Source organism: Eleutherodactylus coqui, chromosome 1 (genome assembly GCF_035609145.1).
Source record: "Eleutherodactylus coqui strain aEleCoq1 chromosome 1, aEleCoq1.hap1, whole genome shotgun sequence".
Taxonomy (NCBI): Eukaryota; Metazoa; Chordata; class Amphibia; order Anura; family Eleutherodactylidae; genus Eleutherodactylus; species Eleutherodactylus coqui.
The window spans coordinates 207,709,455-207,781,543 of record NC_089837.1 but is presented as its reverse complement, the minus strand read 5'-3'; the positions used below and the strand labels follow the sequence as shown (position 1 = coordinate 207,781,543).

Sequence of the window (72,089 nt, the reverse complement as noted above, 5' to 3'; positions counted from 1 at the left end):
AGCTGCTCCTGGAACTGCATGAAGGCAAGCGTTCCTGGGGCTTCTTGTAAATTACGTATTACAGGTAGCGGTCGGAATAACGCCGGGCTCACGCAGCCACAGGTGGAATCCACTTGCGGAGGCCAGCAGCGGATCCCAGCTGTGAGCCCGGCTGTGACCCTGCGTACGGACCCGTAATGTACTGCGCATAACTGCCTATTCACACATGCTTGTATTTCCCGCACCGTCGCTTAGCGATGACGTGGGTACCCGCAGCCCGTATACAATATAGTTGCGTATGGGCAGTGGGTATATCCACGACCATGGAGCACAATGGGCTCTATGTGGCGGATAGCCGTGGTAAAATAGAACCTGCTGCGTTCTCTTTTCTGCGAGTGGATTACACAATTCCAACCCACTAATGTGAGCGGAATTGTGTAATCCAATGCGATTGATCTGCGTATTACTGCGGATCAGACGCATGCGTAATCCGTAATTCCTATCCGGTCATGTGAGACCGACCTAAGGTAGATCGCTACCTTTTTATCACGTGACCGGGAACCGCTCAATGAGGCCACCCGTCACTGCTCCAGGCTCTCGGCGACCATTGGTCGCTGGGAGCAAGGGGATTTTAAGTTTCCTGGGCTCCCCGACTCCTGCACATGTGTCCGGTGTTTTGCCGGCGGACGCATGTGCAGAATCCGGGAAAGTTCACGGATGAGGATCGCGTCGGGGTGCAAATACGGAGGCCTACGGTAAAAAGTTTCATCTCCTCTCACCGATCGCATCGGTGAGGGGAGATGAAACGAACTTTTTTTTTAAAACTTTTACGTGATTGCCATTATCCATTGGATAACGGCGAACACGTGACCAGGAACCGCTCACTGCGGCCCCCCGTGAAATCTCCAGGCTCTCGGCTAAGTTTTGTAGCCAAGAGCAGGGAGATTTTAAGTTATCCTGGCAATCCGCGGCTTTTGCGCATGCGTCTGCCGCTTTGGTGACGGCCGCGTGTGCAGAAGCTGTGGTAAGGTCCGCGGATAAATCCGGGGGCCTTAGGTACGTAATTTCATCCTCCCTCACGGATATGATCCGTAGACCCCGGGAACATCTCCTGGTTCCCGGCTACCTTCAGGAGCCGGGAACCAGGAGATTTTAAACTCCCCGGGGTTCCCATTCATCTGCGCACGTGCGTGACGTCATTCGTCTGGCGCGCATGCGCAGAAGAGCTGCGCCGGGTCCGTCCCGGAGGACCCTTTCTCCGCGGCAGACATCGGGGAACCTGAGTGAGTATTTTCAGCTGCCCTGATGGATCCGATCCATCAGGGCAGCTGAATATCTGACTTTTAAGGCACTTTTATTTACTTTTTTGCGATCGGCGCTATCTATTGGATAGCGCCGATCGCAATGCCGGGGGGGAGGGAGGGGGGGACTGCCCGCAGCTCGGGATGACAGCTCCATGCTGTCGGCTACCTGCGGGCACCGACAGCATGGAGCTGTCACGTCCAGAGCCCACGGGGCTTTTTTCTCTGCAGGAGACGTGTTTTTACGTCCTCAGAGAATAAAGCCCACTTGGGCAGGATGTAAAAACACTGTGGGCTGGTCGTTAAGGGGTTTAAAGAGGTATAGGGGTGAGGGAAAAGAACATTATTCTTCAGTATATAAGGCACTTGTCAGGCCCCACGTGGAATACTGCGTATAGTTCTGGACACCGGTGCTCAGGAAAGATGTTACAGTGCTTGAGGGGGTTCAAAGAAGGGCAACTAAATAAATGGAATGAGAGGACTGGAATATCCAGAGAGCCTATCAAAATTGGGATTATTCACCCTGGAATAAAAACGATTAAGAGGCGACCAAATAACTATTTATAAATACTTTAGGGGACGATACAAGGATTTCTCCCATGATCTGTTTATACCCAGGACTGTGACGGTAACAAGAAAGCATCCTCTATGGTTAGAGGAACAATGGTTTCATCACCAACACAGAAGGGGGTTCTTTTCTGCAAGAGTAGTGAGACTGTGGAACTCTCTACCTTAGGGCTCGTGTACCCGTTCAAGCCGCCCATAGACTATTCATGGGTGACTGCATCTTAATTAAAGCATGCGGGTTTGTTTTCCGGACCTTCTGGTCCGGAAAACAAATTGCAGCATGCTGTGTTTTACCACAGGTCTCACAGGGATGGCTTCCATTGAAGTCAATGGAAGCTGTCCGATCTGTGGCACACCCGGAACTGTCACTCCGAGTGTGCGTCCGGAATGTCCTCATGCCCCGAGCATGGTGGGATCCCACAGCAGGGCTCCCACCCACGGGAACCCTACCCGCCCTGGACATGAGGCCTTAGGATGTGCTGATGGCTGAGGGGGCTAGATGTCTTTCGATATTACAGGATATAGACACTAAATAACCAGCAGGGTTGTTGATTCGGGTCTTGGAGTTAGGTACGAATTCAAATGTTAATCCAGGGATTATTCTGACTGCCGTTATGGAGTTGGGAGGGAATTTTTCCCCCTAAATGGGCTAAATTGGCTTCTGCCTCATTGTTTTTCTTTTTGCCTTCCTCTGGGTCATCAATGGGGGGTTGAAACAGGCTGAACTAGATGGACATTGTCTTCATTCAGCCTAACATACTATGTTAATATATGGCAGCTTGAGCTGCAATTTAAAGGGGTTGTCTAGTTTGGAGAAACTATTTTCATATGCCCTGTTAGTGAATTCTAAGTTAACATATGGGGTTCTCATTTACTGGTCTGAGTGGCAAAGCAAGTACAAAGAGTCTTTCACTTTGGGAGATGTGTTCTGCTCTGCATTCCATTTATTTGTATGGACACTTTGCAATGCCTCATATCCCCTGTGGAGGCTGTGCAAGTAATTGAAGACTTACTGTCAGGTTTCCACACAGATGATAGTTAGGTGTCTCAGACTAGGGACACTTTGTGATCAGATTATTGATGAGATTTTTCTAACTACATTGTAGAACATATATATTTGAGAATTTTGTACTTTTAGCACTTTTTTATTTAAGTAACAACAGTACTTTGCTGAAGGAAAACTCAATATTTTCTAAGTCACTGTACTTAAAAAAAGTAACCTTTTACCAATTGGGAAGATACTATGTTTAACAACTAACACCCAAAAGACCGTTAATAGCCCTTGCGTGATGAATTGATCCAAAGGTTTACTTTTATTAGTGTATCACCTTCTAGCTCATAGCAATAAAATTGGCAAATTGTGTCCCCAAAGAGACAGTCTGCATTACTGTGATGAATCTCTTATTTACAAGACTCTTTGCTCAATCTTATAAAAGAACAATCCCTATGTACGCCTGGTCTTAGAATATTAGCCTTTACAGAATGTAAATGCATTGTCATGCAGTTTTTGCCACCCCATGACATAGATGTACATTATTGGAGAAAAGCAGTTCATGTGAAATGCCATACATATACAGTATCCACAGTGGTAACCAGCAATAATTTACAGCAGCGACTCAGCTACAATGGCATGGATTGGAGAAGACACCTCTCCCTGCTGAACCCCTTGCATTCAATGAACAATGTTTATCATGATATATAAACAGCTAACAGAAGGAGAGAGCTCCCTTTCTGATGTCATTGACCTTCCTTCACCCAATTGCAAATAGCTGTTGGGTTGCCATGTCAGTTGGAAGCCTGACAATGGCCTCCAAGTCTGCCATGGCTTGCAATGGAAAAGATAAGAGATACGAAATAAAGTGAAACAGGCATATAATCTTCAAATATTTCAACGCTTTATCCAAATTGTTTCAATAAATAGAGCCAAGCTGATCACCCAGTGTGAACAAAGTCGACAACTTGTTTCAAGCTCAATCTGAGTTATGCAATACATTATATGCACCCCAAAATGGTACTTATAAAGCTAAAGGTCGCCATGCAGCAAACAAACCTTCATATGGCCATATCAATTGCTAAAAAATAAAGTTATGGCCTTTGAAAAGTGGAGTTGAAAATCTCCAAAAGTTGTCGCGTCTTTAAAGAGTTTAACGACCACTCCAGTAAGAATGCATTTTTCCATCACTGCACCCCTCACCTGACTGTCTGTCACACTTTGGATGTCTCTTTTGTAGATTGCACTCACTTCCCTGCGCTGCAGCCACCTGCCTGATACTTAGATACTTACATTTTTACTTTCTTTCTCTTCTGTGCTGTGTTAGCAACCCCATGTTGGATCTGCGCAGCATTACATGGCCAGCTAGAGCCACTACCATCTCCACCTGCTTGGAGGCCAGTGATTATCACTACCCTCTATATTTTCTTAAATAAGCTAAAGACCATATGTATACAGCCAGGGAGTATTATCTCCCTCATTATACCTGTGTGACAGGCTGTGTAATCATCAGCAGTAACAGTGATAGCAGTTTCTTTCTCCTCCTAATGTGAAGAGCCTGTATGGAACAGTCCATGTAATTTCATCAAACAGAAATTTCTGATGACTAAGATTGGTCTCTACATAAGTCACGTGGAGACTAGTAATTCCCAGCTGGTCATATGACCCAATTGACAAGAAGGATTCCAGAAGTTTTTAAATATAAAGGAATAGCTGAACAAGTGTAACAGTAGCTGACTTATATATACTGGGGTGGTAGCTACATAATGAATAAAAAAACAGAGTGGCCCTTTAATTGATTTTTTTTTCTTCTCGTTTATCAAATTCATATGCAGTAAAGAAGTAAGCTGGAAATTATGCAGATAATACTTAATTGCAATTTTTAATTTGGTCGATTTAAGCATCCGATATGAGGATTGTTATAGTAGTGAGGGGCAACTATTTTGTTCACTTACTGATAGATGAAGAGTGCAATAACTGCAAACCAGAATAATCTTTTGGCACTGTACACATCACACTACGAGGAACACTAGTTATGCTTTTGGAAAAAAACAAAAGAGGGGGAGAACTTTCTCTACTGGGCACTAGATGGAGACAGTCCCTGCCTAATAGTGGATGGCCCTCGCTGATAAGGATGCATCCAACTCTTGTTCCTAGGCCACTCACTAACCCTGCAAAAATGACAAATGAATACCATAGAGCACATAAACAAACTCCACAAAATAAACCTAAGTACTTATCTTATGAGTTATGGGAACAGCCACAGTACTCTGCCCCAGCAATGTTCACCTACATCAGCAGATGGAAACTGCAAAAATTGAAGAGCACATAACCAAGGTAAGGTGGAAATAAAAACCCTCTATAATTGCCCTCAGATGTACCTCAACAGCAAAACACACCCATCACAACTCCCACCAGTGTTAAAGGAGACAAATGGAAAGAAATCAAAAACACATAGCAAAGTCAAATTCAACCTGACACAACAAGAATGTTAGTAAAAGATTTAAGGCTATGTATGTATCTCTGAACTACACACTGCTTAGTGTAGTTCAGGGATAATATCAAGAGTGCCAAGAGACCTTATTTCTGGGGACTGATGGCAGTCCGACAGCTACCAATCCATACCACATACTAGCAATATGCCATCTGGGCTTACATGGCCGTAAGTGTAAAACACCACGGAGCTCCTGCAGCGTTTTACAGCTGTGAACCCAGCCGTAACCCTGCGTACAGCCTGTATGGTGGCGAAATTGTACTGCGCACGACCACGTACTCACGCAAGTGGTCATTGACAGTACACCTGTTTTTTTTGTTTATATTTCCTGCATCGTCGCTTAGTGATGACATGTATACCTGTAACCCATATGCAATGTAGTTGCGTATGGACTGTGGGAAAATACACAACAATAGAGAACAATGGGCTCTATCTCGCGTATATGCATGGCAAAATAGAACATGCTGCATTCTAGTTTGCGCCCGCAGATTACGCAATTCCAAGACATTCTAATGTGAGTGGAACTGCGTACGGCAATGTAATTGATTGCCTGTGAGCTACCGTGTATTACACAGGCATACAGAGCCCTCATAATACGCAGTCCCAATACGGTCGTGTGAGCCCGGCTATACTCTTCTCAGGAACTTTAGCAGATACTTTAAGTTCCATTCATTGGGGCTATGTAGCAGTTCTCTGTTGAATGCCTTTTTACATGTGGTGCTGCTCATAGAAAGAGTTTTTTCTGGGACATTTTTTAAATGCAACTCACATTTTTCAGAGATACATAAAACCAATACAGAAGGTGAAGAGGAGGAAGTCTGAGAGAAAGTGCAAGAAAGAGACCCAATATTCAACATTTGCTACACAGACAAGGCAGTGTCAGAATGCTTTATCATGGAGATGACCCTAGTACTGAAGGGGTCCCTGCAGAAAGAGTTGAAAGCTATGTACATATCCATTAACACTTCAATAGAAGAAATGGGAGGTAGAATTAACCATTTGGTAAAGAAAATGGGTGAAGTGACCAGCTTGCACAATGACCTGATAGATGATCACTACACGCTAGTGGATGAGCTTGAAGTAGTAAAAAGCAAAATGGCCGATTTGGAGGACCGGAACCACTGAAACAATATTAAAATAAGAGGAATAGTGCATCCAGCAGCACTTCATGATTTTATGCAAGGCAAAAGCAAAACTCTCCTCCCTGAAACCTCACAAGGAAAACACATTGTAGATAGAATTCATAGATAAAAGGCAATTGCGGAAAACCTCCCTAGAGACTTGATGGTGCGTATCCACTACTATCACATAAAAGATATGCTGATGCTGATGTATAAGGCAAGTAAGTTAAAAACCCTCCCACACCCATACGGAAATAGCAACCATGATAGCAAAAAGAAAATTTGAACAACTAAAGATAATTACTTTACAGGATCCAACTAGAGGGATAGACATTTTGGCCTTAATGTTAACCAACAGACCTGACAGAATAACAGGTTAAAATAAATGTTATGGGGCACCTGGGAAATAGTTACCATAATGAAACAAATTTCAACTTTTTTTCAGGGAGTTACATAAATACTGAACTCTAGGAAGGCAGAATTTGATCGGCTTAGAGATGCCCTTAATCTTATTGACTGGCACAATGTCCTCAAAAATAAAAGTACAGACAATAAATGGGAAATGTTTAAAACATCTTAAATATGCACTGTGAGCGGTTAATACCTTATAGGAATTAGGAATACGAGTAAACCAATGTGGCTCTATAAAGATGTAAAGACATCACAGAAGGGGAAATATAAAAACAAACAATCACTGAAAACGGCCATATACTTACTGACTCAGGAGGGTAAACATGTGCACCACCTCAGCATGCAGGTAGCAAACTGCCAAATGCGGGAGCTAATTACACCTGTGAGGGACACCGATTAGGCCTCATGTCCACGGGGAAAATCAGATCCGCTGCAGATTCTACATGTAGAATCTGCAGCGGGTCCCTCCTGCCCCGCGGACATGAGCGCTGAAAATACGAATAAATAAGAATTTACCTATCCGTAGCGGGCGGCGAAGCTCTGCTCTTCCTCACGGCCGGATCTTCTTTTTCGGCCGGCGGATGAATTCCTGACGCCGGCGGCACGTCGCCGGCACGTCGTCGACGTGCCGCGCGCATGCGCCGGGCACATCCGCCGAGCCGAAGCAAGGGAGATGCGGCCGTGAGGAAGAGAAGAGCTTCCCGGCCCGCTGCGGGTGAGTAAATGCTTTTAATTCCTATTTTAGGTCTCCCGCGGATCCGGACGGCTTCCATAGGCTTCAATAGAAGCCCGCGGGAGCCGTCCCCGCGGGAGACCCGCACGAAATGGAGCATGGTCCAGATTTTTTCATGCTCCATTTTTTTTAAAATCCCTTTTATTGACGATCCGCGGTTATTTATGTACCCGAGGGTGGTCAATGCATCCCTATGGGGTGCGGATCCTAAATCATATTTTCCCCGTGGACATGAGCCCTTAGACAGACACTCACACTGCCTCTTAATATAGAGGGGGGTAGCTGCTTGGTGTATACTCCTGCACAGAGTACATACAAAGTGCCAGACCATTCTGATATATGTAGTCCACCATGCAGACCAGCAACCTATTAATGACGCCATAAATGCAAGGTATTGGTTGGATTTTGGCCTAAATACATGAGCTTACACGTCGCGTCAAGGCTCCTTGCATGTTGTGAGTCCCTACACTAATATAAATATGTCACAGAAGGGAAAAGATGGAAGCGTGTACAGCTAATAATGTGAGCCTCACAGGAACCCTGGAGGCCAGGAAAAAATCAATACAGACGCTGCTGTGACAGGGGAGCGCTGATGCAGCAAAGGTCAGCTACTCCCCTTCCCTGAAGCCTCCCAGTGCTGCACTCCCTCCTCAGCCCCCACCTATGTATATGCCAGCACCAGCAGTCACAGGAGCCGGCCACACGATGATGTTCCTTCACGCTGGGGAGACTGACAGCGCGGCCAGTAAGGAGAGCGGTGGTGGCAGAGAACAGCTGCTGGGAGCAGCCCCAGTAAACGGGAGACTGACAGCGGGAGCGGAGGTGGGAGTGGACAACCGCCGGGAGCGGGACCAGTAAAGGGCAGATGGGGAGAGTGACAGTGGGAGTGGAGGTGGGACAGGACAGCTGCTGGGAGTGGGGCCAGTAAAGGAGAGATGGGACTGCTCACCTGCCTCCTCTACCTGCTGCACCTATCACCACAGCCACTGATTCCCAGCCAAAGTATCTTCCCCAACGCCCAGCAGGAGAACATTCTTACTGACTGGCAGGACCTGTGAGGCCTAGGAAGGGGAGGCAGCCGCCATCCACTCAGGAACAGGGGGCTGTCACACCCCCTGTCAATCTTGTCTCCACCCCTACTTCCTAGTGGTGACAAGATATAATAATACCGAAAGATTAAACAGTAGAATATCAATATTTGCAAATGGTACAAAACTATGTAAAGTAATTAACATAAGAGAAGACAGAATGTGCTTGTTAACCCCTTAATGACACGGCCTATTTTGGCGTTGAGGACCAAGCGATTTCTTGGTATTTTTCCATCTCCATTTTTCAAAAGCCATAACTTTTTTATTTTTCCGTGGACGTGGCCATATAAGGGCTTGTTTTTTGCGTGGCGATCTGTAGTTTTTATCGGTGCCACATTTGGGTACATAGACAATATCGTAAAATTTTTTTTATTTTTTTTTATGATAACAGGGAGAGAAAACGCATCAATTCTGCCATAGATTTCTTTTTCTTCTTTTTACAGCGTTAATCATGCAGCATAAATGACACACTAAATTTTTTCTGCGGGTCGGTACGGTAACAACGATACCAAAATTGTTATTTTTTTTTTTAGGTTTTTACACTTTTTTGCAATAAAACCCCCTTTTTTTTGGAAATCTTTTTTTTTTCTCTATAGCTGCATTCAAAGTCCTGTAACTTTTTTATTTTTCTATGTACGGAGCTCTTTAAGGGCTTATTTTTTGTGAGACGAGCTGTAGTTTTTATTGGTACTATTTTGGGGAATGTATGGCTTTTTTGATCACTTTTATTGCATTTTTTGTGAGGCAAAATGCTAAAAATTAGCATTTTGCCTCTGTTTTTTAGCGTTTTTTTTTTACGCTTTTTGTCGTACAAAACAAAAAGCATGTTCAACTTTTTGTACATGTCGTTACGGGCGCGTCAATACCCAATATATGGGGTTTTCATTTTTTTCCCTTTTTTATGCTAATATTAGAAAAAGCATAAAAAAGGGTTTTTTTTATATATTTTTTTTACATTTTTCTTTTTTTTACATTTTGCTTTTCTTTTTTTTTACACTATTCGAGTCCCTCTGAGGGACTTGCAGCACTATGCCTATGATCGCTGTCATAAGGCATGGCAGAGCTAGTGCTCTGACATGCCTTATCGTTTGTACAGCGATTATAGGCACAGGCAATACAGGACGCCAGTGTCTGGCGTCCTGTTGCCATGGTGACAGGCCGGGCTCTCGCGATGACATCGCGATAGCCGGCCGGAGACACAGAGGGAGCGCGATCCCTCTGTGAACTCTTTCCCTGCTGCGATCTACTTAGATCGCGGCAGGGAAGGGGTTAACAGCGGGGGGTGCATCTCCGATGCCCCCCCGCTGTTGCAGCGGGACGCTGGCTGTGACTGACAGCCGGCTCCCGCTGCGGGATATCGCGGGATCATATGTGATCCCGCGCTATCCCCAGGACGTACCGGTACGTCCTGTTGCGGGAAGTACCAGGCTCCCAAGACGTACCGGTACGTCCTGGAGCGGGAAGGGGTTAATGGATCTGGATAAGTAGGTGGCTTGGGCAGAAAAGTGGCAAATGAGGTTTAACACTGATAAATGTAAGGTTATACACATGGGCAGGGAAATGCATGTCACCATTACACACTAAATCCAAAATGGCTCCAAAAATTCCCTCAGCACTCAAAGGGATCAGGGAAAAAAATTACCACTGTGGCTATATAACAATAATCCACAGTTATTTGAAAGAGAAAAAGTTCTAATACAACGCACTTCAGCGCTTCCATGCGTCTTTTTAAAGCATTATAAACAAACTGTACAACACATATTTGTATATAGCCCAGTTAACAATCAATCTTACTCTTTGGATGGACTCTTTCTGTGGATTAATTATAAATATGTGTGTTTGTTTATAATGCTTGAAAAAGACGAATGGAAGCGCTGAAGTGCGTTGCATTAGAACTTTTTCTCTTTCAAATAACTGGATTATTGTTATATAGCCACAGTGGTAACTTTTTTCCCTGATCTCTTTGAGTGCAGAGGGAATTTTTGGGAGCCTTTTTGTATTTTACTTATATGCCCGCTGAGCACTCTCCGGATGCTCTGGACATGGACGGGATTAAAGCATCACCACCTCCAATACCAAGTGAACCTGGACTCTCGGGTGCTGGTAGGTTGTCCTTGTTATAGGAACCCTGCCAGGCATCCGGTAATTTCTCTAGTATATATGCAATTACACTTCACAAGGCGCTGTTCAATTGTCTATAAATGACACACTAAATGGGGAAACCACTGGGTTACACTGATATGGAAAAGGAATAGGGGATTTTAGTTGATTAAACTTAACTGGAGCAACCAGTGTCAGGCAGCTGCTGTCAAGGCAAATAGGATCATGGGGTGCATCAAAAAAAGGTATAGGGGTACATGACGAGAACATTGTTCTTCCTCTTTACAAGTCACTGGTCAGACCACACATGGAATATTGTCAGAATATTGAAACAGCGCTCTGTTATATTTCACAAAAGCACAGTGAAATAAAGACTCACCTGGTGCCTAGTAGGACACACCTTATCAAAGGGGACCCATAGGCACCTAGCATCCAAGTAGGCATATAACTATAATCCAAGTCCACGATCCAGTAATTAACCGGAAAGCCAGTTGACCTCTGATAAGACTTCTCCAACCAGGGAGTCTTCACATAGCAAAGGATCACTCAAATGTAAAAAAGGATTCAGCGCTCACAGGATCCGGGATAAAAAATCTAATAATCCAAAGAAGGATTGGTATATAAAATACCCTTGTTAATGCATAAGCCTTTCCCAAGCAATGTTACTATGGAAAGCACAGCTCCACTGCCCACGAGCGGAGAATCATAGTGATTGTCTGCTCGCGGGATGCCGCAATTTGCCGCGATTCTCTGTGGTGACCCTATCTGTCAGATATGCTCACCGCCGAGAACTGACAGCCCCCCCCCCTCCTCTCCCGCGGGGGAATATCGCTGGCAATATTCCGCAATGGCCGTGGACACGGGGCCTAACGACTGTTGTCGGCGGCTGTGTGTACATGGAACAACTGTTGACGAAAATTGCCCTGTGTAAAGGTTCCCTAACCCAGAATACATATTTGCCAATTTGTATGGCTGATACACAGTTTAGCTATATAGCAAGTTTTTATTTCGCTATTTCATCTGTTACACTATCCCAATTATCAAAGCAAAAAAATAGTCATATCAGTTCCTGGCCAGTAGAGGGCAGTCTAAGCCTGTATTTGTAGCTACAAAATTGACACAATAGAACAATTCCTTTCAAAATAAATACAGGAAAATCAAGAACATTGACAGTACAAAGAAAAATATGGAGTCAAATAATAATTACATTTGCTGAAGCACAATGGAGTCAATACACTCCCCCAAGTTTAGTTTTTAGAAGTAAGATGGAAAACAATATGAAATCCGTGATGCAAATATGTTGTTCATGAATTTGAACTCTGAAAATCCTGATGTTTAACCTTTCTCTTGACATTCACCAACTCTAGTGCCTTGTCATAATAGGCGAAAACCAATCTACAGCGCTGCGCCAATGACAAAACTCGGAATTGCCGTGTAGTTTATTTTACTGTTTGTGCTGCAGCATAAAATTGGAAACGCTTTTTCCAAAGATAACGTATAATCTATATTTGACAAAGGGACAAATATGACAAGAAACAATCTGGGATGAATCAGACTTGGACACGATGCTGAAGGGCAAATTTGTGCGTTCGTCACAAATCAGTTCTAATGATTATTTCTTTCAATAGCTGTAGATTTGGACCTTGCTTAGCAATTCTCTTGCTCTTGGGCTGCTGAACATAACACTTATCAGTGCATGCTGGGATCTTTATACCTAATGTATGCTTATTTGGCTTCTTCCAACTTGACCTTCATATTACACATGTAACATTAAAATTAATGTTGAGTTTAAAGGGATTGCCTAGTTACAATTTAACACTTTACAATTTTTGCGGCAAATGGCGTTTCTAACGCACGCCATCATTGCATTGGGTGATGTGTGTCTCAAAAACGTGCTGAACACATGAAAATAAAAAGCGTTCGTTTCAGAGCACGTTAGGAAAGCTTCATTAAAACGCTCTTCGTAGAAGACTTATTGAAATGAATGGAGGCTCACTACAGCGTTTTAGCGGGTGTTACAAATGCCATAAAAAGACGCCTGTGTGAGAATGGTGTAAAACAGCAAATACTTGAAAAAAACATAGGTTTCTGCAAGACTCACAAATCAGAGTTTTTAATTATTTTTTTTTAATAATGCAGTTATATGTTAAATGCAGAATTTCACACTGTAGGTTCATACAATTCTGCGGCAACAATGTAATGACATACCTAGAATTTAAAGGTTAATAGCAGCTATTTCCAGAGGTAGAAATGAAATTATATAATGGCATATCTGGCAGTGCAGTATGATCTCAATATACAGAACGAGCTCTGACCTCCGAAATATTGATCCCAGCTTCCTATTACTGACTATAAAATTAAAACATAGAAATAAGGATCCATAGTTCCAAAGCCGGTAAAGTGCAAGAGACCAGAGAATCGACAATAAGGGCATCAGTGTTCTGGGGATCAGCTACCATGGACATTGCCAGGTGGGTAGAAAACTCTTGTATAACCCCAATTCCAAAAAAGTTGGGATGCTTTGTAAAATCTAAATAAATATAGAGTAAAAAAAGAATGCATTGATTTTGGAATCTCATATAATCTCATGTGTTTTATTCACAGTAGAACATAGAACACATAACAAAAAAACAAAAGAAAAGCTCATATAGAAATTCATGGCAACAACACATCTCAAAAACGTTGGGACAGGGTCATGTGTACCATTGTGTAGCCTCTCGCCTTCTTTTTACAACAGTCTATAAATGTGGAGAGGAGACCAATTGCTGGGGTTTTTGGAGTGGTATGTTGTCCCAATCTCGTCTGATGTAGGATTCTAGCTGGTCAACAGTCCTGGTCATCTTTGACTGATTTATCATTTCATGATGAGCCAAATGTTTTCTATTGGTGAAAGGTCTGACAGTTCTGTGGAGCAATGCTCTTGTGATGCATGCAGTATGTGGTGTAGCATTGTCTTGCTGAAATATACAAGGCCTTCTCTCAAAGATACATTGTCTGGATGGGAGTATATTTTGTTCTAAAACCTCTATATACTGCTCTGCATTGGTAGTGCCTTTCAAGATGTGTAAGCTGACATAGGCACTAATGCAACCCCATACCATTAGGGATGCAGGCTTTTGAACTGTGGGCTGATAACAAGCTGGATGCTCCCTTTCCTCTTGAGTCCGCAGGACATGTCGTCCGTGATTTCCAAAAATAATTTCAGATTTTGATTCTTCTGACCACGGAACAGTTTTTACTTTTCAAATGAGCTTTGGCCCAGAGAAGATGCCAGCGTTTCTGGATTGTGTTGCCATATGGCTTCTTCTTTGCACGACACAGCTTTAACTTCCATTTCTGGATTGCATTGCGAACTGTGTTCACAGACAATGGTTTCTAGAAGTACTCCTGAGCCCATGCAGTGATTTGTATTACAGATTCACGTCTGTTTTTAATGAAGTGCCATCTGAGGGCCCTTAGATCTTGAGCATGCAATATTGACCGTTGGCGTTGTCCCTTGTGCACATGAATTTATCCAGATTCTCTGACTTTTTTGATGATATTATGTGCTGTAGATGGTGGGATATTCAAGATCTTCGCAAGTTTACATTGTGAGACATTCTTCTGAAATTGTTCCACAATTTCTAGATACAGTTTTTTACAGATTGGCGAACCTCTTACCATCTTGGTTTCTGAGAGACTCTGACTCTCTAACATGCTTTTTTTATACACAGCCATATGATTTATTTGAATATTGACTCTCCAGCTGTTTTTCATTAGTATCACTTATCCGGCCTTTTATTAACTTTGTCACAACTTTTTTGAGATGTGCTGCTGCCATCAATTTCTAAATGCGTTACTTTTTTTTTAATGAAATGTCTCACTTTCAACTTGTGATATGTGTTCTATGTTATATTGTGAATTGCAGGCAGGCTTCAAGGCATTTTCAATTCCGCATCAAAATCCACAGGTAGCTTGCAGATTTTGGTGTGGAATTCACTGCGGCTTGCGGTTTGCTATGCGGGCTATTCCGTTCCATGTGAAAAGTCCCTCATAATGCACTGATATAGTATTTTTTGCTTCTCTTGCATAGAGCATTAACCCTTTCCAATCCACTGTCTGACGTCTAAAGACATTCTGATAGAAGGCTGTACAGCTCCGATGTCGGAAGACGTCCAGCAGGGTATTCTTACTGTAGATTACTGGCCGCTCTGTTGTCGGGGAGCCTCTCCAGTATGTTACATACTGCAGTACTGGCTCTAGCCAGCAGATGGCGCCATTGTATAATGGCAGAAAGAGAAACCCCCCTAGGAAACCCTGACTCTAAAATTGGATTGCAGAGAGTTAAGAGATCTGTTGCACAAATAACATTCTTTTGCATGCGGAAAGACTGGGTCTCTATATAGTGCAGTAAAGTTATACTATGATCTTATGCAATTGTTATGATCTGAGCAACTTTGAACAAGGAATGGTCATCAGTGCTAGACTAGCTGAAGCCGGTATTTCAAAGACGGCTAACCTTGTGCAACACAGTATGCTGAGAATGCTGTAATGGAGGAAAAACGGCCAATAAAATGGGATTCTGTGGACTTAAAACCACTCTGACATAATGGGTCAGAGGAGGATGCCAAGAATTGTTCTGTCAAACAGATGATATACAGTCAAGCATATTCCAGCTGAATACAATGCTGGTGCTCCAACTAACATGTCCAAATGCCCAATTCATCGTTCCTTAGTGCAGATGGGCTATAACAGCAGACAACCAGTTGGAGAGCCATTGTTGTCTAAGAGAAATAGAAAGAGAAGACAAGAAAGCAAAAACTGGATTACTGAGCAGTGGAATCCAGATTTCTATTGCAACATACTGATGGAAGGGCAGAATGAATCGATGAACCATTCCTGTAAGCTATTTGGAACATACCAGTTCCATCTAATTTGCCCCAACTGCAAGAAGCTGTTCTATTTGCATAGGGCAATATTCCTGCAGAGCTATTTCAACACCTAGTGGAATCTACGCCACAATGAATCGCTGCAGTTCTGAAGGCCAATACACTACTAGAAAATAAGACATAGCATGATTTTCCAGAATTTTTGAGGATGCAAAATGATTTTTCAGGCTTTTTGAGGATGCTTGAAATATAAGCCCTACTCCACAATTAAGCCCTGCTAACAGTTAATTTAAAAAGTCAATTTAAATAGTGTCCAGGCAGCTATACATGTAAAAAAGTTAAACCTTTTTGAACAAAAATTAATATAAGACACTGTCTTATTTTCGGGGAAACACGGTAACCAAATATTAGACAGACCAATTCCTTGAGATTAAATTTTCCTCGTAATCAATCCAGGGTGAGCTTTATGGGGAAGTATTTCAGATGGCATTACAATGGTATATGCCTGTTATTTTGCATTCACTATGCTGCTGCCTAGCATGCTACAAGAGCTGACAGCACCACATTGCATTAACAAATAGATGAGTATGGACATGAATGGTTCAACCCGCCAATGTCTAGACTCTGACTGGGCACTTTTTTTTCACAGTGACACCACCAGATACAATAACAAAAAGATCCTCGCTGCCGGCATATCTTTCTCCAACAATACCCTCTTTGTTCGATTTGTACAGTAAATAAAATATCTTATCCCTTTTGTCAGAGGCACCATGTTCTCTGTTAGAAGTTCACAAACAGGTGTCACATCTCTTTATATAGAGAAAGCAGCCACAAAGACTTTACAACTCGAAACATCTGGAAGCTATGAAACTTTTATAAGTTCGCCTAAATAAACACTATGAAAACAAAATGTTCACAGCTATTTTTCAAAAACGCAGGATGCTCTGGGGATAGCTTTTCTTTCAGGTCTTTTTACATAGGTCTCTCTATAGGAAATTTTAAAAAAAGTAGGAAAAAAGGCTAAAAGGTGTGAATTAAAAATTGGCACAAAAAAAATAATTTTCGAAAAACCTCACAAAATTTATGGTGTTTTTAACAGGCCTCCGTTTACTGCATGCATACAGCCATCAGAAAAGAGTATTACTGTGGGCCTCCTTTGCTATGGCTAGTACGGCCATACTGCATATTATTTTCAATTAATAGGGGCAGTACAGAGATAACGCTCCGTTCACATTGGCATCATAGTTCCTTTCTATCAGGTTTTTGTTTCCCATGAATGCAGGATAGCAACGTCAGCTGCATTAGTAAAAGAAAAACTTGAGCCCTTAGGGCTCTTTCAAACGGGAAGCTAGGCACGCAAATATCACGTGCGGAAAAAACTCGTGGATATTAGAATCAATGGTTTCCTGTGGGAACATGTTTAGATGAAGGAATCTGAACATTCCCATAGGAAACCGTTGGTTCTAATAGCTGCATGTTTTTTAAGAGCGCCTAGCAACCCGTGTAAAAAGAGCCCTAAGGGCTTATTCGCACGAGCATATATCAGCCGGCCGTGAAAACGGCCGTCCGATATACGCTACCATGTGATGCACAGGGCGGCGCATACGCTGTTGGGCTGTCTTCCTCTTCCCTCCCCCTTGTCGGCTCTCTGCAAGGTGAGGAGGCAGGATGGGGCGGGAGCTAGTGTGCTGAGATCCCACCCCTTGCCGCTGTTTGCAATGAAAGGGGTGGGACTTATCTCCGCCCCCATCTCACCCCTCCCATTGCAAACAGCCTCAAGAGGCGGAGAGGAGAAGTGAAGGGGGGCGGAGTTAGCTTCTAAACTTTCTCCCACCTCCCTTCTCCTGCAGCTGTCATCGGCTCCCATAGGAAAACCTGGACGGTATACGCCCGTGTGAATAAGCCCTAAGTGTGCTTTCACATGAGTGGAATATTTCTGCAATTTCACACCAAAATCCGCATGTATGCACGCAGTTTATGATGTGAAAATCCGCAGCAGCAGATTTTAGCTGCGTCTTTAGGCCTCTTTCACATGAATGTCATTTCATGGCAAAGTGAGCTGCGCAATAAAATTGCGACTATCAGAACCAATTGTTTCCTATGTATTGATTCATAGGAACGATTTTTCTGGTGCGCAAAAAAATCGTACTGAAGGATATAGCACATAAGCGCAATTTCAGCAAATGAAATTCCACGCTGCCGAGAAGTATAGGTCTTGCTCTATCTTTGGACGGAACAATGGAGAAGGCTTCATAGATGTATATGGGAGCTGTCAGAAAAGGGAGGGGGAGGGAGTTTAGCAGCGGCTAGCGCTGCTAAACACTGTCAGGTGCCACTAGTGAGGCATCTAAAACAGGCTGAACTAGATGGACATTGTCTTTAATCAGCCTAACGTACTATGTAATAAAAGAGGCTTTCTGCCGACCGAGGGATTTCAGGGCTGCAACGTATTTTTCTTGCAGCCAGCTGTGTGAAAGGACGGAAAAATTGTGAATAATAGATAGTCTCGATTTTATTGTGCAGCTCACTTTGCCGTGAAATAATGCTCATGTAAAAGAGACCTTAGGTGTGGATTGTGGAAATATTCTGCTCATGTGAAAACACCCTTAGGGCTTATTCAGATGACTGTATATCGGCCGGGTATTCCCGCTGGCCGATATACGGCATCTCTCTCTGCAGGTGGAGAAGGCTGGAAGAGTCGGGAGCAGTGCTCTCAGCCCCTCTGCACTATTTGCAGAGGCAGGCTGGGGGCGGGCTAAAGTGCAAGAATTAGCTCCGCCCCATCACACCTTCCCTCATTGCAAATAGTGCAGAGGGGCGGAAAGGGGGTGGAGAGTTGGCGGAGAGGGGGCGGGAGCTCAGAGCACTGCTCCCGGCTCTTCCAGCCTCCTCCCCCTGCAGAGAGGGACGCTGTATATCGGCCGGCGTGAATACGCAGCTGATATCAGTCATCTGAATAAGCCCTTATGGGTCAAGGGGATCTGTCAAGATCCTTTATGGACCTTTCACATGGGACGGAATTAGTCTGCATGGACATTTCTTTATCAGAATGTTATTTCTATGGCATTTGAAGTCCACTCTTGTTAAAATCCACACATCTTTACTTCAAAACCTCAAGATTAAATTCAGCAGCGGAAAAGCTTTCTGCTATGGAATTAGGGACGTCTTGCGGAATTCTTGTTGCAGACTTCTAATATACAGGAGATGTAATTCCTCAATTAAAGTCTGCGTAAAAAAACGCATGAAATTCCGCAATACATTCTGCAGAACACATTTCACAGTTAAAAATGCAGCAAAAGCCAGATCATTTGACAAAATCCACATATGTGCTGTGACCTGCGGACAATATTGTCCCTGTGAAAGGTCCCTTACCATGTAACTATGTAATAATTTTTGGAAAAACTTTTTTTTGTTTGGTTCTGGTCCCTTTAAAGCAGAACTCATGACACCAGGGGAAGCAGAACTTAAATGGGTTTTCTGGGACAAAATATATATAAGGGCTTATTCAGACAGGCGGGTTTTCACGCACGGACGATATACGCTGTCCCTCTCTGCAAGGAGAGGAGGTAGGCCTGGCCTGGAGCTAGTGCACTGAGCTCCCGCCCCCTCTGCGCCCCTCTCCACTGCTTGCAATGGGATGGGGTGGGATGGGGCGGAGGTAAATTACACCCCATCCAACCCCATCCCATTGCAAATAGTGGCGAGAGGCAGAAAGAGGGCAGAGAGGGGGGCAGGAGCTCAGTGCACTGCTCCCGACCAGGCCGCCTCCTACCGTTGCAGAGAGGGACAGCGTATATCGGCCGGATGTGAAAACCCGACCAATATACACCTGTCTGAATAAGCCCTAAAAGCAAGGAATGTAATAAAAAATAAGCCAGGGTTCAGGAGACATAGCTTCGCTATTTGGATATGGTAGCTATAGAGGACTGCAGATATAGAGAATGTTTACATGTGGCAGATTTGTTGCCAAAATTGAAAATCCTTCTCATAAGGGCTTGTTCACACGAGCACATATACACTGCGTTTATACACCTGACTGTATATACGCGATCATCTGAGGCATTGGTTTCCAAAGCATTCGTTTACACAGGCGAATATACGGCGCATGAAAACATCAACCTGCTGAAAATAAAATATATACGTGACCAAAATACGTCCGGCGTATATACGGTGGCCAAAAAGATATTCCTGGAACCATCTTTTGGTCAAAATACGCTGACGGTTCCCATAGACTCCTATGGGAGCAGGGGAAAAAAGGGAGAGGAAGGCATTTTTGCAGTGTCCAACATTGTGAAAAGCTTACAGATGCCTCTATGTAGGCATTGGAAAGCATCCCGAGGATTTTTACAGAGTGAAGGTTCGCTAAAAACAGTCGTGTGAATGGGCAAGAAAACGCTGGCCGGGATGGTGGAAAATGCCCATTCACGCGGTTTTACAGTGGGCAAACGTTAAAACGCCTATGCTCGTGTGAATGAACCCTAAATCTGTTGTATTCCGCAAACCCCACTGCATGAATGAGACAATCATAGAAATATGAATATAGTCTAAGATTATAGATAATGTCATTCTAATATTTATAGTTTAAAATCCAGCTATAATGAACCTGTAGTGAAATTAAGTGACGCCTTACAAGGGATCAATGTTATCCCATTCCAGGATCTGATCTTATTTATCAAGTACAAATTGCATTGTGTTGAAATGATCTTAAAACTAGCCCTACAATGATATCCATCTATAGTCCCTGCTATAATAAGCTAATATTGAGCATTGCAAACAACAACCTATATAACAAAATGAAACCATTGAAGCACCTGTCAAGCATCAGTCTGCATTGAATTGCATGTTATGCACACCTAAATCACTACATATTCCATACATTGCTGCAGTTCAGTGGGGCAGGGGTGTTTAAATGCCAATTGTGGCTTACATCAGGCTGCCAGTGTCACAACAGTTTACAATAGGCTGATGCTGAAGCCCCAGCTAGGAGATTCCTACTTTCCACTGCTCCTCACAATAACTGACACATTAGAACATTTCACTAAAGGCTTCAAGATTCCTTCTTTGTATGAATGAGGCAGGAATAAAACTGGAAATGAGAAGAATAATTTGCATTTCTGCAGTGAATGACAAATTAAAAGGCGGATAAAGGACTTGGTAGAGAGGAATGAATGCCACAAATAACCTCATGGAAGCAGACTGGCCACAGACACAGTGCCTGCTGGATTCCCGTGCAGATTAATCTTCAAAGTCCCCTCCCCACATACACACAGCAGCGGCTGCCGGCACAACCGCACTTGTAATCCTCTCTGAGCGGCTGCAAATGGAATCTGGAGCAAGAATGAAGAACTGGCAATAAGGAAAGTGCAAGGAGCAAGCAAGAAGAAAAAGTGCAATAAGGAAAAATGTGCAAGGAGCAAGCAAGAAGAAAAAGTGTGCAATAGGGATGAGTGTGCAAGGAGCAAGCAGGAAGAAAAAGTGTGCAAGGAGCAAGCAATAAGGAAGAGTGTGCAAGGAGCAAGAGATAAGGATAATTGTGCAAGGAGCAAGACATAAGGAACAGTGTGCAAAGAACAAGAGATAAGGAAGTGTGTGCAAGGAACAAGCTGAGGCTACAAGAACTATTCTCGCAGGTTGGAAGAATAAAGGAAGGTGGGGAAGAGAGAAGCCGACAAGCTGATGCTGTACTGAATGGGGTTCCTTTTTTTCTGGGGTGCATTGTCCGGTGGAGGAGCAGAAGTGTCTGGCATCCCAGAGATGAGGACGTACAGCCTGGCAGGATCGATCTGACATATACTACAGCGGAGTACTGATGTGAGCATAAAAAGTAGCATCAGCCTCTCCATACTAACTTGTGCGCAGAATATTCAGTAACCTGGCATCAGGGTGGTGCCACTGTGAATTGTGCCTGCAGGAGACAGCTGAGGAGTGATCAGTTTACTGTGGATCTCATTGAGGACTATCTGTCTCTATTGTGGGATTGTATTTCTGTTCGGGTTCAGGCGCTGGTCCCGTCCTGGCTGCAGAATGAGACGGACCTTCAGATACCTGTGCGGCACAGCATCTCACTGCTATCTCACAGCCCTGTAGAGTCACCACTCCTTATCGGACTGGATCTAACTTTTGGATGTTGTATTTTATCATTTATGTTTGGGAAGTAAACTACTCATTTGTCCTACCTAAAATATTTTTTACTCGCCATGTGTGCAAATATAGTCTATGAATGGCTGAAAGCATTGCAGCTTTCCCAGTATGCTGAATCCTTTGTGGATAATGGCTATGATGATTTGGAGGTATGTAAACAGATTGGGGACCCTGATCTGGATGCCATCGGAGTGATGATCCACCAGCATCGGAAGAAGATCCATGATGCAGTCCATAGACTGAGGGAAGAGGAGAAGGAAGCAGCAAGTGGATTATATTTCACCTTAGAGCCCCAGGTAGATTCTCCTACACCTGACATCTACACTAGTCATTTGGTGGAGCAGTATGAGACCAAGGCTTGGAAAGAGGCACAGGGGCATAAACCAGTATCAAGGAGTAATAAAAGCGGCCAACTGAGCAAGAACTTGGTTACTTATCCTAAACTGAAGCTAAAGATCATGATAAGGGATAAACTCATTCGGGATGGAGTTAATCTCAGTAAACCACCTTTCTCCAAAAAGGTAAGATGCATGATCACTATATGTGCTATAGAAGAAAGTTGCTGATACTTCTGACCAGGCTAGATACTGAATACTGGATGTAGTCCTTTATAGTTGTGCTATAGAATGTATCTAGTAAACCTGTTGCTATATACTGTGAGTCATGCTGCATGTTCAGTTGAGTTCCTAAACTTCTAGTAGAGTATAAGGGCTTATTCACACCAGTGTATTTCACATATGTGTGTTAGTGACCCAATGCATTTTATATAGATAGTACATGGATCCATAGTAGTCAGTGAAGCTATTCAGAAATCAGTTTTTCTCACAGAATTTGGAAAAGATTGTAGCATGCACTGTTTAGGTCCATGGATAGCCTGTTCAAAGTCAACAGATCCATGAAATAGACACAGCACACAGGTGGCGTTCTTGTGCTGTCCATTTTCTTCTTATGGGGATGTTTAATTAACATGCTTGTGTGAATAAGTCCTAAGGATGATGCATGGTGCAAGCATTGGGGTGATCTAAACAATATATTCAATGTGCCTCCTATGAATCAATAAGCAATGGAGACTGATTTGTTGACACCATCTACCTCAAGTAACTACCAGTGATATTTTCTAAATGACTGTACTAAAGTTTTTATTCCCAGCTATATAGCTCTCCACTCTCCATCAACCTCATACAATGAGCTGTCTGGCCATGTCTCCCATGAGCCCTAGATATGGTTGTCCACTCACTTATTACTCTCCAGGTCATTTCAGTACGAGCTTTGGGGCCTGCTGACAATTTAAGTATAATTGGCTTTGAAACTTTCATTTGCCACAGAGATCAGTGTTCTTTTACCCCCGGGAAAAGTACTGTCACATCAGGAATAGACAAGCCTGTCCTTGGAAATCAGCAACACAGCCGTTTAGGAAGCAATAGAAAGTAAGGCGTGCAATATAAAGAATAATTTATTAAGCTTTTCTACCTTTCGTTCTTAGAAATTGGTGTTTGCTAGTATCTAGGTAATGTTTCCCTCCATGGTTTGTAGGGTGATTGCAAACATTTTTCAATTCAGTGGGCATTGTTAGAATGAGTTTCACCTCTGTTGGAGAATAGCAATAGATGATTGATATGACCTACCTTTGAATCTAATGAAATTCTCAAATGCCTAGTTACATTATTTAAAGTGCTATCTGATGTTACTAAGGGGTGTGCATAGCTAATATGCACGGCTTTATTTATGTATATGTGCATGCACTTTGTTGAAACCTATTTTTATTCTAAAAGCAGAACACAGTGCAGTTCTCATGTCTAGACTTAAATATCCCGCAGCAGGTGCAGGCCACTCCTAGCTAGGTGGTTGTTCTGGTGTTTTATTCTTTTATTTCATAAAGAAGACCCACATAGGGCATGATTGGCACTTCTTGACCAAATGGGGTCAAATGTTCCATTGAATGGTAATTAGTTACTGATTTCACCATGAGAGTATATCAGCAATGAACTAGTGGAGTGCTCGGCACTTCTGCACATTCCAGAAATGGTTTCAGCATGGATTAGTTTAAATTCTAAATGTGTGTTCAGGAATGCGCTGTCTTTGTACGCACAGAAGGAGGCAGTTATCGTATGAGGCATACATTTCTATGGTTAGCATTATAGCATCAGGAATGCATCCTGTGACATTCATGTAATCAACTTTATTCTAGACATTTGCAGATCTGATGAGAACAGAAGGGATTTCTGGTTTTCTGGTGTCTTACCTTGATATAACTGAAGCGTGACTAGCGAAAAAGAATCAGGCTTCATGCACATTACAGCTTTATACAGTTGTAGTGAACCGTAATACAGCACCCTTAGTAATGTTTGGGGCTTTACTGTACCTCCACATGCATCTTATTTTATATTAAGGCAAACAGGATTTTTCACTGTCGGATTTAATATAAAAAATTGTGCTGTTGGAGCCAAAATACTCTGCTGTATGAAGAACCATTATGAAGTCCCTACGTATTGCGCAGGGGCACTTAAAATGATAGATACATTGAATGAAAATGTATTCTAAGTTATTAGTTAAGATTTCACAATGTGCAGGTTGTGTCTGCTTAGAATACTAATTAAGTTAAAATTAGCATTCATATATGTTTTGAAGGAATGGCTTATATTGCAGTTGCTGGTAAATTTTCATCATTGGTATCCCAATGATGTTGAGAGCAGCACCAATCATAGCATGCAAGGATCCAGGTAGTTCAGATAGGCAAGGCATGTAGACCCATCAGCAGGCTGTGGCTATGATTTAAATTCACCATAACATTAAAACCTATATTGTGTAGGTTCCTCTTCGTCATAAAAACAGCTCCTACCCATTGAGGCATGGACTCCACAGGAACTATGAACATATTCTGTTGTATATAGCATCAAAATATTAGCTGCACATCCTTTAAGTCCAGTAAGTTGTGGAGTGGACCCTCCATGGATCAGACTCGTTTTTCCAGCATACTCCATTGATGATCAGATTGATCTGGGGAATTTAGAACTTGAACTCTTTATCCTGTTCCTCAAACCATTCGTGAACTATTTTTGCAGTGTGGCTGGATGCATTTTCTTGCTGAGAGAGGTCACTGCAATTAGACAATACTTAATTCCCCAGATAAGTGACACACTCAGCTGTCCACATGATGTAAAAGAAATCTTGATTCCTCATACCAGGCAACCTTTTTCCATTGGTCCATGGTCCAGATTCTGATGATCACATGCCCATTGTAGGTGATTTCAGTGGTTGAGAGGGGTCATTAGAAGCACTCTGTTTGTTCTGTGGCTATATAGGCCGATACACAGCAAGCTGTGATGCACTATGTATTTGACTCCTGTCATAGTCAACATTAACTTTTGCAGTACTTTTTCATACAGTAGCTCTTCTGTGGATAGGACTACATGAGCTAGCCTTCCCTCCCAAGACACATCAATGAGGCTTGGGCATGACCTTCTCTCTGGCTCATTGATTGTCTTCCCTTGGAACACTTTTCTATCTACTAAACATTTTGAAGATGCTCTGACTCTGTCTTCTAGCCATTACAATTTGGCACTTGTCAAAGGTGTAACTTTATTTATTGGTTTTAATACTGTGGCTGATTAGTGTATCCAGTCCATTTGGCAGAGCACCATAAACTATGACCAACTATGTCCTTCGTTTTCTTTCCTCTTTGTTATACATATCCTAAGATAAGTGTTACCCTGAGAAGAAGAGTGTTATAAACTTTAGGGTCTTAAGCCCCATTTAGACACAACGATTATCGCTCAAAATTTGCTCAAAAGCTGTCCTTTGAGCGATAATCTTTGTGTCTAAATGTGCCCATCTTTCAGTTTTCTGTCGAACCATGGTTTTCAGTTCTGCTTGAAAACCATCGAAAAGCTGATTAGCAGGACTGCAGGCTATGTCTGCTGTCCATGGTGCTGAATTCTTCAAGGGGAGCCTGCGGCTGAATAATACAAATAATTTCAGAGCTCAGACCTCGTGCTGAGTTCCGTAACAGCTCCCAAACGCTCATTCGCATGCAAATGAAGCTAATAAATACTAATAGGAATTAGTGCCTATTAGTACTTTTATGCAAAATGATCGCTGATCTTTCCATCTTTTGAAAGAGATCTGTGTTATTAGTTGGAAAAGACCAAGTTTAACTACTATCTTACAACTGTTTGAGGGTAAATATGTTGTCCTTTGAACAGATTTCCATGCAAATCAGTGATAGAATAATCCCATACAGTGCCACCTATTAGAAGATAGCTATCCTAGGAATCAATATCCGTCCTTTGAGCAGGCCTTGCAACATGACTAGGGATGTAATCCAAACCAGAATATGCATGTACATACAGATATTTCAGAGGTTCTTGTCCCACATTAGTGTACAGCAGGATTGTGGTTGGCTAGGTGAGAGACCATCAATCTGAGCCTAGCAGTGCCCTCACCAGTGGTGCTCTCCACAAGGAGAAACATTACTCCCTCCAAACAGATGTCTAGTAATTTCAACATTGCTGGTTCCAGTTTTCTACAATATCCGCAACTTCGATCAGCTACTTATAAAGCTAAAGTCACAATTTATAGATTTTGAGAATTTTAGATCCTTATTTGTGAGTGCAATGATGAAGCATGGAATTTCTAAGATTTACAAGGTAGTTCCTGGGGTTTGCATGAATGATCTTGGGGTGTACAGGAGAAATGGCAACAGCATTGTGGTCCAATTCAAGATGATGTTTGAATGAAGATTCCTAATTAATGGTGATGTTGTTATACTCCCATTCTTGTGTGTGGTTTTAGGACTACAGATTCTTCAAATTGTCCCAAATAGAGATGGGATAAATGTTAACTTTCTTGGCACAACGCGTCAACTCAACAGGTTGTTACAGTGAAAAAGCTATGAAAAGCCTTATGGGCTTTAAAAAAAATTTATGAGGTGTAATATTTTACCACCAAATGGCAGATGAAAGTGTCTTACAGAGACGTTCTCAGTGACTGCCGTAAATCAGTTTCACAATACCTTTCATCATGTTGACTATAATGTAGTGCTAAACTCTTTAAGTTTTTTTTAAAATAGATTCATCCCATGGTAGATTTTTAAGTTGAAAAAACTCATAGTACTTAGTGGGGTAGCTTATCGCCTGGTGTAATTTTCAATGCCCCTCATTGCTTTTGTCCTGAGTTCCACACCTCTGTATCGCATGTTAGATTTTTTTTTTCCTTATGTAGGAACATTTTTATTGACCACCTGCCACATAAGCCATATTTTTCTACCACAGATTTTGCTGTGGATTCATATGCAGATTTAGCCCTGTCAATAGGCAAAATCCACTTGCAGAATTTCCAATGTCATTTCACACAGATCAGTGTCAAAAAGTGATGCAAATTTTCCCACTTGTGTGCAGATCCACATCAAGAAGTGTTGCATTGGTTCTTGGTGTGAAATGGCGCAAATTCAATAAAACTTGTATTTTATTCATTTATATCTCTGCTCATTCTGAGCCAAACAGTTCAATGGGCGGAGCTACCAGTGATTTTCAGATATAAATGAATAAAATACAAGTTATATTGAAACTTTCCCAATAAAACTATATATCCGTCTGCTCAGCTCCTCCTGCTCTATAGCATCATTCCTGCAGTTAGAACAGTATGTTCCAGCTGATAGGCTCCCTTTAATAAGCGCCTTACTGTGCAAAAGAAACATCACTACCTCCTGCAGGCCTTTTGCAGTCACTCCAGGGTTTTTGACAATTTGCCTTGTCAGAAGTATGGGGACAGCCAGTGATAGCTATCATTGCACTGTTGTGGCCATCACAGTTGTCATATTCCCTTATCTGCTTCTGCAGTTTGGACAGCATGTTCAAGCTGACAACCTCCCTTTAACCACTGAAGATCACCATACTGTAACGGAATAAAGGCACTATACAAAGACCTGTAATACCCCATACAGTGATTGTATAATGGTAAATACCAGTTTTGCGCAGTGGCTCTGAAAACCATATATGTTGTTACAGTGCAGTTACATCAGGTGATCACAGGTCGCGTTGTCTTTGACTGTTCACTTTCACATTTCTTCTCTATCCGATCCTTAGTACCATGTTGATTTCTTCCAGCCATGATTCATCTCTGTGGGATACTTCCATAACAGGCTGCCAGTTCACTTCATCTGGTGTTGCAGGGCCCAGCATAGGCAGTACAATGCAAGGACGTCATCGTGCCACCTGATGTTCTCTGCCTTCAGCTCCAAAAGGCTGCAGGCTTCAAGCTCTCTGGTGCAATTTTCAACTAGATTCACATCCTTGGGGGAGAATTAATTCTGGGTGGAGACATAATACAGGTGCAATCAACTGGATAGATGATACTGGCAGGAGGGGAATTGGAATGGGAGAGACGGTCCTGGAGGGATGGGACAGTTGATACTGGGGAGAGTGATGATATCTAGGGTGAGGTGTATAGGTTTGCATGGGAGCTGTATATAAAAAAATATAGAAAATAGGTAGGCTATTCAGAAAGTTGCTTTATTTTCACCCATACAACATATCAAGTTCATAGAATTAAATTTATGCTCAAAAAGTGCATGTATGCAAAATGATATATCAAAAAACATGTAATCATACAAAATGACATATCAAGCATACAAAGCATTGAATCTATGCACATAAGCAGCAGTACATAATTTGTAAAGCCCACCTTACCACCTGCACCCCGAGAAGTGTTTCGCCCCAAGCTCTCGCAGGGGGTGCAGGTGGTAAGGTGGGCTTTACAAATTATGTACTGCTGCTTATATGCATAGATTCAATGCTTTGTATGCTTGATATGGCATTTTATATAAATAAATGTTTGTTGATATATCATTTTGCATTCATGCACTTTTTGAGCATGCATTTAATTCTATGAACTTGATATGTTGTATGCTTTCCTTCCGCCGGTCTGCTGGCCATTGGAGACTCATCTCTATTGTACTGTAACATCTTTTTAATTGTAATGAATACAATAAAGAAAAGTTTTTTTTATGGAAGCTTTGCGTGCTGACCTGTTATTTTTGAAGATGTGATATGGGCAGGCATGGAGGCTCTAGTACTCTGTTGTACCGCCTCTAGTTAGGATACAATATGTGATACAGGTGGGCATGGAGGCTCTAGTACCCTGCTGTACCGCCTCTAGTTTGGATACAAGATGTGGTACGAGGGGGCATGGAGGTTCTAGTACCCTGTTGTACCACCTCTAGTTTGGATACAAGATGTGATACGAGCGGGCATAGAGGCATACAGGTTCCATATGATATCCTGCAGTATATTGGTTAACATTTGCTGCAACTGAGCCTCTAGATCATGCAAGCTCACAAGCTACTGAAGTTGGCGTCCCAAATGGTCCCATACATGTTCTGTTGGCAATAAATCTGGTGACCGGCAGGCCACAGATGTGTGACAATATTGTGGAAGCATTCCTGTGACACCCTTGCTGTGTTTTAAAAGTGTGGGTATTCTGAGATTCCTGTTGTAGAGTAATCTTACATTTTTGGATTACTTTAAATATACCTTCAATGGGTAACGGTACCTCTTGCCTTATTATTGTTTCATTCATGGAAGGATCTATTACTTTCTGCTCCCACACACTTGCATTTTTTAACGCTGCAATATCACTGTGTTTTTTTAACGCAATTGTCAATGGGCCTATTTAATGTTAAAACCTGCAAACTTGCAATGCGTTTTTAACATTAGAAAGCCCCATTGACATTCGTGTTAAAAAATGCTGCGTTAACACAGCGTTAAAGAAAAAACGCAAGTGGGTAGGAGCCCTCCTAAGTTGAATATATTCTTATAAATTTGGGGTTTGTGTATAACGCAATTAAAAATTGTTGTGAATCAACTTTTTATTCCCCTATTTTTTGTCTTCTCTTGTACTACTCAGGGTTTTGATTGGAGAATAGGAGGTATGTAGGGTATTTTTATTTGGATACGTATTTTGTGATATTTTCGTAAGAAAGAAAAAGTACAAATAAAATGAAAGAGCTATCCTGAGATGAGTTAGCGAGATGACCAACTTTTGCATAACTCACAAAGACTAACAGAGTAATATTTTAGTTTTTTCCTTAAAGCTGGTCATCTTAGGTCACTCATGTTAGGTTTTCTCGAGCCAAGAGCAAATGTAAGCATGGATACATCTGTATAAAATACTTTACAGGTTAACGGCAGAAATGTTGAGTTTATTCTTCAGAGGTTATCACTTATCACTTCCCTTTTAGAAGATACTGCCTTAGAGGATCCTATACGATACATTTTGTACATGACTGGTTGATAGATATTTTCAGCTGTAGCATTTGGCACATAAAACTATGACAGGTCTTAACACTGATGACATTGAAATGCTTTCCTGTAGGTGCATTTATTCAAAGTACTCACTGAAGAACAGTAGATGGTTGTATTCGGCAGTGATGCTCTTCTTGTTATTAGAGCGGCATTTTCATGGATTATGGGCACAGTGGCATTTTTTTTCCATCCTAGGAACTTTGAATGTTTTATGCAGACAACTTGAATATTCCACAAAATAGTTTGTTAGTTTATATTGTTTGTATTATGTTGCAAGAATCGTTTTAGTGCGTGTGGTAAGCAAAAGGGATTGGTGCAACATAACCATCATATGGCGTTAACACTATGAAGGGTTAAGGAGAGAATACAAGGATAACGATACAATGAGTGACTTACAGGAATTGTAATTGCAGATGGCTGATTGGTGTGGCTTTACCAAAGGGGTTTAGCTTGGCATGTCTGGTCTCCTGTTGCAGACAGAGCAAGGGGATGTATCTTTTATGGACAGTTGCCTTAAGGCTCATTTACATGCAAAGACAATCTTTCAAACAATCAAATGTTTGACAGTTTCAGTGATCGTTTTGCATAAAGTACTATGAACACTAATGTCCATTAGCACTTCATCAGCTTCATTTGCATGTAAATCAGCCTCCAGGAGCTGTTGGCAGAGAAGGGCAGGTGGTCTGAGCTCTGCAATTAGCTCCTTTGTACTCGCAGGGGGATGTCAGCTGAATACAATGTAATCAGCTGCTCCGTGCAGAGCAGAGTGTGAGGTTCCTGCTATCTCTCTCTGGCTGAAGGATGGATTTTATGCTCACCTAAAAATCATCCTTCAGCGGAAGAGTGAAAGATGGAAGCATTTACACACAACGATTTTTGCTCAAAAGCCATAGATTGAGCGAATTTTGAACAATAATCGTTCAGTGTAAATTGGGCTTTACAGTCAAAGATACATCGACTGTGCAAACCAGATCTTAGGCTTTAAACACATGAGCGCATACGCTAATATGCTTGCCGCTACGGAATGTATTGGCGCATGATCTGGGATTTTATTGGACTATTAAAACTCTGCGCTACTGCGCACAAGTTTGAAAAAAAGTGGGAAGATAGGTCCTGCCCTATTTTTCCCACATGTAGTATTAACGCGTGGAAATCCTAATAGTGGAAACAAAACACTTGAAATCAATGGTTTCATTTCGTCCTGTTATGCAGCTGTGATTGTTACGGCAGCATAACGGGACTAAAATATGCCCACCTGTTTAGGCCCTTACGCCAACATTATCATCATTCAGCTAGCTGATAAATGTTAGATGACTTGGAGGCCGACCACCGCTGTCTCCGGTCACCAGCATGGCTGCAGTGCGGATGGATTGTATAGAGCGGTGGCCAAGCATGTGTACTGCTGCCTCTTTCTACTCTATGAGAGATGTGGAAAGAGTTTAATGAAGCCCTTTAAAACTGATTACTAATACCTATAAAGTCTTGCAATAGATAGGATTAGAAAGCATAAAAATAAAGCAGTTGCTGTTTATTTGTTCATGCAAGTGGCTTGCTACGTGCAATTAGCAGTGAGACTAAGAGTAGTTGGCTCCTGTCTTGTGGCATGGTTCATCTAATGAACGACTCCTTCTACCTAATGAGTCTTGTCAGGATTACAGCATGCTGTTGCTGAATAGTAGGACGCACACTGGATTCTGACTATAGTGGCTTTTAATTCGACAGCAGAAGCTTTGCATAACTACAGGCAGATCCAGATTTTACATTTTATTAAATGAAATCTGTCATACCGACATACTTAATTTTTTATAGAAGTCTGCATGCTTGTGACGTCTCTGTGTAGTCTCTTCTCCTTCCACCCTCAAGGTGTTTCAGAACTTAATAACTGACTCCTTACATCATTTCTATAAGTAATTGCAGTTGATTTCAAAGCCATAAACCTGCATGTCATACAGAAATAACAACACCTTGCAGAGAAGGCATAAGGAGATTGTTATTTAAAGGGGTTGTGCCCAGAATGCACGGCTCAGCGTGAACAGCTCAGTGCCCTGGTTCCACTTTCACCATCCTCAGCAATCAGCTGATTTTACCAGTGGAAGTCATGACCAACTCCAAATTTCTGCTGCAGTCACGACATGGGAGCTGTTGTCTAGCAGGATGGCAGAAGGTCTACCAGAGTAGGGGTTGCCCTTATTGAGCAGCTCTCCATTCTGGGTCATAGAGTGGGTTCTTGAGCATGGGACCTCACTCTATAGTTTTAATATGCCCTAACGTGGCATATGAACAGAGGTTGTGCTCTTGGCACAACCCCTTTTAAATATAGGGTGCCAACAGATGCATCTCTATATCAGTTCTGGCACTAGAAGCTGGAAAGCTGCCATGTAATCTGAAGTTGTCTATGTGAATCTTCCTCTGTTAATAGACATTGAAAGTAGGAAAAGATTTTGTTAGGGGAACAAACATTATTTGTTGCAGAAATTTCTAAGATTGACCCATTCATTTGAAATGGACTTTCAGAAATAGCTACATTTAGATATATGAAAATTGTGCAACAAATCTGCTGCGTGTGGCTATACACTAAGAGGCAAAGGTCATGGAAACAATATGACTATCTTAAAAAGTGCCCACGTCTAGATAGTGGCCCCTCTGTGCAAGAAATAAACTGTATTTGCATTTTTACATGAAGATGCATACTGGATTTGGCTATCTCTTATTGAGAATCCTAACCTTTCACCGATTACAGTACAATTTAGATGGCGTCATCTGACATGCAAATACATAGTTTTTTCTTCAAACTTGGCAACAAGGTGTCAGTGTTACCCACAACTACTCAGTCTACAAAACTGAAATCTAAAATATGTTTGCTATTGACAACAAATAAGGGAGATGGAATAAAACCTCCACAGTGCCACCTATTGAAAGGCAGCATTCCTTCAAGCCAAAGTCAGACTTTTTATACAAGCCTTGTTACAATGACCGGGAATTAAAAGCAAAGCCAGACCCCATGTACATACAGCTGTTTCAGGGTTTTTGCCTTTCATCAGTGTACAGTAGGAGTCTGGCTTTGCTAGTGAGAGGCCTGGGATGGCCTACTGTTCACTGATGAAGGGCAAAAACCCTGAAACAGCTGTATGTACATGGAGTCTGGCTTTGCTTTTAATTCCTGGTCATTGTAACAAGGCTTGTATAAAAAGTCTGACTTTGGCTTGAAGGAATGCTGCCTTTCAATAGGTGGCACTGTGGAGGATTTATTCGATCTCCCTTATTTGCATATTACCCAGAGGAGAGTGCATGGCCATTTGAGTCTCCTCACTTAGTTTATAGTATATAGTTGCTCTCCCTAAGGAGAAAAGATAGCGTTTCTGACCTATTGACAACAGTGACACTTTCAGATAGAACTATGTACAGTCGAAATAATGTGGTACGTGTTAGTTAGAAAAATCTATGTGTGTGTAAATAGTTTTGTGTAAAAAGAAAAAAAGTATTATAGAAGTGATGCTTTTATTGGCTAACTAGATAAATTATATTTGCAAACTTTTGGGGCACAAAGACCCCTTCATCAGACAGGTTAGGACCCACTATATCACACTTAACACCTCTATTGCCTTTCTATCCGTAACAAAAACCCCAGATTTATTGCTATAGCTTATTTTAAAAATGTATCACCCCATATACACGAGGAGACATACAACTGATCAACAAGTATTTTATGCTTGCTGAACACCAATAAGCAGGTGACAAATGAGCATTCACTCATTTCTTGGCTGATCGTTGTCCCATTTACAGGGCCTCATGTATATCTGGGCAGACGACTGCTCTGACGAACATTCGTGCCTGATAATCGGGCGTGCAAAAAGGTCTTAACCCTTTGCAATTCAATTTTGGATTCAGGGTTTCCTAGGGGGCTTTCTTTTTCTGCCATTATACAATGGCACCATCTGCTGGCTAGAGCCAGTACTGCGGTATGGGACATGCTGGAGAGGCCCCCGACAGCAGAGCATCCAATAATCTACGGTAAGAATACCCTGTCGGACGTCTTCCGACATCGGAGCTGTACAGTCTTCAATCAGAATGTCTTTAGACGGCAGACAGTGGATTGCAAAGGGTTAACTGCTCCAATTGAACACATACTTAGCTTTCTCGCAAATGTACCTGATCTTCTAAGGATTTAGGAGATCACCACTTTTTAGTCTGACTCGTGTTTCAATACAGAACTGCAAACTTCACTGGAATCTCTTTTTAAAACTAGTTGCATAAATCTAAGAAAAAAATAAGAAATGGATACTCTGACCAAAAGTGATATTATGGTTTTTTTTTCCGTTATCTTTTTACTTTTGGTTTTCCTCCCAGAGGTACCATGCAAGCAAGATTTAAATAACTACTACTTTTCTATAGTCAGCCTATATACTGTATAAAAGGATTCATTCGATTGGGCATTGGTGAGTTTTATGACTGCTGGATTCTCAGGTATTTTCTCTGTCTCTATCGATATATATGAAACATGCACAATATTTGAAGCAAATAGAGAATGCTAGAACAGAATAGATTAAAGATATTACAGCAAAGATATGATGCATCCATTAGAGAAAACAGATATAGGACAAACCAAGCAATTGGACCTAAATGCTACTATGATATTAAGCAATTGGCCACAAAACTGCTAATAAAATCAATTCAAATCTAAAGCAATCTCAGAGCACTGCAAGACAAAGCTAGTAAAAAACAAGCACCAGCGGATCACCTGCGGTGTTATGTCATAAAGGACAACGACCAAAAACACAGTCTTGCATCAAAGTTTCATCCACATATAAATTGGGACAGTGGTATTATGTCTTTTTATATAAGCTCACCTCTTTGTTATCAACACAGATGGTGCCTCCAGTGTTTCATGTCACACCCGCACTCCGTCTCAGCATCTTCTTACAGGTGCATGGTTTCTCCACACCAATACCTATGGATACTCGCCAGGCCAAAGTTCCTTTGATGTCAAATCCAGCTGCGGAAAGCCTGCCTCCAAACCAGCGCCCTTTGGTGCAGATTTTGAAGGAGGGTTTTATTGCAAATTCTTGTGCAGAATTCACCTCCTCATTCAGAGGGAATGAATTCCGCAGGGGAGACGGAGATAAAACCTACATGCTGTAGAATTGAATTCTGCACCGCAAGTTAATTTCCACATTTGTGTGGATTATCTCCGCAGCTTGTGGACGAAGTTTTCAAAATCTCATCAAATTTGCTGCTACTGTAAATGCCATGAAATTTCTGTGAGGAGGGTCTTTCTAATGTTAAAATCGCATTGCACAAATATCGCAAGTTTGCTAACATAGAACATGTGTGTGAAAAGCTCGCATCCAAGGTCCGTGCTGCAAGAAAAGTTAGGACCTGACCTATCTTTGGTGCGTGCTGCACAGGAACTTCCATAGACTCCCATGGGAGCTGGATAGCACACAACACGCAGCTCCTGATCGTATGAACGGGCAATTTCACTGCTAATAAACCTCAAGACTTAAAGGGGTTGTCCCGCGACAGCAAGTGGGGTTATACACTTCTGTATGGCCATATTAATGCACTTTGTAATGTACATCGTGCATTAATTATGAGCCATACAGAAGTTATTTACTTACCTACATGGGGTCCCCCCCCTGTGCTGGCGTCCCCGTTTCCATGGCGCCGACCAAACGTCTCCTCTGGTCGCAGGAACAGTCGCGCTTGCGCACTGAAGATTCCTCTTCTGGATGGTCCGGGCTCACGAGCTGCGTCCTGGCTCCTCCCTCTTCTCCGCGTCATCGTGTAGCTCCGCCCCTGTCACGTGGTGCCGATCAGCCAATGAGGTGGCTGTAATCGGCAGTGGAGCTCAGACTGGAGAAGAACATCCACGGTGCACCATGGGAGAAGACCCGCGGTGCACCTTGGGAAATGACGGCAGCCATCTTGGAAGAAGTATTTTATAACTTCATAAAACTGCTTCATGGTGAGTAGAAACGCTCTATACAAATGATTTACATGGGTAGTTTGTGATGTTTGCTGAACATGGGGGACTGAGCTGTGAAAAAATTTTCATTTTGGCCGCGGGACAACCCCTTTAATAGCTGGAAATCACCCGTTCACACGATTTTCTCCTGAGCATTGTGTGATTTTTTGCGATGCTATTAGAGCGCTAAAACCATACTCTTGAGAACGAGGCCTCACATAGTATTTTAGACATATGTCCATCTAGTTCAGCCTATTACCTCCCAATGTTGATCCAAAGGAAGGCTAAAAAAATCTTAATCAGTTTGAAGCCAATTTTCCCCATTTAAGGTAAAAAAAAACTCCTTCCCGACTCCAATCTGGCAATCAGAATAATCCCCAGGTCACCGGCTCTTATGGAGTAATTCATGAGTATAACATAACATGTAATATTATCAAGGAAGATCTCTGTGTTATTCATTAGAAGACACCATGAAGGCTCTATCCTATTGAAAAATCCTTCTCACAAAAGGGCTTGTAGGTTGCAAAATATCAAGCAAACCATTTTTTTCTGTGATTGTATTAAGTGTATTCACACTGATATAGGGGCTCGTTTTTAACAACACAGTTATTTATTCTCAATTATCACACCTTACCAAAGCGGATTGTAGCCGCATTCATTACACTCATCCAAAGAGATTGCAGTATAGTTTTATTTGCATATAAATAGAACTTTGGATTAAACCACACCAGTGTTTATTTGCTATTTTTTTTCTTGTTAATATTGGATAATATGCAGCATCGCTGTAAAGAGATGTACTGACCTTATCACGCTGCGACTGTTTAGGAGGGGCACATTCATACAAGCTAGTGATGTTCCTACAGAGTCCAACCTGACTGCAGCTGTTATTTGTCTGAGGCCTCTTTCCCATGAGCATATATTGGCCGCTGTTTTCATGGTCGGCCGATATATGCTGTGATCTGATGCATTGGATTCTAATGCATCAGATCACATGGTCGTTGTCTCGTGACATAAAAACACCCAGCTGACCAATATAGCACCGGGCGTTTTTACGTCGGGCCCAAAAGATAGTCCTGGAACTATCTTTTGGGCCAGAATACATTGGCCACTGCATGGCTGCTAAACTCTCTCCTGCTGCTCTCTTCCCCGCTTGCTCTTTGCAATGGGAGGGGGCGGGACGGGAATGAAGCTAAGCGCCGCCCCATCGCACCTCCTCCCGTTGCTGGCTGCGGACAACGAGTGGAAAGGGGGCAGAGCCTAGCCTAGAATGAATTATAATTAATTTGCTTATTGCTTTTGGCTCAGTTTAGGCAGGGATAGAACTCAAACAACGATCGGCCTGCATTCACCTATGAACAACTACCTGTTTACTGTGAATTGAGGCTGGTGGCCAGAAGCAATCTTCAACCCGCTCCACCTCCATTCATTGAACAATTGTTGATCCTGTGTGAAGGCATAGGGGCAATAATCACTGAGATGGCTGTTGGGCGTTTAAGCGCCTGACAATCATTGAATCTCCAAAAACCTAAAGGTGACCATACACATTAGATAGAAGTAGGTTGAGGGTTGAACAAATACTCTTCTAGTGAATGATTATTCCGCCATTATCCAATGCAGTTGTTCAAACCACTTAAATGTTCAACAACACTGTGCAAAGGACGAACAATTTTTCTAAGAACATTCTTTCAAAGAAAGATCATTTGTGCTAGAAATACCTTAACTAGGAATGAAAAATGTTCATCCAACTACCGGGCAAAAATTTCAAACATGGCCGACTTATTTTAAGGAGAAGATAGTCTGCATTGGTCAGCTAATATTCGTTATTACATCTCAACTGACAAATGATTGTTTTGATTGAAATTGTCCATCTTCATCTATTTTAGTAAATATGTATGGGTACTTCAAAGGCCATTTTATGACCTGAAGCGTGCAAGCAGTGTTTTCCTGTATTCTGCTGTTTTATATGGATTCGATAAAAGTGTTGTAGTTTGGATACTAGAAGCTCTCGTCTGTCTTGGACAGTGTATGTCTCTTCCTTTTTAAATGTTTAGAGCACTGGTAGCACATTGTAATATTCCCTATTTCTCCTAGGGGTCAATAGATAGAGAAATGCATGGAGACGGAGATTCTTATGTACTGTGCATTAAACCTACTAGCCCTAAAGCTGAAAATCTTGTGACATCATAATGAATTTAGATGTTTCCATAGCAAAAGTTTCTGATCATACTGGTTACTGACCCATCTTATTTCTTCGCATGAAACATTAACCCTTTGCATACACCCCAGCTTTTTCATTTTGGATAGGAAGGAGGTTGGATGGATTACTTGGAATTACCATAGTTTTAAAAGAGAAAACAATAAAAATGAACTCACCAGATGAATTTGTTATCAATTTTAGGTTACTTTAAGTGTTTGCTTACTTTTGTTTAGAATGTTTTTGAGTGTGATACTTGAGGAACCCTTCAGGATGAAGTCCAGGCTTCCCACTGTGTGTCTCACAATGGTTTGAGGCTGAGGCGGAATATCGCTAGCGATATTGTGCCATGGGGGAGGAATGACAGGTCTCCGAGATGAGCCTATCGTGGAGAATTGCGGCAATCGCAGGGTGCCGCGATTTAAATCCCGCGAGCAGAGAATCTCTATGATTCTCCGCTCGTGGACGCCGGCGCTGCGCTTTCCATAGCAACCCTATGGAAAGTTTTACAGAGAGAGATCCACAGGCGATTAATCATCCGCGGATCATTGCCCGTGGACAGGCAGCCTTAGTGTTTCTTCCAAGCCCGAAAATGATGGTCTTCCCCTCCTTCTTGAATTTCTGTTGTTCGCATTGCCTACAAGCCGAGCCATGAGTTTTTTCCTGTATGGAAGCTGGGTCAGCATTTTTTGGCCCCTCTCCTTCTTATCTATGGAGTACAGGATGTAGCTGTTTACAACTGCAACTTCTATCAGTCAGAAGTATATTTTTTCCACCATTTGTAGGATCTTCTGGTAACCCCGTAGCATCCACAGTACTGATCAGCTCTGTCCACTCCTCCCATAAACTTTGTGCATTCTAAAATTACTGTCAGTTTTTCAAATTAAACAGGCCGTTTCTTCCTATAACCAGTGATCAGCTGTGTTTGAGGCCAAAAACTGTACTTAGCATTGTCACTAACCTCTTGTTGTGGAATGACAGGCACACATAACCACTTTCTGAATCACACAGGCAAAAGATTTGTAGACTTCTTCAGTTTGAAGCACTTGAATTGAATCCTTCTTTTGAAACTAACTCTGCTCCCATCTATAGCCGCACTTCTTCCCGATACATAAAGTTCTTTGCATTTATTGTCAATGTACTCCCATTCCTCACCTTGCCCCCTCGGGTACTCACTCTCCCTTGAGCTGTGACAGGAGGAACTTAATGCAGCACCCAAAATATTTGGAGACAACAGAGACGAGAGAGAACATCCTTGAAGAACGGAGTTTGCTCTAATTGGGCCTTCAAATTCAGAGCCATGTTCAGTATTACACCAAAGAACGCCTTCATTTCTTCTGCCGAAACATCCTTCCACGAATGCCACATTGAATATTTTGGTAGTGGAGTCTCCTTCTGTATTTCTTCCGCTGTATACATATTGTCGCAGTCACAATTTCACCAAAAAGATCATTTGAGAAAAAGAGCAAAAAATATTCGAGTTCAGTTTTTGGCTGAGCACCTTGAGGAAGGGCGAGTACCTGTTGTGTAAAAGAGTAAGGTAACTCATAACAGGTTGCGTATTATCATCACTTTCTTCTTCATCATTTGATTCACATTCACTGGGACTAATATCACTGCATACAGGAAGAGTTTCTTCATGCTCACTAAACTCTCCTTCACCCTCACTGTCCTCCATAATCCATTTTACAATATGTTCACTTACACACTTCATCCCTGCCTAGCAGAACCGCAAGAGTATAATGCATGGTCACATGGCCTGCTGAAAAGCAACTTGCACCATCTGCTGGCCAAAGCCAGTACTACATTAGAAAAAGTATTGGACACGCTCCGACAGTGAAGCAGGTGAACAAACATCAGAGTGGTACAGGATAGTCATGATGTTGGACAAGGTCTGATATTGGATTGGAAAGGGTTAATGCTTTAAATAAGGGCATATATAAGATGCCACCTCAGACAGTCACATAAAGCTCAGAGCTGTTGTAAATGTCATTGCCAATGCAGTATAGTTGGTACATTTGTGGCAGTGAGGAATAGCAGGCATACATATAGAAAAAGTAATTGCTCATTTCAATACAATTTCAATTTCAATACAAATTCACGTGAATAAATGTCTTTATCAGCCTTGGGCCTCATTCACACAAACGTTTTTGCGCAACTATTTTGCTGCGATAAAACATTGTCCGAAAATTGCTTCCATGTGAAGCATTAGATTTCAATGCATTCATTCACATGGACGATTTTCGAGCACGTGAAAAAAATGGCGCCGTAAAATTGTCAAATCGCCAACTGGTTGCGGCCACCGATTTCTCTCGTAGTGTCAGGAGATAGGTCTTGACCTATCTTTTGACAAAAAACGCGGGAAGTTCCCATAGACTTCTATGGGAGCTGGAAAAAAAGTGGGGGAGGAGTTTACCTGCATCTGATGCTGAGAAAAGAAGACAGCTGGCTCTATTTTAGCGATTTAAGCTAACAGAAGCCATTCTGCCGACTGACAGAAATCTGCACCGCAGCGTTTTTTTCACGTGATACGTTCGTGTGAATGGACGAGAAAATGCTTATTAATTTCAGAATGACATTGCATCCATTCTTCTTTATTGGGATTTTCGGCCGTGTGTAGCAAGCATGAAATCGCACATGCTCATGTGAATGAGGCCTTACAGTGAATGTCTACCCAGTAATAATTTTTTAGATTTGTTTTATCTAAATAGGTAATTCACTTCTGATACATAGATACAGGATACCTGCAGAGACATAAAATTAAAACATTATATGATGGCTACCTGCAGCAACCACTAGAGGGAGTTACTGCATACTGTCACACTGAACTCAGTAACAACACAGTATGCAGTATGTGCCCTCTAGTGGTGACCTCAAGGAGCCAGCACTTTAAATTTTAAATCAAGATCTATGAAGGGAATGTGGAACTTTGTCTCAGAAAATTGGAGCCCTATACACTATAAAGAAACAAGCAACATAATAACAAATAATCAGCACAGAAATTTAAAAATAAAAAAGACATAATTATAAAATGTAATGCAGGTAAAAAAACACTTTCCACCTCAGGAGAGAGATTGCACCTGTGTACTGTATACTATGAGATTTATCCAAATGCAAATCTTATGTCTGTTCCTTTCCCTGGGCCTGCCCCTTCTCAAGGCCCATTTAAACACAACGATTATAGCTCAAAATTTGCTAACAAGCCTTCATTTAAGTGATAACTGTTGCGTCAAAATGCTGGTCCATTGTGCACTTTTTGTGTACTATTCGTTCATTGGTGATTTCTCTTTTCTCAGCGGGTGGAGCTGATAGTATTCTTTTAGCTGATATCCTGCTCGCAGTTCTCAGTGGGGCACCAGCTGAAAGCGTGGAGAACAAAGCAGCTGTTTGCATATACAAAACAGCTGCATTGTTCTTGGAGCTATTGTGGCAGTATCACGCTCTGCCTGCATTAAGTCTTAAAGGGGTTGTTTCGTGAAATCAAGTGGGGTTCAGCACTTCTGTATGGCCATATTAATGCACTTTGTAATATACATCGTGCATTAATTATGAGCCATACAGAAGTTATTCACTTACCTGCTCCATTGCTAGCGTCCCCGTCGCCATGGATCCGTCTATATTCGCTGTCTTCTGGCGTTTTTAGACGCGCTTGCGCAGTCCGGTCTTCTCCCTGGTGAATGGGGCCGCTCGTGCTGGAGAGCTGGTCGTCGTAGCTCCGCCCCGTCACGTGTGCCGATTCCAGCCAATCAGGAGGCTGGAATCGGCAATGGACCGCACAGAGCCCACGGTGCACCATGGGAGAAGACCCGCGGTGCATCGTGGGTGAAGATCCCGGCGGCCATCTTGGTAAAGGAAGAAAGAAGTCACCGCAGCGCGGGGATTCGGGTAAGTAATAAACTTTTTTTTTTTTAACCCATCCCTTGGCTTTGTCTCGCGCCTATTGAATATTAAAAAAACCCGTTTCGGCGTGAGACAACCCCTTTAAGTAGCTAATTAGTTACTTAGAGTTATGCAAAGATGATCGCTCAAAACTGTCACTCAAAATGTCATTTGAGTGATTTTTGAGCGATTATCTTTCAGTGTAAATTGGCCTTAATATGTATGTGTAGTTTGCAATATCAGCAATGGACTACAGCAAACTCATAAACACCACAGTGTGAAAACTCTGTTTACATAAATATCCAAGAAATATTTTTCTGCTACTTATTTGTAGTCTGTCGTATAAAAATAAAGCTAAGTGCATCTTATCACCCACCTGTGATTGATTTAAAAGCTTTTATGCTTTCTAGATAATTTTGCTTCAGTGATGAAGTCACAAAATAATAACGTTTCTGCTTGTGATGCACTATAGATACATTTTGTTAAATAATTAGAGTTTGGTATTTGACAGATAAACTATATTCTAAAAGCTTTTTGGGTGTATTCATAGGAAAATTGAATATGCATAAAGCTTTCAGTAAATTGTTGCCAGGCAGGCACTTAGTATAAAAAATTAGGACTAGAGAGTTGTTGAATCTACAATATGTATATATGTTTGAGTCATATCTGATGCGGTACATTATACAGTATTGATTTACAGTTTTATGTATTGGGCTTTGCCTACAAAACTTGTATATGATGATTCCAGATGAATTAAACACATAAAAATGGAATGGTTTTGTACTTATCTACTATGTTGAGAGTTTTCTTTCAGTTGGCACATAATGTGGTTTCAGTTAAAGGGAACCTGTCACCTACCAACAGCAGCATAAACTAAAGGCCAATTTATACGTAATGATTATTGCTCAAAATTCATTCAAATGTCCGAACATGAGCGATAATCGTTACATGCAAACGTGGGCATTGGGCACTTTTCACTTGAGCGACGATTTTAAGGTGAACTTAAAATCCACCATTCAGCTAGTGAGAGATAAAGTATCTCTCAACAGACTACATGCTGTTATCTCCACGGGAGTCGGCAGATAACATTGCAACCTGCTGGCAGCCATGAAGAGAACAGCTCCTGGAGGCCTTTTTACATGCAAATGAAAATGATAAAGTGTTAATGGACATTACTGTCCATTAACACTTTATGCAAATAGATCGCAAAATCTTTCAATCTTTCAGTCAATCGAAAGATTATCTTTGTGTGTAAATGCGCCTTTAATTATTGAGCTGTTAAAGCAGGTGGCAGGAATCCGGGTGCTGGATCCCCCAATTCACAGTCCATTGTGTGTGTTCTCACATAGACTCACGTAGGAGAGTACATTCACAAGACTCTGAAAAATGTCAGATTTTCGTGCTCAGCAGTGTACACCATGGGATCCCGGGAGTTGGTGAGCATTAAAAATACATCACTGAGTTATGGTGCTTTAGGCATGTGACAGGTTCCCTTTAATGATGTGAAATTTGTCAGGTTGTTAGGATTACAATAAATGCTCCTTCCGTTTCCATTTTTTTATCTAAATATATTCAAATGTGTTACCTTCTTGATATATATTTATAGGGGTTTCAGCTCAGGTTTTCTGATACAGAGGTTTAAATTCCCATAAATAGACAAGGATTTAACCTGCAGCCACCACTAGAGGTAGCTTAGGACCCTATTGCATACTACCCTAAATTAAAGTCAGTGACTGAACATTATGAAGTAATTTGCCATGCTCCCTCTAGTGGTGACTATAGGTTGTCCGTATGTTCACGTTTAAGTTAATGTCTGTAAATTCATCATCAATGTAATAAGAATAGCACACAGTAGTCACCTCCTGCTTCTGTTGGCTGTATTGTTTAACTCTATGCATATTCAGTTAATTCAAGCTTCGTATTGAAAAAAAAGTTACTCTAAAAACTAAACAGATGTATTAAAGGGGTTGTCTGGTTACTGGAAAAGCCCTTTTCAATAGGACCCCATGTGTGGAAATAATAAACAGAGATATAGTTACCCTTCCGCAACCACCAGGGTTCAGCACTGCAGCCCGCTGCGGTTTTGGTGACTCCTGTGACAGATGATGTAACAGGAAATCAGGTGACCGCTGCAGCCAATGAAAGTCCTGGCATCAGTGCAAACATCCTGAGAGTCATGATGCCAGGAGTTCAAGAACGTGATGCTGCATCTTCTCATTGGTCAGCGATCACGTGATTTCCTGTGACATCATCTGTAACAACCAAATCTGGGCTGCAGCGCTTGATGCCGGGGGCCACCAAGGCGTAAATATATATCCCTGTTTAAGTAATTAAGCATAGTAAAATTTTGAATGTTGCATTTTTGCCTCTTTTTCCCTGATGTGACATTGGTCTGGACTAGTCTACCTACATGTGAGACCTAAAGGAAAAAGAGGAAAAGAAAACGGCCCCTTGCTATATACATACAATTGTGTACATCAGCAAAACATGCATTCAATAACTAGCAAGAAGTCTAACTAAGGAAGAATGCTTCCTCAACTATAGCTAAAAACTTTAATGAATCAGAAGCTGAACCAGCAGAGATGGGAGCAGTCAAACTGAAGCACATTACTTATTTCTGCATGAACTTGTAGCCATGCTGCCTGTACTCACATTTTAATTGCCTTGAAGAGAATAACCATCTGACAGGACCATTGCTAATATTGTACAGCCATGCAGCCAGTGGCGTCTGCTGGAGCAGAAGAAAAAGGTTAGAAATGTATTCTCTGCACAACTTACCATAGCTATACAGCAACAAATAAACATAATAGGGCTGGGTTCACCCCGGGGTGGAATTGCTGTGGTATTCCCGCACGGAAATTCTGCTTGGCAATTCCGACTGCTGCTCTTAATCCCAGGATTAGCCAGCAAAGTGGGTGAGATTTTGCAAAAATCTTATCCACACTCTGCAGCCACGTCACATGGAAACAGACATGCGACGCGGATTTCAAAACTGCGGAATCTCAATTCTTTTCTCTTTTCTCTATGGGGAGAGACAGCTGCAGCAGAATGCTTACCCTGCGAAAGTCTTCCGTTTTTTCGGTGCGGTCATTTCGCGAGATTTCCACGGCATTTCAGTCCCGTGTGACCCAGCCTTAAGGTTTTAAAGGAAACATCTAAGAAAAAACATCTGCAGGTGTTCAATATATAGCTGTGATTAACTCCCAGTTTTGAAGATCCTGTTGCCAGTGTGATGCTGAGAATTATAGATTTTTGCCGCTCAATCAGAAAGCAGTCAATCAGAAGAAAAAAAAGAATACAATTAACACATAATAGATGATCTCGTGTTTTCAAGAAACCTTGAAAGTTGAGTGATTGTGGTATACTGCATGCAGCATGGTGGTGAACATCAATGAGCGAATGTTTAAATAACCTGGTTGGCATGAAAGATTCAGCCTGAATACAATCCTAATTACAGTGGATTGTATTACTGTAAGCCCTTCTCATCCTCTGCCAAGAATCTTGAAGGATTCTCATACCTTAGTTACTAATTCTGCCCTGCTAAGCTCTGTAGAAAACCCCCTTTAAGGAATGAGTGTTAAGTAGGGATGAGCGAGCGTACTCGGAAAAGCACTACTCGCTCGAGTAATTTGCTATATCCGAGTATCGCTGTGCTCGTCCCTGAAGATTCGGGTGCCGGCACGGAGCGGGGAGCTGCAGGGGAGAGCGGGGAGGAACGGAGGTAAGATCTTTATCTCCTTCTCTCCCGCCCGCTCTCCCCTGCTCCCCGCTGCGACTCACCTGTCAGCCGCAGCGGCACCCGAATCTTCAGGGACGAGCACAGCGATACTCGGATAAAGCAAATTACTCGAGCGAGTAGTGCTTTTCCGAGTACGCTCGCTCATCTCTAGTTTTAAGCTTAGCTATACATCTAGTCATAGGTACAACCCTAATTCCCAAAACGTTGGGACGCTGTGAAAAATGGGAATACATATTAAGAAAAAAAGAATGCAATGAAATGCCTTATTTTATACACAATAGAACGTGGATCAGAAAGTGACAGTGGGACATTTGTCCATTTCGTTTTAAAAATCATTTGGAAATTGCTGGCAGCAACACATCTCACATAAGTTTGGCCATGTCTACCATTATGTAGCATGTGCTCTTCCTTTTACATAAGTCTGTAAACATCTGGGAAGTGAGGAGACCAATTGCTGGAGTTTTGGGAGAGGAATGTTGTCCCATTCTTGTCTAATGTAAGATTCTACAGTCCTGGGTCGTTTTGGATGGATTTTTGAATTTCATGATAGTTCAATGAAGACTGGTCCTGGGATTTCAGCTGAATGAGACACTGTATGTACAGCTGATGGTAGACAAGGATACTATATTTTACTTTAATATTTTTTGTTACATCCTGAAGTTTTCACTATACAAAAGTAACAGTCACTTGAATGATCTCTGGGCTCTTGCCAAACCATAGGGATACCAAATGGCTACTTATCAGGCGTTTCCTTTGTCCACATCCATAAACTCTTGACACACTGCATGCGCACCTTGTGAGCAACGCAAGACTTATCTTGTTCTCCAAGTTTAACTTTGAAATATGCACAAAAGGGTTGATGACAAATGCTCTGATGTTCTCCCTTTGACTGGGAATGGTGAAACTGCCACAGGTATAGCAAAAGGAATCAGGGCTGTTTAGGCACTTACAACTAGAAATAGCAGATATAGACGTGATCTGAAGGAAAGGAAATAAGTGTGTAAATAAATTTTATAAATTGCTAATTCACTGTATAGAGCGGTACACGACTCCTCAGCACACTGTCGCATGTGTAACTGAATAGCCTAGACAAATAACAACCGGTCGCCAAGGTCATCCTCCACCCCTCCCCACTTATGGGAGGTTCGTTCTCGGCCAATAGGAGAATACAAGTGCTTCGCTCGACCCAGGCTTGAGTAATCGCATCAAGATAAGCTGTATAGAAAAAATCTGACGTGATAGAAGAAAACTAACTACATTTTTGAAATCAGCTTATTTTAGTCTAAATCACCTGAAAAAACTAAATTAACAAAAATGTTGGCCACGGAATTGTTCTACATATGACTGTGTACTCACATTGGTGGTCATGTGCAGTACACCTTTTTTTTTTCTTTTTTATTTCCCATGCCACCGTTGAGCGATGATTCAGCCCATATGCAATGTAATGACATATAGGCTGTGGGTATATCTATGACCATAGAGAACAATAGGCTCTATGTTGTGGATATCCGCATTAAAATAGAACATGCCACCTTCTATTTTCCGCTCGCGAATTACGTAACTCCAACACGCTAATGTGATCAGAACTGTGTAATTCAATGCATTTGATTTATTGTGTACTACCACTGTTCATACGTTTGCGGAATCTGCGATTCAAATCCGGTCATTTGAGACCGGCCTAAAACATATCTAACTGCTCTGAGAAAAAAAATAACGAGATGCACAACAAGGGTTTTACATATTACCTCAAGATTTGCATAGCATGTATGGGCCAGAGAATGACATAGGGCATTTTCCAGCTGGGGATGAACTGCTGCTTTCTTTATAGTGCATTGATGCAAGGTGTGACCAGAGCCCCACCTTACATGCTGCAGTTCCTATTGATTGTGGCTAGTAAGGGGTTAAAGAGGTTTCCCCTCTCCTTGTGGTTAGAGCAGGAGCCTAACTGTTCGTAGTCAGCCAAATCACAGCCATAAAAATATGTTTTTGCAGGTTTAAAGCCCATTAGTGAGGTCAGTAAAAAGGTGTATTGGCTGCCACTAAGGGGATAACATGGTCCTATACAATAACTAGTACATAGCGGTCTGCATTGTTATTTTATATTTATTATGGTTGTGGGCTACTTTATCTTCAGGAAGCACCCTAGAGCAGCTGTTTCTATGGAATGCCTTCCTCCATTACTATTTTCATAGGCACATATATATATATATATATATATATATATATATATATAATCTAGATCTGTATAACAACTGTGTTCTGTAATGCTATTAGTAATATGTTCAGTGTTCTGTCAGTAGAATATTATGTAGAAGGACTTTAGACCAGAGCTGGCAATTAGAGTGCTGCCCACCATTCAGCTCCTTACGTAGTGGCTGCCAGTGCAGAATAGGTGAATGCGCCTTATTTCCACCTAAGTCGCAGAGCTGATACATTTCAATAATAGAAGATTTCTCATAAAGTATAGCCCTGGACAACTTAATGACTGGCTTATATTCCTTAATAACTGCGGCAGTGAGGAGATTATGTCCCTCATGTCCTGATGGCTGATACTACAGCTGCAGTAATGCTCCTTACATCCTCATCCAATACCTAAGAGCTAATAGAGGATAGACTTCCCAGTTAATCTGCCTTTGGTGCACTAAAGAATTTGCTAGAAAGGAATTGTAAGAGTGAAATATGCTATGAAGCTACAGAGAAATGGGGCGTTTTTATACATCAGACCTGTAGTTGAAGACAAGGTGATCTGCGGATGTGTTCTTCAGCACATGGCACCTACACACAGGGATTCTCAATGTATTGTTTTTGTACTTTACAACAAACCTGTCTCCTGTGTTGCAGATAACATTATATTTCAAGACTATCCAAGCAGATTGCAGATGTCAACAATGTATTAAGAAGATGAGCCATTTGCACAAATTATCTGTTGGGATACATTAGGAATGCACTCGCTTAGCTTTATTTGCTAAATGACTCATATGTCATAACATATGGTGCCAATCCTATGCAGTCTCGGTGGTAATTTCAGAACCACTCCTAAATCTTAGTGTATGTTGGCTTGTAATCTAGGTGTTTTATTGATGACTTTTATGTTTTTGTAGCGATTATTTTCACTTTGTTTAGACAAATGATTTCCTTGTTTGCACTACATTGATGAATAGTCAGTCAATATTTTGGGTGACATTGTCTATTGTGATGTTTCTCTATTAGATATATATATATGTACAAATAGGTCTCCTGGGGACCTCAATACTCATAACTAGAAGTTGTGTTCATAGGCTGGAAATACATTCCTCTCTGTCTATCATCTACTGAGGGAGCTAGCACTGATTATATACACTGGGATTGGTGATATTAAACTTATCACATGAACAATAACACATAAATAATTAATAATTATTTTGTTCTGTAATGGTTAACATAACAGAATAAAGAACACTACAGGAATTAATGCTCAGTACACAAGTCCATTGCTTCCGGACGGATTAATGATGTTAGTTGAGGTTCTACTGTATATTCAACCCCCCAAATATTTAACATATTGCATATAACGATAATATATATTATTTTGTCCCTAAATGTTGAACATTCATTATCGCCATGTAGCCCAAGCCTATGGGTCACACGCAGACAGACATAATGATCATGAAATCATGCTCAATATTGCACAATGTCGGAGTAATCTAGTCACCAAACTAAATAAGTGCGTATATCACCACAGTTGGCACTAAGATGAACATAGGGAACTTTGCAATAAATGTAATTGTTAGGTTGTGCGTCTGGGACCTGTGGTTCTACAGGTTTCCATGAGCACACCTTCGCAGGTAAGGGTTAATTGAGCTGGCTGGGTGTGATATTCTCCAGCCAATTTCCACTCATCTGCTGCATATATACCAGTCCCTTTGCAAGCGTAAGCTGGTATCTCTTCACTCTAGGGTTTGGTTTTCTTGCATGCCTGTTATGTGTTGTGTGTTTAAAGGTGTGAGCAGTGTCGTGTTCAGTGTTTGTGCAGGTGGCCTGACATCAGGTGTGAACAGGCATGTTCTGTGTATATGTGTGCGCACAGTGATGTGTTCTGTGGATCTGTGCAGGTTGCCAGACATTAGGGATGAACCTTCCTGTTTTGTGTTGCATGCTGTGCCTAGTGTGTTGGTGTGAACTGTGTCCTGTCTTGCTGTGGATTGTTTACCATCTCTGAGCTAGTTAGGCCCTCAGGTTCCAGTGCAGGGCCGTCCTTATCAGGACGATCACCCTGCTTGCAGCCAGGTGTCCTGGGGGTAGTTGTCTCGTTAGAGTAGGGACCCGCGACACAATGAGGACCCTTGAAGTGGGCTTGCAGGCTCAAGTGACTTGGCCAATACATGAACTGATATTTCATACTAATGATAGCTATTCCATATGGTTATGCGTGTGGGTATACAAGGTGAGTGCTTTGGCCATTTGTCAATCCTTATGTTATGTCTGTCTGTGAGTCCAGTATGCAGTTCACTGTCCCTTCGGTGTTCCATGTTGCGCAGTATTCCCATTTTTGGAACTAGTGCATCTGCGCGGTGGTGAAGTGCGCCTGACAGACGTAACAGTAATGTTCTCTATTGTTCTCTATACGCAGGACTACTCACAATGCAGACAGCATGGAGGCGGGGTGGCTGGAGGAACGTTCTCTCCCTGCTCCTCCCCGCTCACTGTAAACAGTGGCTGCTCAGTACTAAACGGCTGCTATTTACACCGAACAATGGTCGTTCGGATATTAAGCATGCTTAAAACTGAACAACTGGACAATTCTCCTCCAGTCATTCAGTTTCAGCATGCATTTACACGGGATTATCGTTTAAAACCTCGCAGGAGCCTGGACAACCAGAACAATAATCGTCTTGTGTACAAAGGGTCTTTAGAAGCAGTCCACCTAATCAGGTAATGGAGTCCACAGCACATGGTAAGAATCTTGCAATGATTATTCAATATTTGTTAAGTACAGTATATGGCAGTAAATCCAGGGTTTAGTCAAGCAGGTTAGTAGGCTGCACTGGATTTAGTAGCCCTAGATTTACTGTGACATGTTTAACAAACATTGAATATTCATTGCAAGATCTTTATCATGTGCGTGGACTCCTTTACTTTATAGGGGTCATTGGCAGCCATTATTCAGTAGTTTGGTAGGAAATACACATTGGACTGTGACTGCAGAATTGTTTGGTCTTGCTCCTTTGCTGGTGTATAATCTGTCTTCTAATAAATTATGCAGCTACCACAGACTGCTAATTCCCTAAACAGTTAGTGGAATACATCAAAGGCAGGAGAATTAACACACATGAACCCAAGCTCTGCTCAAGCAAATTAATAGCTGAATTTGTGAGGAGCTTAAAAGTGTAAGAAAGCTCAATACAACTTATTTATGGCCCTCATGAATTGCATTTTCTAGGGGTCAACCTTGTCTCAAAACGCTGTTATGTTAGGCAAAGATACTATATTTTCCACCTAAAGGGGTCATTCAGATGAGCATTTGTTTTGCGCATGCATAATGCAAGTTCTAAAAGAACCAATGGGTTCCTATAGAAGCGTTTATATGTGCAGAATTAGCAGCGCAAAACAGCAGCACCTAAAAAAGATAGGACATAGGTGCGCATTTTGACGGAGTTTCCATTGACTCCTATGGGAGCAGGAGTTAATGAAAACTCCTGTGCAGGCAATAGCTTCCCCACTGCTTACAGCAGGGCATTTAAAAGGTGTCTCTAACCAGAAGCCCCTTTTAAATGTCCCGCTCTTAACCCCTTATTCCCCGTGGGGATAGAGGGACTCCCCGAGGGTTTCGTTAATCGCCACGGGGAGTCCCCTAATCACTGAACACTGAGGGGACTGCAGCGGGGACAAAAGAATCCCCTGCCACAGCTGTGGCAGAGGACCGCGATGCTATCCCTTTACGTTTAATGGGGCCGACGCTGCTGCTACCCCATTTAGAGCAATGCGATGAAGGTAACCCCCCCCCCCCCAGGGATTTTCGGGGAAGGGCTTGAAACATAAGCCCTTCCCTGAAAAGAAGCCCTAGCTGCTGGAAAAAAATAATTATACATCACCTAGCAGCGCTGCTGGGGTTCTGTCGCATCTTCTCGTTGGCTCCCCGGCACTCTTCTGTATTTAAAAATCCCTGGCTCCTGTAAGCGCTGCCTCTAATTGGCTGAGCGCAGGGACCAATTAGTCATTGAAAGCAATGGAAGAACATCGTGATCCTCTGTGACAGCTGTGGATTCTTTCGTCCCCTCTGCAGTCTCCTCATAATTGAACACTGTAACAGTGCTGTCACAGTGTACAGTGATGAAGGGACCTTCATCAAGCAGCTGCTCCAGTGAACGGGCAAAGTTTCATGCGCTGCGCATATGAAACTTTGCCTGCTCACTCATTTTCCACTTATGCGAGGGGCGCATTTTTTTCACGCATATAGGCACGCAAAAAAGCACGCTCATCTGACCGCGGCCTAAAGAGAACCACCACCAAACTGTTCTGCAGTTTTTTCAGTTTACAGGAATATTTCTACGTAAAAATTCTGAAAAGAAATATGGTAAAAAAATAAAGTTTTAATCTAGCCTGTAAAGCAGTGCAGTAACGGGTTGTCAGTGATTTAGTATGTGAAATCTATGTGACAGGTCCCTTTATTTACTTTGTGACTTTGAATATTATATATAATATATAATGTACACTGTGTTTACAAGTATTGGTAAACCCGCCTATCCTGTGCTGTCGCACAAAGCAGCAATGCAAATGAGAGATGTGAGCATTGGGTATAAAGGAGAGGATCACACAGACATATTCCAATAGAAACTGTCAAAATGTTACATGGTGTAGCGTTGACGGACTTCCAACAAGATATGGTGGTGGGACGTCAGCTGAGCAACCAGTCAGTATGGGACATTATATCATTTTTGGACCTTCCAAAGTCCACTGTTGGTAATGTTATTCAGAAATGTATGGGGTGCAGCCATGTTCAAGGAGACCTCGTGAACTGACAGAACATGGATAACGAGGCCTTGTACGAGCTGTGAAGGCATCACGCACATTAGCTGCTGAAACACTCACTCAGGAGATCTTCAGAACAACCAATAGCACCAGAACCATCTATAGGAACGGCATGTAAAGCATTACCATGGAAGAGCGACTGCACACAAAACTAACATCGCAGCTGTGAATGCACGGAGATGCCCGCAATGGTGCTTGGAGCATCGGTCCTGGACTGTAAATGAGTCGGATGGCCGCACTTGGGTTTTCAGCAGATCTATCCAAAATCTGTTACAAAATCTCCAGTAAACCAGCGACATGTGGACACACCCAAAAGCGATATTCCTATCTTCGACATTTATGACATATCCACAGGATATTCCATAAATGTTTGATTGCTATGGACATGCTCCTCTGGCCAGACCCTGGGGTAGAGCAAGATTTTCGGGTGTTAGACTGCCCGAGTGCTGAGTGTTCCATAAATCATTGCACCTTGCTATAGTATCACTGACACAGTCTGTTAGCACTGGCGTAAACCACTGTGCTCTGAAGCGCTGGGACTAGAGATGAGCGAGCATACTCAATAAGGCAAACTACTCCAGCGAGTAGTGCCTTATTCGATTACCTGCCCGCTCGTCTCTAAAGATTCGGCTGCCGGCACGGGTGACAGGTGAGTTGCGGCGGTGAGCAGGTGGAAGCGAGGGAGAGAGAGATCTCCCCTCCGTTCCTCTCCACTCTCCCCCGCCGCTCCCCGCCCCCGGCCGGAACCCAAATTTTTAGATACGAGCGGACGGGTACTCGAATAAGGCACTACTCGCTCGAGTAGTTTGCCTTATCGAGTATGCTCGCTCATCTCTAGCTGAGCCGAAAACAGGAGGGGAGGGAGTCGTGGTTTGCACCTAGCCCTAACAGGCTGTATCAGCGATAGTATGGCAAGGTGCACTGATAGACTGCACATGGAACACCTGGGCAACACTAAACGCACAAACCACTTGCTCTATTGAGTGATGGAGCAATATCATACAAACATGTTGCACCGATCAATTGAATTTTGGGCCAATGGCTGTGGGCAAGGGGAGACATTAAGTGGGTTCCAATTACTTAGTCATTGGGCTATGGGGGTGCTGAGAAGAAAACTGGAGGAAATGGCAGAATATGGAGAGTGTGCAGAGATGAGTAGAGGCTGTAAGAAATTGTCATGGGGCTGAGCCGATATATATAGAAGAAAAGGGAAAACTGACAACTACAAGTAGAGATATCACGTTTCATCACTGGAGGTAAATGCACTGTAATCAGTATCACTATGTAGAGCTGCTACCTGGCTATGTAATAAGGTGACAGCATCAATTAGAGGCATACCATAGCAGAGCCGCTATATCTGAGTCCACCATGTCATAAACATCTCATATCGCGCTGTTAGAATCTATATATAATTTTTTTATGGGGAGGTGACAAAACACGCATCCTGGGCCTTGTGCCTCTGCTCTTTTAATGTTTTTGAATTACTGTGTGAGTGCATTGGCAGGTAAGTATTCCTTTCTGGGGTTCAGGGGCATTTTAGTACACAGTATGGGTACAAGCAGTCAACCTGACTTTGCAGTTACTGTCTATATTGTGCTTGTTTCTGATGCTGTATCTACTGTATGTGCAGAGCTTGGTTCTGGTGCTGTATTTATATTATGAGCTTAATTCTGGTGCCATACTTATGTACTGAGGTTTGTTTTGGTGATGTATGTTATGAAAGGTGGAGGTAAACAGGTTATGGATGTGCCACTGCTGGGTGCTAAAATTTGCCGGCCAGCCTCTGCTATTTGTCTATCTATCTATCTATTTATCTCATATCTATCTATCTATCTATCTATCTCATATCTATGTATCTATCTATCTCATATCTATCTATCTATCTCATATCTATCTATCTATCTCATATCTATGTATCTATCTATCTCATATCTATCTATCTATCTTATATCTATGTATCTATCTCATATCTATCTCATCTAACTCATATCTATCTATCTATCTATCTATCTATCTATCTATCTCATCTAACTCATATCTGTCTATCTATCTATCTATCTATCTATCTCATATCTATCTATCTATCTATCTCATATCTATCTATCTCATATCTATCTATCTCATATCTATCTATCTATCTATCTCATATCTATCTTTGTATCTATCTATCTATCTCATCTAACTCATATCTGTCTATCTATCTATCTCATATCTATCTACGTATCTATCTATCTATCTATATCATATCTATCTATCTATCTATCTCATATCTATCTATCTATCTATCTCATATCTATCTTTGTATCTATCTATCTATCTATCTATCTATCTATCTATCTCATCTAACTCATATCTGTCTATCTATCTATCTCATATCTATCTACGTATTTATCTATCTATATCATATCTATCTATCTATCTATCTATCTCATATCTATCTATCTCATATCTATCTTTGTATCTATCTATCTCATATCTATGTATCTATCTCATATCTATCTCATCTAACTCATATCTATCTATCTAATATCTATCTATCTAATATCTATCTATCTCATATCTATCTATCTATCTCATATCTATGTATCTATCTATCTATCTATCTATCTCATATCTATCTATCTATCTCATGTCTATCTATCTATCTATCTATCTATCTATCTATCTATCTATCTCATATCTGTCTATCTATCTCTCTCATATCTATCTATCTATCTATCTATCTATCTATCTATCTATCTATCTCTCTCATATCTATCTATCTATCTATCTATCTCATATCTATCTATCTATCTATCTCTCTCATATCTATCTATCTATCTCTCTCATATCTATCTATCTATCTATCTATCTATCTATCTATCTATCTATCTATCTATCTATCTCATATCTATCTATCTATCTATCTCATATCTATCTTTGTATCTATCTACCTATCTCATCTAACTCATATCTGTCTATCTATCTATCTCATATCTCTCTACGTATCTATCTATCTATCTATCTATCTATCTATCTATCTATCTATCTATCTATCTATCTATCTATATCATATCTATCTATCTCATATCTATCTTTGTATCTATCTATCTCATATCTATGTATCTATCTCATATCTATCTCATCTAACTCATATCTATCTATCTAATATCTATCTATCTAATATCTATCTATCTCATATCTATCTATCTATCTCATGTCTATCTATCTCATATCTATCTATCTCTCTCATATCTATCTATCTATCTCTCTCCTATCTATCTATCTATCTATCTATCTATCTATCTATCTATCTATCTATCTATCTATCTATCTATCTATCATTGACATAGATAAAAGACAAATAGTGCCCTGCAGCTTCTGCTGTAGACAATTTCACCAGAAGACCCAGAAGCACATATTGCATGCCACTGATTTAGACAGTCCACTTAGTGAACCTTAGAGTCTAACAAATAAGAGCTGCTGCATGCCACATTCACAGCACTATGACTTTCCACAGTAGACAGGAGAACTGATACATGGACCCAGTTATTACAACTATGTTCTTTTTTATTTATTTTTTTAGCAGTTTTAAAGAATACATGGTTCCCTTCCAAGGATGCAGCACACAGAGTTTCTGATTTGGTGAAAGAGAGACTGATGTGAGACAGACGCTCAAGACCCAGGATCCCTTTCTCTGATCAGTGTGGGTTTAATTATGCCGCAGAAGAAGATGGCATGTACTTGAACACCTTGCTTTTGTTTGCTAACAGCCATTACATATACTCCAGAACGCGTTGCCGTAAAGAGCACCTTCTGTAATGTGTACGCCCTACAGATCTGTTTCATCATTTATAGTCACCATCGATGATCAAGGAATAAATGGATTGTCATGAAATCATTTAGAATTGTTTAAATGGAAATTGAAATATGTCTTATGTTTGTGGTCACTGTAAGAAGCTTGTATAATAAAATGACATTTAGTCTTCATACTATAAAATATATTTTGTGATTCCACTGAAAAAACACATTTCAGACTCTCTAAATGGGCCAGAATTATGTTGGATGATGCCCAGTGTAGTACCTTCTACTCTGGCCCTCTTAATGGTGTCTCATTTAGTGCCCAATTAATATGCAAATAACTTTGTCATAAAGCATGCTAAGAACCCTGGCATATAGTTGCCTAAATAACACAGCCAAGCCAATAAACTAGGAGATGTAACTCCATTGCAGTCAGTAGGGATCTCCTGCACACACTAGAAAAACAAAAACTTTATTTTGTACATTTTATAATGGAGGGTATGGGAACATTTAGTGGAAATAGAAGCTTATGTGTTTTGGACAGAACTGTGGTCTATACTCATAGGCAAGCCTATTACTTGTTTGGTCCGAAATGCTTAAAGGGGTTGTCCCACAGCGAAAGTGAATTTTTTTTTTTTAAATGGAGCCCTGCATTCTGCCCTGTGAAAAAGAAAGCATTTGTTAGTTTTTAAAAAGCACATTGCACTTACCTGCATCAGCATTCTGCAGCTTCTTCATTTCTACTTTTAAAGATGGCGCCGCTGGTCTTCTCCCACGGTGCACCGCGGGTCTTCCCATGGTGCACCGTGGAGTTTCTTCTTCTGTCTTCCGCGTTCCACTGCCGATACAGCCACCTCATTGGCTGATCGGCACCACGTGACAGAGGTGGAGCTACGATGACGACGCGGTGACCAGCTCTCCGGCACGAGCGGCCCCATTCACCAGGCAGAAGACCGCACAGCGCAAGCGCGTCTAAAAACGCCAGAAGACAGCAAAATTAGACGGAGCCATGGAGACGGGGACGCCAGCAACGGAGCAGGTAAGTGAATAACTTCTGTATGGCTCATATTTAATGCACGATGTATATTACAAAGTTCATTAATATGGCCATACAGAAGTGTATAACCCCACTTGCTGCCGCGAGACAACCCCTTTAAGCTTTCTGCTTCTCATCAAGGGTGCGTGTCTATATGTAGACAGCTGTGATTAAACACCACCAGCGTGTGTAGGTACACCGCCCTGGTAAAACCCAGTTGTCAATTTCAATTGTCAGAATTGTTATTTTCTGAAAAAAAAACACGAAATTCATAAATAGATATGTCAGGAGCGTGACCGATCCTCTTTAAAATAGAGAGCCTCTTTAAGGGGGTATTCTAGGACATTTTGAATTTTTTAAATTGATGGCCAACAGGTCACTGCTTGAATCCCCACCGCTTGGATCCTCATCAATCAGCTCATTCCCAGTGCCGCTATGGTCAGCGAAGGAAGCAGAAACTCTAACCATAGTGCAGGGCCTTGATTGGTATTGCAGCAAAACCTCCATTGAATTCAATGGAAGCTGAAACTGCAATGCAAACCCAGGCTGCTGCACTAGGGTCAGCGCTTTCTGCTTCCTCCACTGACCATAGCAGCATCTAAAATCAGCTGATTGACAGGGATCCGAGTGGCAGGTCTCTACCTGATGACTGTCGGTTATTAATAGAAAAAGTTCAAAATGTCCTAGAATACCCCTTTAAGGCAAATTCACTTGTACTTTAATGCAATTTTTCATTATACTTTTGCATTTCAGTGATTTTCTGCACATTGTTTACATCTTTGTTTTTACAGACAGCATCAATTTTTCCCAGAAAAAGAAATACATTTATTTTAGGAGCTTTGCCTGTGGAAATAAAGGCGAACTATAACTAAAATGTGAACCTGATTTTACTGTGTCCTAAAACAGTGGTAGTGAATTTGCAATATTGGCCACCTACATGTAAGAGATTTGAAGGGATTATGCTAAAAATCTAAATTTATTCCATATCTACGGGCGCTGCTCCATTCACTTTCAATGGGAATGCTGGAGATACCCAAGCACAATTTCTGTTAGCCCCATTGGGAATGCTGGAGATACCCAAGTACAATTTCCATCATCCCCACTGATATGAATGGAGTAGCGATGGTGCATGCGCAGCCAGGGCTCCACTCAGAGGTGTAACTTGAAGCTTCTGGGCTCCAATGCAAAACCTGTAACAGGGCCCCCAACTATATTGCTTTATTCATAGTACTGGGCTCCCTATATAAAGAAGAGAGGCCTTATGGGCCCCCTAAGGCTCCTGGGCCCGGGTGCAATCGCATCCCCTGCATCCCCTATAGTTACGCCAGTGGCTCCACTCAATCTAATGTCACTGAAGGTGGGAGAAGCAACTTTGCAGTGATGAGAAGAGGGAGGCAAAGGAACTTTGTTCTTAGGATAGGTGAGGAACTCAGTGGTGGGACCCCCACAGATCATAAAATTTTCCCTATACTTTAGATTTGTGGACAACTCATTTAAGACAGGGGTGTAAAAAATGCCATGAATTTCAAGTATATTTGGAGTTTTTCATAAACATTCTAGCATTTTTAGAGTCCTATGGAGAATCATATGGGAAAAATGTTAGGAAAAAACACCACACCCAGAGCATACTGCATTTTGAAAAATGCCATTGACCCCCAAACCACCTAAAAATGAAAAAAAAACAAAAAAAAAAAACGTGCAGGAGATTTATGATACTGTCTAAAGGCAAATCTGCATTGCTGCCCATAGCAACCAATCACAGGACAGCTTTGATTTCACATTCTACTCTTAAACATTGAAAGCTGAGCTGTAATTGGTTACTATAGGCAACAAAGACATTTTTACTTTTAGACAGTTTTCTTAAATATGCCCCTGTGTTTATAGAATTTTCAACATCTTACTATTACCTTTAGGCCTCTTCCACACGGCTGATAGCGATTTGGATGCAAGAAAATTGCATCTCTGTTGCTGCTATGCGCTTGCGATGTTCTTGCGTCAGAGATGTGATTTTCTCGCAAAAATTCGAACATAGCATCGCATGTGCTCCTGATTTTCTTGTGCGATTTTCTAGTGTGAGAGAATTAAAGGGGTTGTCTCGCGAAAGCAAGTGGGGTTATACACTTCTGTATGGCCATATTAATGCACTTTGTAATGTACATCGTGCATTAAATATGAGCCATACAGAAGTTATTCACTTACCTGCTCTGTTGCTGGCGTCCCTGTCGCCATGGATCCGTCTAATTTCGCTTTCTTCTGGCGTTTTTAGACGCGCTTGCGCTGTGCGGTCTTCTTCCTGGTGAATGGGGCCGCTCGTGCCGGAGAGCTGGTCCTCGTAGCTCCGCCCCGTCACGTGTGCCGATTTCAGCCAATCAGGAGGCTGGAATCGGCAATAGCCCGCACAGAGCCCACGGTGCACCATGGGAGAAGACCCGCGGTGCATCGTGGGTGAAGATCCCGGCGGCCATCTTGGTGAAGGAAGAAGAAGGAAGAAGGAAGACGTCGCAGAGCGGGGATTCGGGTAAGTAATAAAATTTTTTTTTTTTAACACAACCTTTCGGGTTGTCCTGCGCCGAACAGGGGGCCTATGGAAAAAAAATCTGTTTCGGCGCGAGACAACCCCTTTAATTATCAGGCAGGTGTGAAGTGAACTGTTTCTGACCCGGCCCACTCGCAATTCTCATTTAAGTCACACACCTGTATAACTTTTACCTTTGGGTGTGTCAGTGCGGAATCTTTCAGTGCCGCACATTGACTCGTGTGGGAAATGGCTCCTCATAGTACTTGCTTTGCTATCCAGAACCATCCCCCACGCTGCTGGAAAATCACCCGGGCCTGGAGAATTTGCATAGACCTCCATAGCAGGCAGAGTTTACTCGCATAGCATGTGTGTCGCTAGTGGCTGCTATGCAATGCTAGAAAATCCATAGGGAAACATGGGCTACAAAAAAAAATAAAAATCGCCAAATGCGGCAGTATAGAGCATGCCGCAATTTTGTAATCTCGCTATCTCGCACGCTACAAAACATCACAAGTGTGGAAGAACCCATAGGAAAGCATGGGCTCTACAAACATGCGATTTCTCGCAGTCTCCCAATGCGAAGAAATGCGAGAAAATCGCATGAGAAGATAGACTGCATATATGACCTTGAAAATAAACCAAACGGGGGGAATTTATCACTGATTGCGCGTCAGAATTGTGGCAGAAAAACATACTTCTTGTCAATTTTTTAGACTAAAATTCTCTGGCGGCCCATAGCTGCCGTAGATTTGACAGGCGCAGGGGGGCCAGAAATGTACCTAATTTTTTAAGAGCTGTGTGCCTCCTAATTAATTATGTGCATCTTATTCCACCACAGTTTATATCAAGACAGATGTAGAAAATGCCAGTCTTGATACATTCCTCCCAGAGTGTGTGCAATATACTAAAAGCCATCCGCAGTTACTTTATAGGAATGTTCTGAAACCAGTGCCTACCACAGTGCCCAGGAGAACACCGTCTTAATCTTTAGGCCTCATGTCCACGGGGAAAATCAGGCCCGCTCCGGATTCTCCATGGAGAATCCGTAGCAGGTCCCTCCTGCCCCGCGGACATGAGGGCTGAAAATAAGAATAAACTTACCTCCCACCCGCTCAGGATCTTCCCTTCGCCGTGGCGTCATCTTCTCTGCGTCGCGGCCGGATCTTCTTTCTTCGGCCCGGCGGATGCGCAGGATGAAGTCAGTGACGGGCCCCGCGCATGCGCCGGCCCGAAGAAAAAAGATCCGGCCGCGATGGAGAGAAGATGGAGCCTCGGCGAAGGGAAGAACCGGAGTGGTGAGTAAATTCCTATTTAGGTCTCCCGCGGATCTGGACGGCTTCCATAGGCTTCAATAGAAGCCCGCGGGAAACCCACACGAAAATGGAGCATGGTCCAGATTTTTTCATGGTCCATTTTTTTTAAAATCACTTTTATTGACCATCCGCGGGTATTTATCTACCCGCGGGTGGTCAATGCATCCCTATGGGATGCGGATCCGCGGGCAGGAGAAGAGTTAAAATCCGCTGCGGATTTTAATTCTTCTTTTGCCCGTGGACATGAGGCCTTATCCTACACCACATCAGGTTCTTCACTAGAACTAGATCCCTGGTTTAAGAAAGGGTGCTTCTATATGTTTTAGATTAAGTTTATCAGTCTTTTTTACTTAGGGCCCATTTACACACATAGATGATCACTCAAAAGATAGCTTTGAGTGATCATTTTGCATAACACTACTACTTGGTACTAATGCCTATTAGTACCAATTAGTAGCATGTGAGCCGCCGGAAGCTGTACTCAGAGAACAGACCACTCGCTGTTCTCTTAATAAATTTCCTTTGCTCTGACAGTTAAGACAATGTAATCAGCGCTCCCCAGGCAGAACACAGCGTGTGGTCCATCTTATCAGTTGTTCTGCTGAAGGATGGATTTCATACTGAACTGAAAACCATCCTTCGGCAGCAAAGTGAAAGATTGGCACATTTACACCCAACGATTATCGCTCAAAAGATGGCCTTTGAGTGAATTTCCAGCGATTATTCGTTGTGTGTAAAAGGACTTTTACATTCAATCTGTGAATCACTTACTAAATAGACACATTTGTCATCTAAAATAGTTCCAGCTGAAGAACACAGCGTGAGGTTCAATTCACTCTAGCATTGTGCGTCCTGCACAATTTCCATTTCTCTCATTAGTAACAGAAAAAAAGGAAAAAAACACTTCTGTTTTCCCCATTAATCTCAAGCAGAAGCTTTAACGCAGGAGCAATTATCGCTCAGTAAATGGCGGTGAAGCAGGCCGGGGATTATTTGGGCCACCCGCCTCCATTCTCAGTAAACAGGCAGTCATTCATAGCTGTACGACTGCCTGTTTCCACAGGATGAACGTCGCTTGACTTTTATGCCTGCACAATCCGAACAATGAAGAAATTGTAACGGGGGGGAGCTCTCTCTCTCCCACCCACAACCCCCGGCGCCCCCCGAATTCCTTTGCCCGATTAGGCAGTTACTCGAAGAAAGCGATGCTTGATCGAGTAATTGCTCTAAACAAGCACGTTCGCTCATCTCTAGCTGGGGTCCATCGCTCAAGACTCCAACCGATCAACTGATTGGGCGTCTGCTGACAGCACTACAATTACACAGGGGCCAGAGCGGAAGCAGCGGAAGTCTCTGCTCTGACCTGTGTGAAGTGCCTGGTGATTTTAACTGCAGACACGGCTCCCATTAATTTAAATGAGAGCTGCACTTGTAGTTACAAGCACCAGCCACTTCGCAGAGGTCAGAGCAGAAACTTCCGCTGCTTCCGCTCCGACCCCTGTGTATTTGTGTTGCTGTCAGCGGGCGCACAATCAGCTGATCGATCAGAGTCCCGAGTGGTGGACCCTAGTAGATCAACTATTGATGACCTATCCGGTGGATAGGTCATCAATAGTATTTTCCAAGAAGAACCCTTCTAATATCCGACTCTTTAACTGGTCTTGCAGCATGACTAGGGATATACTCTATATCAAGCAGAGTCTTCTCCATAAACAAACACTCATCCACAGACCATTTCAGGGTTCTTGCCCCTCAGCAGTGCGGAGCAGGGTACTGGTTGTCTAGATGAGAAGCCTTTGCTGAAACAAAACCTTCTACTGACTGGTAGACTGGTCTTTTATCTTCATACAAAATTGAAAACTCAGAAAAGGAAATGCCATGAAGTAAAAACCTCCATCTTGACCCTATTACTGGGCATAAAAAATTCTATTTCCATTAAATTGTACTATTATTATGTGCACTTAAATCGCCCATGGAAGTGTTCTGAAATTTCGGTGAATTGCTGCAGAACTTACTGTTATTATATCGGCACTTCCAGGCATGTATGAATCAACGTCCTCCTCAACCCTGTTGGTAATAACATAGATCATGGGATAGATATTCTCATATTTATACATATTGATAAAACATCTATAGTATGTTGTAAAACAAAATAGACCTAGAAGTGTCTTCCTGCATTTGATTTCTTGCAGAAAATCTGTTTATTCCAGCTGTGAGTAGTCATGCCACGCGAGCTATCCAAACAAAACCCACAAAGCATGTCAGAAAGCTCATTTCATTCAAGGAATGGAGCTGACTGTTATTTTTGTCAATCTTCTGCTTTGTTACCTTGGTTACCACACATTTTGTGCGGTGCGGCTATATGTCTGGGAACACTTACCAGAGATGAAAGGCTTTTACGTAGACTGCAAATTTCAGTCTTAATCTCAATGAAGCAACTTTGGTGAGATTTTCTATCGTCTGCATAATGACCAACCTCACCACTAATGACTGCTGGCAAGTCCAACTAATGTCACATACTAATTTCAGCCTGCAGTATAACAAACTGGTTACATCATGCTGTATTGTGGAAAGACGCTACTTCCATTTTCTTTTTGTACCTAAAAAGGATGAAATAGCCTTATATCAAATATATTGTGTTTGGGGAGATGATGGACCAAGGTTACATATTTAGGTTCTTTTCATATTCTCTTTTTATGATCCAGCACTGGTGTAGAAAACTCCATAAGGATGGAAACGGGCAGGAACCATAGGCTTCAAAAGGTGAGATGGAGATCTCTACGGTGTCGGCTTCACTAGGGTTCCATCCCTTTCTGATTTTTAAACTAGACAGAAAAACGCCTTAAACACCTTATTGAATTCTCCCCATTGTTCTGTACCATGTGCAAAAATGACTCTTTTGTACATCCACAAGGTCATAAAAAAAAAAATAAAACTTAAAGGGGTATTCCAGAGACTGAGCAACATTTTCTTAGTGGTTTTTTAAAAATTTATTGCCATTATTTCAAACACCTATCTAGATCATCAAACTGATCTTCATTACCTTCTTTGGCTGACCCGCGACACAGCTGCCTTCCAGCCGAGTCCAGATTTGCACATTGTTATTTAAAAATGGCTAATAGGGAGTGCAAAAAATACATATCCCACAATGCCTCATTGCTAGTGTGCATTCACGACTGTACAAACTGCATCATCATTGCAGAATTTGAAGGCACTGAGCAGCCTGACCAGTAAAACAGCAGATCATACAGGTCGTACTATTGGATACCAATGGAGAACTAAGCAGGGAGGAGACCACAGATAAAGCAATATCCTTGCAGCTTTGTAATACAAGTTAGAACATTATATTGCAATGTTACATATTAACGCCTAATGAAGCATTTACCTTTAACTTTGAATCGTCAGATCACCCCTTTGAGAGAATAAAGGGCTTAAAGGGGTTTTGTCATTAGAAAAAAAAAATCAATACTTACCTATTCCTCCCCAGTCAGTCTTCTTACCACATCTTCTCCTCGCTGATCTTCTCCAGTCCCCTGGGTCAGCTCACCAGAAGCCGACCAGGTCATCCTCTTCTTCTTGTTATGATGTGTCCATTATCTGCATTCTTTTTCCTGCAGGTCAGAGTAGGTTACGTCACTAGTGACATAACGTTCACTGCCTAGCAAGGTATGCCGAGCTATTGCCAAGACTGCACATGTGTGCTGTCTCGCCACAAGTGTTCATATACTATTGCAGAGAGAGGGCGGGCATGCGCAGTCTCGGCAATATCTCGGCATTCCCTGCAAGTCAGTGAACGGTATGTCACTAGTAACGTAGCGTACATTGCTTTGCAGGAAGGAGAATGCCGGCAATGTACGCTTCGTTACAGGAAAAAGAATCAGCCTGATTGCGGTGAGGTAACCCAGGGGACTGCAGGAGCCAGGAGAAGATCGGGGATGAGAAGATACAATAAGAAGACTGACAGGGGAGGAATAGGTAATGTATTGCAGATTTTTTTCTAATGACAGAACCCCTTTAATACAGAACCTTCTGGTTGCTCTCTGCTATCTTTTGTCAATTTTGATTATACACTATTTACGGATGCTTTTTGTTTATTGTAACCAAATCAATTTATTATGTATACATATACTCTTATAGTGGTTTCACATCTGCATTGGAACCTCCAGTCAGAGGTTCTAACGCAGATCCGACTCCAAATACTGGAAGAAAAAGCGCTGCATACAGCACTTTTTTTTCCGTCTAAAAGCCAGGCAGCTGAGCAGAAACCGAACGGACCCTATTATAGTCATTGGGGTTCATTTCTGTTGTTCAGTCCTGTCCAGAGACAAAGCTGCTCAGCCATGGGGATTCCCCTTTCATGCTCCCCAAACATAGCAGGAAAGTGGAACCCCGGGCGCAGGTGTGAAACCACTATTACTTAGTCCCTGTATGTATGTAGAACTTCTATACTAGGCTTAAAATACATTCAACTATAACATCTTAAGGTCAAACTTTCTGGTATATAGTTACCTATAGACCAACTTATTATCCTGGTTAAAGGTAGCCTGTCAGCTAAATTTTCCTATTAAACTAAATATACTGATGCATGACAAACTGATTGATGATTAAAACAATACCATTACCTCTGTCCACTATGACTCCCATGTCTAGATAAAGCCTCTTCCATATGTTAATTAGCCTTGGACCATCCGATAGGCGGTTAACATCTGCCAGCAGTCCTGGCTCTCTCCCTCCCTCTTTTGCTAAAAATGTTGATGACATGCCCAGCGCCGGCTGCTGGAGACCTCGTGCATTCCATGTATGGCATGCCTACACCACACTGAGGCTTCAGGTGAATACACATGTACAATCCGCAGTGCAGTGCAGGCCTGCCGTATGTAGAACTCATGGTGTCTCCAGCTGCGGGAGCTACAGACATCCATCAACATAGAAGAGGCATTTTTTAGCAAAAGAGGGAGGGAGATTACCGGACTGCTGGCAGATGTCAATCGCCCATCAGATGGTCCGAGGCTAATTAACGTACAGTATAGGAGGCCTTTCTGCGACTCTATCTAGAGATGGCAGTCACAGTGCACAGAGGTAATGGTACCGTTTTAACCATCATTCAGTTGCTCATGTGTCGGTATATTGAGTTCAATAGACAAAAATTAGCTGCCAGACCTCCTTTAAATAATGATACACTCTGCCACACAGCAATTTTAGTGGAACTAAAAACTATGAAATTAAGACAATCAGATATAACGGTCTATCAGTTTCAGAGGCCAGTTTCTTTAATGTCCATTGATCAAAGCCTTCTAGGCCATATTTGATTTGCACATATATGCTGTCATGAACAGGGCTTTTTAAGCATGTCATATGACCATGAACATGACTGTAAGGGATTGAACCACTTCCATTCCCTGAATCCTGCACTCATTCCAAGATGGAGCATAGATCACACCCCAACACAGTCCTACATGATCCAAAAAATACACACCGGCACTACTGACCTTTTTTATTGTAAAGCTTAACCCGTTAAGGACCAGGCACAGTAAATATACGGCGCCTGGTCCTGGTCCTGGGCTTAAAGCCCCACCGATAGTAAATTTATGGCAGGGCTTTAAGCCTCCTGCCTCTTCAATCAATCAGAGGCAGGACAGGTTGTCAGCTCTTAGTCACAGCTGATAACCTGGAGGAGAAGACAGGAGGGTCTTTTAACCCTTTCTGCCTTTTCCTTCCCCAAGTACACAGCGCTCATTGATCACTGTGTACGCCACAAGTGAAAGTGAAAGTGGAACTTTCGCTATGGGAGCCGGGATGTCATGTGACTGCCGGTATTCCCTGCTATAGCACAGCTGGAGGGTCGTACTAGTGACTATTGTCACTACAGGGGCTGTTTTTCCCTGTAACTGGGGCTCCTCTGGATGCCCCAGCTACAGTGGGAAAGTGTCAAATAAAAAAATAAAAAACATGTGAATAACCCCCAGAGGTCTTACATGATGTCATGAGGGACATAGATAGTAAAAAACATAATTACATAAATAAGTAAAATAAAATTCCAGAATAAAACAATAAGAAAGAAAATAACCTAAAACCAACACCAACCAAAACCGTTGCCGTGTGCGCCCTGTAATCCAAAACCATATATATTATATACTAAAATGTCTGAAACAAAATGAGGAACCTATTCCCATACTTTATTTTAGCGTACATATACTAATTAAAAAAAAATTGAAATGTTAAAAAAAAATAATTTTTTAAGCTTTTTACCCCCAATAAAACTAAAAAAACTGAAAAAAAGTCAGTGAAAAAGATATTAAAAAATAGTCCTATATGTCACGGGAAAAAACCGCGGCAAAAATAATTTTTATAGCTAAAGGAAAAAAATAGGGCAGTAAAACAACCACATGGTTAAAATCCCTAAAAAGTGTCTGGTCCTCAAGGTACAAAACAGCCTGGTCCTTAAGGGGTTAAGCTTTGGTAATGTACTGAGGTACAGGGGACTCACTGAACTTCAGCAGTCAAGCTTAATACTCTACCATGGACTATCAGTTCTTATGGAGCAACAAGGACTGAACCTATTAAAACTGTATGCTTTACTAGAATAGGAGCAAAAAGTTACAAAAAGCTAATATAAAATGGACGCGCATACAAGCAAAACCAGAAATAAACAGAGTAAAAGAAGAATAGCAGACTGTTCACTAATTATAACAGCTATGATCTGGGCACGAGGAGAGATGCTGAAGTATTTGGACAGTCCTGTATATTTAGATTGCATTCCTCTGGATTGTGACCATAGTCTGTGACTGGCTATAGGACTATTTAGGGTTCCAGCTTCACGTCCTACTCCTCCTAAATCAAATGTGAGGGGTAGGCTTATGACGTGCACAATGACACAGTTATGAAGATTTATTCATTATTTAGGTTCTATTTTTCCCATTAGAAGGTCCAAGAGAGAGGTCACATGATATCATAGTGTGCCATGCTATCCGGGTGGTTTGTTTAAGCCGCATTTAGACGGACGAGTCTTGGGCAAACGATGCCTGACTCTCGTCCCTGCACATAATCGCTCTCATGCTGCTGCACGGGAACTAGTATCGCTGTCTCACAGCAGGGCGGCTGCAGGAGATTTCTCTCCTTGTGCTACCCTGCCCCTCTCCATTGCCTTAACATAGCGGTTGTTCAATACTGAATGGCTGATATTTACACTGAGCGATCAACGATCTGCTCATCGTCCATCATATATGCTGCAAAAACGATGGACGATGAGCTGGTCGCTGATTGTTGAGTGTAAATAGCAGCCGTTCAGTACTGAATGGCTGCTATGTTAACTGAATGGAGAGGGGCAGGTTAACTGTGAGCCAGGGATACTAGCTCCTGTGCGGGGAGGACACACGGGGCCTTTACACTTTGAATTACAATGGTTTTTTTGGTTAAGATAAGAGAACAATAGCTTAATAATGGGTTATGATAAGAAAACCTTCTGTGCTTTGCTATCACAGTCACAGTACAATTCGTCCCATCTGTATTCCTATTGAGCTATAAATACATCTGTTAATGCCTGCTAGACTGGAGGCACTGGGTTTGCCCTAAGGCCTTATACCAATTCTGTACAGGACTAGAATAGGTATTTGCTTGGGGTGCTTTTACACGATTTACTGCTCACACAAGCGAACGAACAAACGATGACAGACTTCGCTCGTGCAGCCTGTTCATACAGGCAAATAAATTGTTTGCTTGCAAATCATTCAGTCGTTCACATTCAGCGTACCAGTGAATGAGAACGATTGAATGATCAATATTTAAATTGAACGATTAGTGAACAATGATTTTCGTGGTTGCATGAAATTAATGATAAGCGAACAAATGATTGTTAATTGTTCGATCGTTTGCCGTGTTTACACTGAATTATTATCATACAAATCTGAATGATCCAGCACATTTTTTGAACAACAACCGTTCTGTGTAAAAGCACCTTTTAGCCACTGGGTGCATAGATGCAGAGCAGTTTTAGACAAAGGTCATATTGTCTTAAAGAAGCACTCTTAGTAACTGGGTTACTATTACTAGTGGGGTACCACAGGGGTTGGTTTGGGGCCCTATTCTTTTTAATATATTTATTAATGACCTCGTAGAGGGATTGTGCAGAAAAATAGCAATATTTGTTGATGATACAAAATTATGTAAAGTCATTAACACAAGAGGACGGAATACCATTGTAAATGGATCTGGATAAGTTGAGGGCTTGGGCAGAAAATGAGTTTTAACACTGGTAAATGTAAGGTTCTGCACATGGGCAGGGAAATACATGTCACCATTACACAGTAAATGGGAAACCACTGGGAAACACTGACATGGAAAGGGATTTGGGGATTTTAGTTAACTGTAAGCTTAACTGGAGCAACCAGTGTCAGGAAATTGCTGCCAAGGCAAATAGGATCTTGGGGTGAATCCAAAGAGGTCTAGGGGCACATGATGAGAACATTGTTGTTCCTCTTTACAAGTCACTGCTCAGACCACACATGGAATACAATGTACAGTTTGGGGCACCAGTACTCAAGGAGGACATATCAGAGCTTCAGCAGGTACAAAGGCGGGCAACTAAAGTAATAAATAGAATGGATAGACTACAATAACCAGAGAGGTCATCAAAATTGGGGCTATTTAGTTTAGAAAAAAGACGGCTGAGGGACGAACTAAAAACTATGTATAAATATATCAGGGAACAATACAGATCTCTCCCATCATCTGTTTATACCCAGGACTGAGACTGTAACAAGAGGGCATCCTCTACGTCTAGAGGAAAGAAGGCTTCTACACCGACATAGAAGGGGGTTCTTTACTGTAAGAGCAGTGAGACTATGGAACTCTCTGCCTGAGAATGTGGTGATGGGGAATTCAATAAAATAGTTTAAGAGGGGCCTGGATGTCTTTCTCAAGTGATACAATATTATGTTATAATCATTAGTTACTTCAGAAAGGTCAGTGACACAGGGATTATTATTCTGATTGCCAGATTGGAGTCAGGAGGGAAAATTAGTTTATGCCTCATTGGTTTTTTTTTTTTGCCTTCCTCTGGAACAACTTTTGGGGGTACTAGGCTGTACTGGATGGACATGTGTCTTACAAACTACGTTGCTATAGTTCACTCTGGCTTATGCTTATGAGAGGCTGATTAATAGGTCCTTCTGTGTGCACAGTAACACAGGAGGATCTGCTAGTCAGCATCTGGAGGGAGTTACACAGACAGCAGACTGCACAAAAATATACCTGCACTTACCATTAAGGTGAGTAGCAAAAGTTTTGAATTTTCCCCAGTTGAAGATAATTTGTCTGATCATACACTGCTGTACACACTGGTGTTTAGCAATGCTCTTGTTGCTTTTCCAGCTTTGTACCTCTCTATAACATGTTGTTTGAGGACTTCTGAAAGTTCTCTACAATGGGGAATGATTTGCATTAATCAACTAATTGATGCAGAAATGCAGGTACTTCCTAAATGCGCTTTCAAACAGGATAGAATATTCCGTAGGACACAGCAGAATACCCCACTGTCAAAATCAACAGGTTTAAATGTGAATTTTAATATAGAATTGCCAGCAGAATTCTGCCATTCCACATTAAAATCATGTTAGGCATGTGGATTTTGGTGCGTATTTTTCTGCACAGCGGAATATCACGCAGCGTTCGGTGAAATATTTTGTCTTGCGTGAAAGCGTCTCAGGGGTCACATTTTTTCTGTATATGGGAATTGTATACTGACAAACAAATTCTAAACTACCCTCTAAAAATGCATAATTCCTTATTATTCTTAGTTTAACCCCTTCCCAATGTGCACCATGCATGTCAGGTGGCATTGCATTTACTTGATAGCGGGTGTCGGCCATCTATGACAACAAACACGTGTCCACAACAGCACAAATTGAAGATAACTCCAATCGTGGCCGCTAACCATTTAAATGCTGCTGTCAGTCCTGACATTTCTGGCATTTAGATGTCCTAATCGGAATTGAGAGATCCCAAATGACCTCCCATTCGGCGAAGCTGCTCATGTGCTTTAGCAGCTTAAGACCTTCTGCAGGCCCTCAGGGCAGCCATGAATGTCTCTCCATTAGGGCATGCCAGTAGCACTTTAGTTTTGCATTATACTGCATAAGGGATCAAATAACTGCTAGTTCAAGTCCCCTATCTGGATGTAAAGATAAGTAAAATAACCATTTTCTTAATTATTAGAAAAAATTTTTTTTTCAAGTTTAAAAAATTCCAATTTTCCCAGTCATCTCATCAAAAGACAAAACAATAGAAAATGGTATCATTGTGTATGTAAAAGTCCAATTTTTTAAAATATCACATTATAAATCTGACATGGCGAACAACATCTGAAAAAAATACGCAATGCCAACATTGTGCTTTTTTTTTGGTCATGTCGTCTCCAAGAAAAAATTGAATAAAAACCCAAATCTCTGCAGTTCACGTCGGAGTTGGCGCTCTTGTCTATTCCACTGGGTCCATTCTCTCAGCTCAAAAAGGGTCTACTCAGGCACTTTATATGCGACAGATTATTCCCAGGTATTGGAGACCGAG

The 72,089-nt window shown here is 41.9% G+C and overlaps 1 protein-coding gene across 2 annotated transcripts; it reads left to right on the top strand.

The window, feature by feature from the left end:
• Nucleotides 1-20,884: 20,884 nt before the first annotated feature.
• Nucleotides 20,885-56,827, top strand: SAMD5 (sterile alpha motif domain containing 5). 2 transcript variants are annotated; one of them, XM_066590775.1, is made up of 2 exons: nt 20,885-22,315; nt 56,448-56,827. In XM_066590775.1, exons 1-2 carry the CDS (start codon nt 21,851-21,853, stop codon nt 56,451-56,453), a joined length of 471 nt encoding a protein of 156 aa, XP_066446872.1. In that variant the 5' UTR covers nt 20,885-21,850; the 3' UTR covers nt 56,454-56,827. The 2 variants fall into 2 exon arrangements, with proteins under 2 accessions (XP_066446872.1, XP_066446862.1); XM_066590765.1 differs by having other exon boundaries at nt 56,445-56,827.
• Nucleotides 56,828-72,089: the final 15,262 nt, after the last annotated feature.

What these genes read in the sequence shown, in the direction of transcription:
- SAMD5 (XM_066590765.1), top strand. Translation starts at nt 21,851, where the DNA reads ATGTGTGCAAATATAGTCTATGAATGGCTGAAAGCATTGCAGCTTTCC.